Below are 59,917 nucleotides of genomic sequence, written 5' to 3'. Positions count from 1 at the left end.
AAAGTAAAAAGTAGTCGGATTTTTTTGGGATTTTACAAAAAATGCAACGATGGTCTAAGCGAATTACCGAGATAGACCTGAAATGCGAGGACAAACAGACATGGCTATGATTGAACCAAAGATGTATTTCGTCATCTCAAGTTGCAGGAAAAGAGAGAACTTGAGGAACTAAAAAGGAGGTGAAGAAGAAACAAGACTAGCAGATGAGACTGCATGTTATAGTAATAAAAGACCCCCTGAGATCCTTACAAGACCCTATAAAACCAATTGAACATTCGAGGATGAATGTTCTAAAGGGGGGAAGGATGTTATATCCCGTATTTTGTACGTCGGGATATTCCGAGTAAATTGTGGAAAGTTAAGGACAAGGTTATTTTTTCGCTTGCTAAGAATGCATAAGTTGCATATTCATCTTTTATTGGTATGGAGCATTAAGGGTAAATTTGGAATAAGGAAAACTATGGCTAAGAGTTGGGAAAATAATTTCATGAAGTGGCCAAAGGGCCACGTGGCCACCGTGGGGCATGTGGTGGACCCCACCCATGGTTGGCCAATATTCTCAAGCCATGAAACGGGCACATGTGTTCATTTTATATTTGTAGGAGCTATGTATGTATACATGCATAAGTCATGAAAAGCAAGACATATTTTTTTCATTCATCATCCAAGAAAATTCTAGAAAATTGGAAAAAAAAAAAGAAGAAGATTGCACATGACCGTCCATGTGCTATACATACATACATACATATATATATATATATATATATATATGTATGTATAATTCATAACCAAGCAAGACCAAATTCATCTTTTCCACACTTTAGAAATTTCAAGAAACTTGAAGAAAAAGGAAGAAGAAGAAAACGGCCATGGGGGCCTCGAATTGGTCCTTGAGGATTGATCAAGAATTTTTTTTCTCCTTGTCTCTCTACTAATTGGAAGGCCCTCGTTAACGTGGAGTAGTTGTTGGAACAAGAAACCGCTCGTTGTTGCCATGTAGAAGCCTAGCTCGAGTGAAGAAGAATTAAGGTGAAGAAGGTAAGGTTGATCTTTTATTTTCATATGTTATGCATGGTTTGTGGATGTTGTGGAGCATAGAAATGAATGGAATTCATGAAAATATGGTGTTGTGTGTGTGGCCGGGTATGTATGGTTAGTGTAGAAGTGAAGAACTAATTTTATTTAGCATGTTTAGATTGTTGTTGTTGTTGTGGATTTATGATGAGCAAAATGAAGAATTAATGCGTTTAAGTTGAAGTTGAAGTCGTGTGTGGGCTGATTTTGGAAGCCAATGTAAATCAAATATAGTTTCTTGAAATTAAGTGAAGGATGTTATTAACATGTGGATTGTTGGTGTAGTTTATGAATTTGGAAGAAAAGAAATGTGTTGTTGATGTTTTCTTGAACTTGGGAGGTTTCGGGTATTATGGTGTATTGGACGGGCTGTTTTGAATAATGCGTGGATCGTTTTGAAGCATTCTCTTGAATTTTTGTTTGAATGGTTTCGGATTAGTACTTGAACATGTGATCGTCGATGTTGGTTTGAATAGATGTAGTTGAATTGAATATAATTGAATGTCGTCGAATTATGTAGAAAGGAGCTATTAATGTTAGAATGCGTTTGGAATTGCTTGTTGATATGATTGTTGGTATTGTTGTTGAATATTTGGCCGAGTTGAATTCTCGGGGATGTTGGATTTATAGGGGAGATGCTGCCCAAATTTCTGTAAATAAGTGATGGCTTGGAATTGAGTTCTTCGGTATTTATGACTAATGGTTGATGTCTAATGACGTTATTGTAGATCGTGAGAAGCCGAGACGTAAGTCTGGATTAGCTTAGGGAGCGGCCAAGGTATGTAAAGCTCAACCTTTCTTTCTTTGGCATGTCTTAGTTAAAAGTAAGTTATGACACGAGCCTCGAGGTAACTCTATTCTTGCGATCGAGCACAATCATGATTCTTATTGGTTCCTTGATATTCGTATTCTTAATGTAGTCGAATTATGGTTCTTATGTTTTTGAATGACTAAGTTTCAAAAGTTGCACAAAAGTTTTGTTTTCAAAAGAGTTTTGTTCTTAAATGATTCTGTAACTACGAACGACCGTAACTCTTATTGAGAAGGCTCGGATTGCTTCGATATGTTCGTAGAAAGTCCTAACGTGAATAAGGTCCGTAACTTTCCGAGGCGGACTCTTGATTGGTTTGACGTATGACTATGATCCCTATGGTTCTTCTATATGTTTATGATGTTTGATATGTTTCTGAGTGGCATCCGAAAGGTATTTGATAAGATAATTGATATAACTATTGTTCCGATTTTCAAATGACGATCCGTTTAGATTACTTCATTGAGTCTCTCGAAATGATTTATGTGCATATGGTTTCTCACTACTCTGCTCGTGCACCTCAATATGTCTTTCGCGTCCGGGCGGGCATGTATTCGTGCAATTCCATTGCATTATTCACCGCGTCCCTCACTAGAGGGGCGGGCACGTTATATTTACGCGTCCCTCACTAGGGGCCGGGCATGTTATATGATATGATGATATGGGGGAGGCGGCAGAGATGGCATATGTGACTTCATTCACCGAGTCCCCGACGAGAGGGGCGGTGTACGTATATATATATATATATGTATATATGCATGCATACATGATGATGATATGATTTTATTTACCGCGTCCCCTCGTTGAGGGGCGGGGCACGTTATATGTACACTTTATATATATACTATGATTTTACTCACCGAGTCCCTCGTTAGAGGGCCGGGACACGCTATACGTTTTTACGATGACTTTATGACATTGACATACATGATATATGTTTTCAAAGGCAAGTCTTATGATTTTCTATACTCTTTACTTCAGTATGATCCCGCTTATTGTATTTCATGCTTTACATGCTCAGTACATATTCCGTACTGACCCCCTTTCTTCGGGGGCTGCGTTTCATGCCACGCAGGTACACCCAGACGAGCTGAAGATATTAGTAGAAGATGTTCCAAAATGATTGGCGAGCTCCATTTTCTCCGGTACCGAGGAGTCGGTATTATGTTATGGTATCATGTTCCATGTTAGAGACTTTGCAGACAGTGTCATGTATATAGTGTGTCAGTGACGTAAGCGGCTCTGTAAGCCGATGTGTTATTATGTGTTGTGTTACAAGTTTCATATGTATACAGATTTTCCTTGATTTGAGAAGAACGAAAAGCATGTTTTTTCTGAAAAGTTTACATTATGTTTTCATTTCACGACTTAAGGGCCCAGTATGATTATGAGTGTCGCGAGAGTCAGCGGGTTCGCTCGGCCCTAGGTAAGGGTCGAGTGCCCATCACACCCTATCGGATTAAGGGTGTGACACTTACCTAGAATCTCAAGTTTCGCAGATTTTTAAAATTAACTTTAGAATAACTTTAATTAACTTTAGGTGTCCTAATTCACCATAATAATTAGGTGGCGACTCTTAACTTTAAATAACCCCGGAATTACCGGGATGTTGTAAACTATTTTGACTTAGGTTAAAATAGGGTATAACACTTAGTACTTTTAGAATATGATCATTTTATTTATGCAATTTCATTAATTTTTTTCGTTGAATATTTTAGTACAATGTCATCTTTCATCACGTTTTGTGTTATTTTCTTAATAAATATCTTAATTAAATAGTCGTATCTTAGTAGGACTAAAGAAATATTTGAAGTACAAGTTATATGTTTTGTATGAAGACTTTACCGGAAAAAACCCGAAAAAACCGAGAAAATCGAGAAAACCCGAGGTTGAAAAACCCAACTTTTGTTGGTTTGGTTTGGTTTATAGATTTAAAAACCCGATGCAATTGGTTTGGTTTGGTCTTTAAAAAATCCGAACCAACCCGGTCCATGTACACCCCTAGCGTTAACGTCTTAAACCTCAGTTATCATAATCTTCTAGAATGAAATTCATTTTCTGTGCAAAACAAAGAAAACATGTTTTTCAGGCTTTTTACAACAAAAACAGAACTTCCGCAACCAAAAATCAAAGTTTCCCAAAAAAACAAAGATAAAAGAAAAGAACCCGAGGACGTTTCTTCTGCCACCAAATAAAAACATTCGAAACATTAAACTACAACAAAAACATTCAAAACAACATTAAACTGCAATAAAATCAGTCAAAACATTATACTACAATAAAAACACTCAAAACATTAAACTACCATAAAATAAAAATGAGATAATTGTTCTACTAACAATTATAATTTCGGATAGCAAAAGGGAACAACGGATAGTTGTGGTGTGAAACTCGCGAAAAAGTGATAGTTCAAGTGTATTTTTTATCATTAACCCAATAAAAATACGTTGAAATCAAATCGTTTTCCAATCCAAACACCTCTTGGAACTTCTTTTAAACAGTGCACTATCAAGGAAAACGTTTTCTAAACTATTTGAATGTTTGTTGCCGTGTCTGCACTAAAAGATTGAAAATCATAATTATCTAGGGTTCTAGAAGTCTCATTTGGTGGAAAAGAGAACCATACATTTTTCATTGTCTTAGCGACTTGTTGGTGTGCACTTGTCAAAAATAATGGAGTATTAGAATATAGTCAAATTTACATTTGTACTATTCAAAAAGTTTCAACTTTGTGCTTCCTTAGAATTTTGATCGAACATTACCTGCCGCTAGGGAAAAAAAGTCTTATTTTTGCCCTTAAGGGGTAAATTTGAACCCTTATTTTTATTTATTTTTTTGAAAATTTCGAACACATGAAATTCATCCATTTTAGCGTCGAGGCTTTGTACATGCAGTAATGTTGAAGACAAAATATGAGACGATTTGCTGAGAATAAAGATATAAATGTACCAAAAATTAAACATGTATAGCAAAAATTAAATAATTTTGAACAGTATCGAGACAAATAAGAAATATGGACCTTTTCCTAAATACTATACTTGTCTATACATCTTTGAGCTGTTTCGAGAAAGAGTAGGAAAATTCCATTAACAAAGTCTTCAGCGTACAGCTTCAAGAAAATATTTGTGCATCCATAATGGGTCAATCTTGACTATTCTAGTGAATTCGTGATTAAGTCATAACTCTTATGTTAAAGAAACAAACGTCACGGAATTTTATTTTACCATATGTTTTCTGACCAAGACATCATAACAGTTGTATCAATTATATCATCTGATTTGTCAATTTGTTGTTGATATCATCTGATCATTTTCAATTTGTTCTGGTCAATAATATAGTTTATTGTTAATTAAATGACCATTTCCTCGTTAGAATGTTTTTCAACAATCACCGTTCAAACAAAAATTAATACTTTACATGAAATGCTTGCTAAAATTTGGAGATGAAATTACTAAATCATGTCGCAATAGTACTGTAGAATGAAGATATTACAAAATTTTACCATCCGATAAATTCGTGAATAATTGAATAACACATACGAAATTCACCATCCAGAAAACTTATGATTAATTCAATAATACCAAATTTTAACCGTACAACAAAACTTGTGAACAAATTAAATAAAGGCATAATGGTTTAAGTATATTTTTATAAATAGTTTTAACATAAAAGGTACTCCATTTATGAATATTTTTACCGGACAAATATTATTAATCTGTTTGAGGCACATCCATCCAAATAAGCATTTGCATATTACATTTAACGCTAGTATTTTTTTTTTTTTTTAAACGATTGATGTTGATCAACTATTTCTAATCAGTTAAGTCACACGCAGGGCAGATCTAAATATTGAATGCGGGTTCTCGGGAATCCAATAACTTTTACGCAATCATGTGTTTTTATTGAGAAATCTATTAAACATATAATCAATTCCTCTTGTGCACATCTAATGAAGTTTTGTTTTGTTTTGTTTTGTTTTTTTTTTTTTTTTTAAATTGAGATTGTTGGAAACCCATAAACTTTAAGTTCTTAAAAAAGATAACGTGTAATCTATAATTTGGAACCAATAAATCACACTAATTGAGTACGAATATTTTTACTCGGTTACCATTTTTTTTTTTTTTTTGGTTACCAAATAAAACTTCAAATAAAAAAATAAAAAAAATAAAAATAAAAAGAGAATAGAAAAATTGAAGAGGGAAAAACTCCAAAACTTGAGGGTAGAACCACCATACACGTTTAGTGGGTATAAATATGAAACACGGTTTTTACTTTGAAGTAAAAGTTTGGAATCCTTTAAATACCAACCACAAACAACTCTCTTTGTCCCAACTCCTAACACACACGTATATCCATTTCATAAAAAGTAATACTATCAGGTGACCTTGTTATCTCCAAAAGAACAAAAAAAAAAACAAAACAAAACAAAACAAAACAAAAAAAAAAAATGGCTCTCAAGGCAGTTCCTGTTTCTCAAGTTCCACATATTGATCAAATCCATGAAAATGTCACATTTCCACTCTACAATAATAATTCTACTCTTCTTTCCAATGGTAAGTAATTATCCATCTCTTCTTTTCTTTCACCTTTTTTGGGTTTCCATTTGATTTTCGGTACTTGTATTGGGGTCTAATTAAATTCGAATTCGCGCTGAAAAGTTTCACGTGGGATTAAAAATGCTTGAAAAGTCCTTCGTGGGGGTAAAACGTTCCCTATCAAAAGTGACTCTATAGCCAAAAGATTCGAATTTGAGACCTCTCCGATTAATAATGAAGAACAGTATCCACGTTAGTGCCCGACTAATTCAAATCCAACTTCGCGCTTGAAAGTCTTACTCCTTGCTGAAGGAGTATTTACCACTTCATCGCAATTCCTCGCAATTCCTGTTGATTATTTTCTTTCAACCTTATTTTTCTTTTTCTTTGTTTCTTTTATATGCAAATATATAGGGGATGATGATATTGAAGACAGGAGTACTAAGTTTGTGGTAATGGGACATAGAGGAAGTGGGACAAACATGTTGCAATTATCTGGTGATAAGAGATCAAAAACAATCAAAGAGAATACTTTGCGTTCTTTCAATGAAGCTGTTAAATTCAACGTCGACTTCATCGAATTTGATGTTCAGGTGAGACTTAATTTATTAATAAGTTCTGCGTTTTCAGACCAATTTCATCACTCTTCTGTTAAAAAATTTATTTTCTATCTTATTATTGCTGTCGGTGGTTGAATATTGAGATAGGAAAAAGTTAAGCAAGAAAAGTTTTTCGTGACACAAGTCACAACACAACTCCAGTAATTTAATTTATTATTCCTCGTACAGGCGTGTGAGAAATACTTTTATCCCATTTGAAAGAACGGTTAATATTTACTCGAATGGTTGTTTATTCTCAACCAATGAACATAAAATATGTGTATACACAAATCTATCACTTAATCATAATTAAGTGATTATACATCTAACTTAAATTTAATTAATAAGATTACCATAATTAACTAGGTATTATTCCCTCCGGATCAAAAAGAGTGTTCACTTAACTTTTTTTTCCTTAAGTCAAAAAGAGTGCACAAATCAAGAAAGAATTAATTTTATTTTTTTAAATTTGCCCCTGTTAAGTGTTATGTGATTAAATCCCAATACCTTTTTAATTAAGGGCAGTTTAGTTAAATTATTTATTTTTATTTAGAAATTAATATTTTTTTTAAAGAGTATGTAAATAGCTAAGTGAACACTATTTTTAATCCGAATGGAGTAATATTAGATGCTGGAAAGTTTTTATGAACGGTTGGGAAGAGTATAAAAAAACAATAGCCTTGTTTACTGTCAACCTCTAGAAACGACACGAGGCACCGCGTATACGTGGCAGGTGGTGTCCTATTTTGAAAGATCTATTGTCATCACATCATTTTACTTGGTCAAATAAATTCTTTTTTATATTTACCAACAGTTATAATTTTTTAAATTATTTAATCATTAAATAATTTAAAAAATTATAACACAGCTTTATGCTTTGAGCCCTGGACACTTGTACTCAGCATTCATATTTGACCGAGTAAATATTTAGCTATTTATTTATTTGAATAGAGAGGAAGGAGCTTTCATAAAACATCGATCAACATTTGTGGATTATACCTGCAGTTTGGCCAAATTTTTTAAAATTTATTTATTTTGATAAGTGCATTTTTGTAAGAAGTGCTTTTAGAAAAGGGAAAAGGGTCAAAAATATCCCTTTGCTTTGGGAAAAGGATTAAAAATATTCCTATTACAAATTTGGATAAAAAATATCCCTCCCGTCATTAAAATTTTCAAATATACCCTTGTCTTAATGTAAATTCCAAAATAATCCGATTTTATTTTTAAATCTGCTCTATTTAAATCGGATCCAACTAAATAAAAATCATATGGGTTACCCGCTCCTGTGCCTAGTGGCTCCAAATGTAGGACTCGGAAATAAGTTGGTCGCATATGAGTTTTTTATGTAGTTGGGTCGGGTTTAAATAGAGTGGGTTTAAAAATGGGGATTTCCGTTAAGACAGAGATATATTTGAAAATTTTAATAACGGGAGGGATATTTTAGACCCAAATTTGTAACGGAGTATATTTTTAGCCATTTTCCAGGGTCATTTTGACCCTTTTCCCTTTAGAAAAATACTTTTGGATATTAATAATTTGTGTTTAGTTAATCAATTTAAACACACTTTTAACTACGTTAAAGCAATACCGTGTGCTTGATTAATATTCCAAAAGTGCTTATGTGAAAAAACTATTTTTTCTAGCTTTTGAAACTACTACTCAAAAACACTTATTTTTTACCGAATAACTTGGGGCAAACACTCAACTTATAAGCACTTTTTATCTTTCTAGAAATGCTTATTAAGTGGTCTTTAATCTGAAAGGAATAAAGTTACACAAAACAGGGACATTGCATTCATTAATAGAAGTAACATGGATGTTTATCACCACCGGGTTTGTGGCGAGCATTGCATTCCTTCACCCTTATTAAGGTCTCAGGTTCAAGCCTTCAAAATTTAAAAACCACAGTACGCTCTCCCCTTTAATGAGCCTTACACCCAAGAATTCGCATTAGCCAGTATCGAACTACAGAGAGGAAACATAAATGCTTATCACTTAAGTAAAAGAACATTCAACAATCACACTATGGGAACATCTTGCATTAGATGCAGAGGCGTATGAAGAATGTTAGTTATGCGTTCAATTTGAAGCCTGAACTTTTCACGCGAAGCATAAATTTATGTGTAAAAATCTACTAAAATTACAATGAATAGTAGATATGAACCCAAACTTTTAAAATATAACGGGTTCAATACTAATAATCTTAAAATTGAACTCATGAAGTTTAAATTTTGGATTCGTCTCTGACTAGACGTCAGAACTTTAGCAGTCCAGCCTTAACTTCTTTTGCACCGTCATATTATATGTGTCAGTTCATATGTTTGTTGTGTGATCATGACCAATAACTTCATTTTATCACCATGAAGACTTAGCAAATTGTAGCAAGGATATAAACACAGGAATCAATGGAAACCTTCTACATTGGTGCATTACAACAAATTTGTCATATTAAATTTAGTTTTGCAAGAATATCAATAAATATTGCTTCAATTTTTGCTAGCCTATCGATTCTATTATTAGTTATGTATTCGTTTTGGGGGAATTGGAGATAACTTGCTTGGTTCTGGATTCTCTGAGCTAAAAACTTTCTTTTCATATCGTGTCTGATTGGGTATCTATCTCTATGGATATTTGAGTTCAATTAAGACACTGATTATTTGTTTGTCTTTTCAAATTTTTTCCTCCTTTCGAAACACCGGCCCTGCTTCTTGGTAGGTTTGCTTGCAAATATAACGGGCAAGCAAAGAATACCATAGATGAAACTGTGTATCAAAATCATTTTGCAGGTAACAAGTGATGGCCATCCAGTTATTTTCCACGATATCTTCATTTTTACACAGGAAGAGGTTAGTTACGAAAAAATCCATTATAGCCATGCTCGAATATGATAATTTAAGGATGTCCTGACTCTTGATATCAACGTTGCAATCACTTTTCAGGGCACATTGATCGAAAAAAGAGTTACAGACCTCACTTTGGAGGAGTTCCTTTCATATGGACCTCAGAATGCCTCAACAAACGTAATGGATTATTCGCCCTTTGCGTTTCAGATGGTTTTAAATTTGCGAAACTGTACTGATATTTTTTTTTGTGAATAGGTGGACAAACCTTTATTCAGAAAAACGAAAGATGGGAGAATCTTTGAATGGAAGGTTGAAGAGGACGATCGATTCTGTACGCTGCAAGATGTGTTCGAGAATGTCACTCAGTCCGTAGGATTTAACATTGAGTTTAAGTTTGATGACAAGAGAAATTATAGAGAAGACGAACTTGTTCGTGTTATTCAAGCAGCTTTGCAGGTAGTTCTGTACTACTAGGCATCTATATTCAATTAGTAGTTTCCCTTCTTTTTCCTATGACACCAAAAATTGTTAGTACTAACATTTTATGATGACATACTATGAGCCAGGTAGTGTTCAAGCACGCTAAAGGTCGGTGCATCACATTCTCGAGCTTTCAACCAGATGCAGCTCAATTGATCAGGAAGCAGCAGACCACCTATCCGGTGAGTAAATGGATTTATGACTAAAGACGGATCCAAAATTTAAACTCTATCGGTTCAATCTTTAAGGTTCCTAGTGTTAAACGTATTATATTTTGCGTTCAAAGTTCAGACCTACTAATTGTTGCAATCTTAATGAAGTTTTACGCATAAATTTATGCTTTGCGTCGGAAGTACTGGATTCATATGAACAAGGTACTATAAGGCGGCATCAGCCTCTATTTATGACCGTTTAGGTTCATGAAATTATTGAATGTTTAACTGCAGTTCCATAACTAGGAATGAACAATCTTCTAGAGGATAGCCTAATTGCACGAGTTCGCTTCTGTGACTTTACGAGTGGACACGGTTTTCCCTTTCTTTTGTTAAATTATAGAATGTACACATCGTTTGATCATTTCTTGAAATGTGTCGTGTATATGATGATCCAGGTTTTCTTCCTAACGAATGGAGGATCTGAAATTTATTCCGACATCAGAAGGAATTCATTGGACGAGGCAATTAAGTTGTGCTTAGAAGGCGGCCTGCAAGGCATTGTCTCAGAGGTCAAAGCAATTTTAATAAATCCAAGAATGATAGCAAAAATTAAAGAGTCCAATCTTTCCCTTTTGACATATGGCCAGCTAAAGTAAGTTTCACATCTTGTTGCATTTAATCCAAAGAGTTATTACACTCCGTACTGTATGTATATTAGTTTAATTTTTGGCAGAATACATCGATAACCCCTTAAACTTGTCAATAAATTTCATTTAGATACTCAAACTACGGTCTGTGCCGATTGAGGCACACACAGAACCTTTTTCGAAATATGAGTCGAAAGTGTTTAATATGAACATTTTATCATGTGTGCAGGTGTACAATTTAACGTGTCATAGTATATAAAAGAAATTCTTGGCAAATTTAAGAGATTGTCGTTGTATGTTAGTCTAATTTTCCTTGAACGGGCATAGTGTACTAAACAAATACATTTTATACCCTTGCAGCAATGAGCAGGAAGTGGTTTACTTGCAATACATGATGGGTGTTGAGGGAGTGATTGTAGATTTTGTTGAAGAGATTACTTCAGCTGTTTCTCAGTTTTCGAAAATAGTTCATGCAGGAAAAGAACATTTGTTATTGTTGGAAAAGAGGCTACTAGCGGAGGAACGAACTTCCTGCTCGGAGGATGATCTCTCATATTTCCGCAGGCTTGTGCCAGAGCTAATACATTCTTGAGCTGAGCCAGGATTTCCACTTTACGGGTTCTGGATTTTAGAAAGACAACTTCAAGTGATAATAATTGGGTTCTAAATTTAATGTGGACACATTTAATGAATTTCTTAACATAAATACATTGTTTGAGCAAAAGCTACTAGGTTCAGTTGAACTTGTGGCTGGGCTTCTACCTTAGTTGCGATTGTATGCGTTTTCAGCTCTTATTTAGGTTTGTATATCGGTTGTATATTTTCATGTGTTAGGTTGTATAATCAAGTTTTGAAGATGAAGGACAATGTATTATGAGAAGGATATTTAACAATGAAATGTAAATAGGGGAATATTGAGGTCTGTATGAGTTTTGTATCCAAGGAATCTACATAAATATATATATATATATATATATATATATATATATATTTATATTTAAAGAGTGCAAAATAGATGGATTTTCCATAAACATTAAACAACATCCTAAGAAAGGTGTTGGTATAAAGGCCGCCCTCTTTAATGAATGCCCTCTTTTTGAGTCAAATCTTTGTATTTTGTACATTATTTACGAACCTTTGCATCTGAATGTTAGTCCAAGCTTATGGAATTGTTGATCTTGTGGCGGTTGAATGAAATAAAATGGACAATGTTTTTTGTCATTTGATCCGATAGCATTCCATTAGATAGGAAAAAATTTGAGAAATACTGATAACTTTCGGATAGAGTATTAGAAATACAACTATTGGATTGAGAAATACAACTATTGGATTGAACTTCAGGCCAATTGACTGAAGTTCAATGGCATCATTGTTCTGAAATTTAGGTGAAGTAATTTGAACTTCAGACCAATTAAGTATTTCCATATAAAAATTGTTGCAACTGATGGCCTGAAGTTCAAACTACTACACGTAAAATTCAAATCAATGTTGTACTTGACTAATGATCTAAAATTGTAGAAGAAACTGAACTACTAATAGATAATATTACACGAAACTGGCCACTAGTGTTGTCCGGTAGGGTTCAAAGGTTCACTGGATACTTCAAACCATTGTAGAAGAAATTGAAAGATTTATTAAAAAAAAAAAAAAAAATTTATGATTAAACTTTGTCTGGAACTGGTAGCACTAATTCTTTTCATTCTTCCAATTGTAAGTCATAGACATTTTAAAAACTTTTCAAAAGACAAAATATACTAGTAAACAGCAGCCTCAAAAAGGGGAAAGGACGTAATTGGCCGGTCGGGTGAAACTAATGCCACCTGCTGGCCACAATTCTTCTAAACTCAAATTATACCCACTACACTAATCCCATCCATTACAAAACTTAAATAAGATAATTTTCAAATAAAAACTCAAACACAAAAATGTTTGAGGCGATTTTTATATATAATATGTGTCATTTGTGTATAAAATATGTATCAGTACCTATACGTAATGTATAAAGCGTATAAAATATGAATCACTAAGGTATGTATCATTTTTGTATATAATATGTATCATTTGTGTATCAGCACAGTGCAACTGCCCTGTATAGAATAAAAAATAGTATCATTTTTGTATATAATATGTATCATTTTTTGTATAGAAAGTGTATATATAATTGCAGCATGTGTATATAAACTGTATCAGTCTGGTATAGAAAGTGTACCATACGTATAAAAAATGTATTATAGAAACCATATCATTGTGGTATATAATATGTATCACTATTGTATATGTTAAAAAATAAATATCATATCATTATTGTATAATAAATGTATAATTAACGTATAATTTATGTATAATAAATGTATGGTTAATTCCAGTATATGTATATAAACTGTATAATTCTTGTATATAAAGTGTATATATAATTCCAACATATGTATATATGCTGTAGCAGCCATTTAGTGGCGACGTTTTTGTGGCGACTAAAAAGTCTTTTTTTTTTTTTTAAGCGCCTGGGTTGTTGGGCCGGCCGGCCAGCCTTGACATTATTTTGGGCCGACCGGCCATTTTTTAGCATTAATTTGAGCAGACTGGACACCTAGTGGGATTAACCCCAAACAGTGGTCAAATGTGGGATTAGTTTGGTTAAGTGGACACACAGTGTCATTTTCCCCCTCGAAAAAGGGCTATTTGATGAGAAAATCAGTAATGACACTTCGCTAGGGGCTAAAGCCCATTGGTTGTACATCATCCATTAGGCCTATAGAAAAGAACTGGTTGGACTTGATAACAAAGGCCCACATGTTACCTTCAGTAGTATAATTAGGGGCAATTTGCACGACTGTCCTTACTCGGGGTGTCTTTAATTTTTATCCCTCAAACTGGTGGTCTTTAATTTTTGTCCTTCGCTAAAACCCCTTGATTTCGGGTTCGAACCCCCGCCCAATCAAAAATTAAAAAAAAAAAAAATTACAAGGTAGAATTTGGATTCGCAAGGCAGAGTTTTGCAACCTTCAGGCAGAGTTCAAACTCTGTCTTAACTAGAGTTTGACTGCAAACTTTACTTAAGACAGAGTTTGAACTTCAGCCATAACACAAACTCTACCTTAAGGCATAGTTTTACCTTCAGGCAGAAAGCAGAACTATGCCTTAAGGTAGAGGTTTGCATTAAGGCAAAAAAAGAAAGAAAAAAAATTTACTCAGTTGAAATTTGCATAACTGCCTTAAGGCCTAACTTTTCCCCGAGTAGGCCTAATTTTGCTACAAAACTCTATCTTTCGATTTTTCTTTTAATCAAGCCAGGGTTCGAACCCCAAACCTCATGATATTAGGCGAAGAGCAAAAATTAAAGACCAACAATTTGAGGGGCAAAAATTAAAGACCAGTGCCTTTGAAGGGCAATCCATACAAAAAAATGTTTTCCATCAAAGCGGTATCGCATATGTGCCTCCGCCTTACAAGCAAAAATGCATTTTAGATTTTAAGGTAGTGAAGTCAAATTAGTTATGGTCGATTATATATATGCTATTTTAATATTTATTTGCATAATATACATACATATATAGATATATTTAAAAAATTTTAAGACTATATATAAGTGTACGTCCATGGGTACGACGAAGGGTAGTATGGTAAATTACTCCTTTTATAGCTTTCCACATGTTAATTTTATGAAGATCTAGGTGAAATTTTCCTTCCTTCTTTGAAGTTCTTCTGTACACAAATTTCCTTTTTGTCTCTTCATTTTCCAGCCTTCCTAACTTCGATGGTGGTGGCTGGAATTTTTGTATTGTTCCAACTATGTGCCTCCGCCTTACAAGCAAAAATGCATTTTAGATTTTAAGGTAGTGAAGTCAAATTAGTTATGGTCGATTATATATACTACTTTAATAATTATTTGCATAATATATATATATATATATATATATATATATATATATATATATATATATATATATATTGTTTTTTTAAGTATATATAAGTGTAAGTCCATGGGTACGACGAAGGGTAGTATGATAAACTACTCCTCCTTTTGTAGTTTTCCACGTGTTAATTTTATGAAGATCCAGGTGAAATTTTCCTTCCTTCTTTGAAGTTCTTCTGTACACAAATTTCTTTTTTGTCTCTTCATTCTTCAGCCTTCCTAACTTTGATGGTGGTGGCTGGAATTTTTGTATTGTTCCAAATATATGCTTGAAATTGGTCTGGTTTGCTGCGATAACTAAATGCATCACCATTTTCTCCATGATAAGTTATTGTGCTTCTGTCACTAGAGTGTTCTCTTCTCTAAATCTCTCTCTATAATAATATACTTTATACTTCAACACTCACTTACAGTTTTTGTTGTTAATTAATTAATTACTGTTCTATTCAAATAAGAAGAAAATCCAATTTCTGATTTGGATTTTTAATTTACGATAATTAATTTCTTGTGTAACTTTTCAGTTTCCTCACTTCTAAGAATTAGGGACATGGACAGCTTCTATGCTTTTGCATTTTTCTCTGTTTTTCAATCATGCACGTGTATAAAAATACAATTTAGGGGTTTTATCTTCTCTGATTATAATCAAATTTTTTTACACTGCATGTGTTAGTTATGGTGAGATAAAGAGTATACGTTAAGATGTTTGCTCTAATTTTGTGATGTATTTCGTACTATTGCTTTGTCTTGGAATGAACTTCCTGGTGAGCAGTTCTTTTTTCTTTTTTCGGAGTTTCATTTTCAAATCCCTCATGTTAATCTTTTTACATTATCTAATTACGCAGAGAAAATGTTGTTGGATGGTAGCAGAATTGATGCAAACTATTAACTGATTAAGCTCCCACATGTAACCTTTTATTTCATGGACGTAGTTGTTGTTACTTACTGAATTCTGCCTATCAGCACGGATTTTTGCCTGAAGAGATTGAAAATTTAAAGAAACTTTTACAGGATTATTCATTTATCAAAAGTTTATGGTGAACTTAGCCCTCTGTTCATCTGATGTTCTAAGAAAATGAGAAGAGGATGACTGCTGAACAAGTGTGACTATCTATTGAAAGCAACTGAACAACCGTTTTGGTAAGTTAATTTTCAGCTGTCCTTCATGTGAATTGGAAATTATAGCAGCTAGAATAAAATAGATATACAGTAGATAACCTTCAAGATGAATTTCTTTTTGTACATAAAATTCATCTCTACCAATTATTACCTTATCCATCATACTATTATAACTACCATTACAAAAGAGATCATATCCAGTGTTTCGATTACAAAATTATTGTATTTTACTTGGTAAAACAAAATCAATCAGTCATTGTTAAAGTATTGTCCTTTATAACAAATTCGTACTTTTTTTCGTGGTTCTCCCATTTGCGGGCGACAGTTAAAGCAACCTTGGTATTTAGCTTGAAGTTGGGCAGTGAAGAAAAGTTATTTCGCCCTTTGATTGACAATCATGATGGAAAAACTAGCAGATTTTCCACCAACAACTACTGTTGCGATGGTTGATGTAACGACCCGTTTGGTCGTTATAGTCCTTCCGGCATTTTTGCCCTTTCCCGAGCATTGATTAGCTCACTTTTGACCCGAGGGGACCGTTGATACGCTTCCCGAGGTGTCTAGATCGGATTCGGGCAACTTTTTGTGAAATATGGGCTTAAAGTAAAAAATAGTTGACCCAAAGTTGACTTTTGGGTAAACGGACCTTTTTCGGAAATCCGTCGATTTCGAGAGGTCCGGATGGTCGTTTAGAACTTGTGTGTGTATTTAGTTCGGCTCCCAATGCACTCGTATGCATTTTTGCGACTTGGGTTGGGAAAATGGAAATGAGGTATCGGGGGTTGACTTGGTCAACGAGACCTCCATTGGCAATTTCGACGCCACGAGCATGTTTGTAGCGTATTTTTGTGTGGATCTGTGTATGTAGTTCGTGAGCAGATAACCTCAGGAATGGTTTGAGATTTCGTTTGGGACTTAGAAAAATCTGGTGGATTCTGGTACCTGGTGCCCTCATTGGCGGCACCGGTGCGGTCACGACGGCTGCCGTATAGCGGCATGTTGACCGTGGGGCGCCGTGTGTCTTGGCCGGACCAGGGGCGGCTTTGGGGCATTTGTTAATGTGCTACGCCTTTCTTTTTTTCTTTTTGATTTTTCTCTTTTCTTTTCGTGGCGGTAACGGGCGTTATTTCATTAAGTGTGTTTTAAATGATCCTTAGTCTGTCATTTATTGCCATTTCGAAATTAGAGCTTTCTGGGGCTATATAAGTTCTTGGAGATATTTGGAGAAAACTCTTAGAGGTAAATCTTGCTAATCCGTTTACTATTCCATTAATCGTAATCATCATAGATTCCTCCTACCCTTTAATGATCCCTTAGTAATGGAAGATGGAAGTGGGTTTTGATGAACATTTTCTCTAGCCTTATTAATGATGAAATTGATGGGGTGTATGCTAAATTTTGATGAATCTAAGTTTATTAATCATAAATCTTCCATTATTAGAGTTGAATTCTTGAATCAAAGAGTTAGAGTTTATACCCAATTTGAGGGGTTTTGCTTGAAATCAGAAATTAGACCTATCCTTGAGTTATTTCAGCAATTAGTGGTTGGGTTATGATCACCTAGTACTTAATTTGATATTTTGCTTCTGAATTTCCCGTTTTGCCCTTGTGGGCCCCATTTTCCCAATTTCTAGGGTTAGAATTGACCTAAATTGAATGATAGCGATATTAATATCATTCTTCATGATTTCTAATCTAGATTTCGAATATTCTTAGACTACTTTGGTTTTGAGGCTCAGCGGAAAGGCAAGGCAAAGGAGTGAGTTGTTGGTGTTTGCGGTTCGGCCATCCAGGTAGGTTATGGCTTACCCTTGGTGAGACTTCGCATAGCAAAGCATATATTTAGATTATATCGTCGGAGAAAGCGTGTGAACCTTCGGGTATGAAGTTGGGATGGATATTTATAACATCTTGGATCTTCGGGCTAAAGTTTAATGCGTAAGATGGGAGGTATAATGGAATCAATATGGTAGATATAGGAAGTGTTTTGAAAACTAATCAAGTCATAAGAAGAGTCTTTGGGCAAAAGAAAGTCGGAAGCTACCCTACGGAGCGTGTTTTCAAGTGAGTTTGCACCATGTCTCACTTAAAATGAGTATACGAAAAAATCTGTAAGGAATTTGGGACATTTCCATCTTTAAAGTTGTAGATCTTTGAAATACCTTTCCAACGGTATATTATGGAGGTTAAACAGACATCTGTACAAAAAGTTATGCCCGTTTTACTAAAACAGTGTTCTGCCAATTTACGGTGGAATCTACGGGCCGTAAAATTTATACGGGCCGTAGATTTGGGGCGTAAAACTGGTCCAGAAAGCCCAAATCACTGTAATTGATTTGCGGTGGGATCTAAGGACCGTAAATCTTTTACAGTCCGTAAAATAGGGCGTAAAACAGGCCCGACAGCAATTTTAAAACTTCGTTTTAAGGCTTTTTCACTTCATTCTTCACACCCACAAGCCCTAGAACGACCTCCTATCCTCTCCCATCATCAAGAACACCAAGGTAAGCCTATTCTAATCATTCCAAGTCAATTCTAATATATATCCTTGTAATCTAAACAAGAAATCATCATTCCTAATCTAGGGTTTTCAAGAAAACCCGTCTCTTTAAGGTTCAAGATTCAAGATTTTGGAAATCTTCTTCAAAGTTCAAGTCTTTAATTCAAGTTTTGGAGCATTACCGTATTGTTTGGTGCATATGTAGGTTTCTATCCACGTGTGGGAACATCTTTGTTTTCCCACGCCACGTTCTTCCATGATCATACAAGTTACACCAAAACTAGGGTTTTAGCCATGTTCATGATAACCCTAAGTACATGTACCATGATATACTATAATGGTGTGATTACTTCATTATTGTATTCTTAATAGTCCACTTTTGATTATTGAGAATACGTACGTAATCCATGAAAACCCATACTTTGCATTCCATGGGTTCTACATTCAAGTTATTAAATGTAATCTTTGATTTTCTTGAATATCCTACATGTCTACAAGTTTTCAGGCAATTATATTATATTATTATATCCATGCTATGATACAAGATACTCATGGTTAATACAAGTCATGTTTTATGAAATTCATGGACTTCTTAGCCAACTATATCATGTTCATGTTTTTGGGAGTTACAGTTACGAAAGGTTTCATACACGAAACTACGTATGCCAACGTAGGATAAGGATCACTCACTTGATGGACGATTCCTTCATATTTTCCTTATTGAGGGATTTGGATCCATTCATGTCATGTTCATGTCTTGTACCCCGGCAAGGTACAAGATGGCTTAGCTGATCGGGTAGAGATCAGACGCCACGTGTTAACGTGGTGGTTGCATGTCGGTTATATTAATGCTCTCCCAACTTGATGTTACATCCCGTATTCTCGTGCGTTAAGTTGCATCATAGGTTAGTCACATAAGCTCAAAGGACGGGATTATGTTTGAAGTTATAAGTGTTTATGTTATGATCAACAAGTGATAAGTAAGTGCCGCGAAGGTTGGAGGTTAAACGAATCGGAACAAAAAAATAAAATAAGTTTCGCTGAGTTTGGGATGTTGAATAACTTATACAGACTGTATGGAGTTTTGGACATATCCAAGTATGCAAATAAAGAGATCGGTGTATAAAAGTTTTAGGTCTCGAAATAATTTCGGATGAACGATGGCTACGGTAAGTCGGTGAACGATCTTGCTACGGTGACTTCGGAGCAACTATATAAAGGGTTTAACCCCTCATTTTCAAGAATCAGCCCAAAAATATTTCCCAAAAATTTTAGAGAATTCTCCAACCTTCCCTCCATTAAATTTCAACGCGAGTTAAGTAAAAATCTCCGGATTCGGGTTCCGCCGGCGTATAGTTACGATTATAATATTGTGTTTTTTGGTGAATTTGTGGCTTGAGAGTAAGGCAAGTATTGGAGATATCGCGGTATTAGCGGAAGTAAGGTATGAATCTTTCTCTTTTAGTATCATTTAAGGCTTATTTACGAGAGATAAATTTATGGAATAATTATGTAGCGAATTCGTTTGTGGAGGAGTTGGAGAAAATATCATATGGTGTATTTGATGGAATATTTTGGTAGTAATGAGGTTGTTGTTGTTTGTTGTTGTTATTGGTTGTTGATTGTTGGTATTGAGAATTTGGGCTAGACATATAAATAGGGGAGATCTTTGTAAATTTTGAGACCTTAAAAGGAATTTATTTGTGAGACTTAAGATAAGAGTGTGACAATGAGCCTAATGATAATACGAATGGTTGCCTATGTAGATTATGAGATGACGAACGATCCTAAATAAATCGTGCGACAGGAAGCAAGCGGAGAGTAAGCTCCAAAGGTATGTTAAGGCTAGTCCCCTTTTTCTAAAGGCATGATTCCTTTCTTATGAATCCAATAGGTGTTTTTCAAATGTCTCATGATCCCTTTATGTGAATCCATAAATGTTTTCCAAGAATATTTTTATTCTCAAAAGCTAGAAATTCATGATTCATAGAGTTCATGATTCAAAGGCATGACTTCCTTCTTGATAATCCATAAATATTTTTCAAAATTTCTGAGTCAAAGATTTATGATTCTATGACAACAACAACGGACATGTTTTTACAATATGAATGAGAATGTTTCTATGATGATTATGATGATGATGATTTTAATTCTAGAAATTCAAAAGCTTATGATTTTAATGCTATTATGAGATTATTGAGCTTATTTCATAATTGTCTCGATTTTATTCATTGTTGTTGGTCTCACCTTATAATAATAGTTCCTTCAAGGTGAGATATAGCGATGATGATTGCTCCATAACATAAATCGGAGGTTACCGACCTTACGTCACTCCGATATAATTGTGGCTTTTATTTGGCTCTCATGCATGCTTTATATATATATATATATGTATGTATTTTCTCACACCGTGCCGCGCTATAGTCGGCCGGGCATGGCACGTAGATGTGCACACCAATGCAGTGGGCATGTTATGATATTGCCCCGGACGCGGGCTAATGATAATAACACCGAGCCTTAATGGCCGGGCATGATACTATATATATGACACCGAGCCTTAATGGCCGGGCATGGTACTATGTATATGTATAAAATGTTTTTTTTTTCAAAAGCTGAGCATGCATGACATCCGCCTTACGAGGCATCCAGATGTACAGGTTATCTCTCATATTCCATGTTACCTTTCATATCTATATTATGTTGTTATTCATGTCTTACATACTCGGTACATTATTCGTACCGACGTCCTTCTTACGGACGCGTTTCATGCCACGCAGGTCATACGGATGAGTAGAGGATATTAGTAGAAGATGTTCCGGTACGGATTGGCGAGCTCCATTTCCTTCCGAAGTGTTGCCAAGTCAGAGTATCATGTTATGGTATCTTGATTTGTGTTAGAGACTTTGCGAACTGTAGTCACGTATATGACACGTCGGTCTTGTGGCTACGTAAGCCGATGTATCATTATGCATTATGTTACAAATTTCATATGTTTACAGATTTTACTTGATTTGAGAAAGACGAAAAGCATGTTTTTTTTAAAAGCTTTCATTATGCACTCATTTCATTATTTAAGAGTCCAGTAAGATTGTGAGTATAATGAGAACCAGCGGGTTCGCTCGGCCCCAAGGAAGGGTCGGGTGCCCATCATGCCCTATCAAAAGTTGGGGTGTGACACTTAAAATGCTTTACTCATGATATATATGCATTCATGTTCATGTCAGATACTCATGTTCATTACCAGGTTTCAGTTTCAGTTTCAGCTCTTATCATGTCACTTTCATGTGCCACGTTTATTTCATTCAGTTGCTTTGCATACCAGTACATTCAATGTGCTGACGTCCCCTTTCTATTTCCCGGGGGCCTGCATTTCACGATGCAGGTACAGATACACAAGACGATGGATCTACTCCATAGGACCACCCACGTATCAGCTTTTGGTGAGCCCCATCTTCTTCAGGGTTTAGTCATTATTTACTTTATGTTAGTTATGCATTTAAGGTATCTTTGGGCCTTGTCCCGACGAAATACGTTGCAGTTCAGACTCATGTTAGAGGTTTCATAGACTAGACAGTTATGCTATGTCAAATGTTTAGAGTCGTATAGCCATCTTTGGCTCATTATTTATGACAATCCATATTCATGTTTTCTTAAAACAAGTATTTTATTTGATATTTATGATATCCCATGTTTAGGCTCATCATGTTTATGTCATATTCCGCTCATGTATGCCTCATGATGATTCAGCAAGCCATGTGGTTCGCTCGGTCACATACAGTAAGGCATACATGAGCGGAATATGACATAAACATGATGAGCCTAAATATGGGATGATTCAGCAAGCCATGTGGTTCGCTCGGTCACATGCAGTAAGGCACGGAGTGCCGTGTTACGTCCAGGCCATGGTTTGGGGCATGACAATATTACCTTAGGTTAGGTCCTGTTGTGTGTTTGGGACTAGCCATCCCGTTGTGTTGTGATTGATTGTTTTATTGTATTGGCTTGATGCCGCGTGGTGTTAGTAGTTATTGGCATCTGTTGTTCTAGTTTGATCATGATATTGTTAGCGTATGTTGGTACTTGTGATTCGGATATATTGTTGGTGTACCCACTGTTGGTACTTGTGATATTGAGCATGACTATTGATGATGATACATGCATTGCATGCACTCTCATTCCTCATTATATACTGTTGAGATACTGATGATACTTGATGAAACACTTTGATGAGCTGGGCTCGATTTTACTTAAGTGACGTGAGAATTCGATATCCGATGTTCGTCCCGAAATTGTGGATTGAGTGAGTGCATGGACTCCGCGGGTCCCCTAGGGTGGTGCCGGTGAGAACCCCCCATGGTCAAAGATCCGGGGTCTCGTCTATCTGTTGGGCAAAGATCCGGGATGGGTGGCACTTAGACTTAGCGAGTCACCTTGGGATGTGCTACCGAGATGTTGATATTTCCGTCCGGAGTACATGTGCACACAGCATTTGCATGGCATTGCATTGCACCCATGCATTATTGCATCGATTGCATCACAATTGTTTTGGAGATGATTGATGTTGTACTTGTGATGTTGGATTCGGACTTGATATCTTGAGATTTGGCACACTTGGGATTAGATGCTCTACTAAGGCATTGACGCATACTTGGCTTCTACTGTGTTTGATTTATACTTGTTGGTTTAATTGCCTATTTTCTTTATTATCGAATAGTGTTAGCCATCTTTAGTCGGCCGATGATGCTACCGATCACCGTGTTTTTTGTCTCCGCACTATTGTGCGTTTCTTTATGAATACGAGTATCGGGTTGGGGTACTATTATTGTTCTTACTATCTTTACTCTCTCTCTCTCTCTCTCTCTCTCTCTCTCTCTCTCTCTCTCTATATATATATATATATATATATATATATATATATATATATATATATATATATATATATATATATTGTGAGACTTACCTATTTATTCTTTTCTGCTTGATTGATTATGTGATTGTGACTTTATTTATTGTTGGGTTGAGGGTTCGCTTACAGAGATGGAAAGGTAAGTACCCGCACGGCTTAGGCAAAATAGGTTATGACAGTTCATCACTATAAAATATGACAATATGTTCTATTGCAACTTGCAGTTCTTCCAACTATTTTACCTAAGGCTATTGATTGCTCCCCCAAGAGAAGACATCAGAGATAGACCCACTTCAGTTTCTTCTTGCATATTATCAGGTATGAAAGCAAATGTAAGCATTTACAGCAAATGTTGTACTTTCTCATTAGAGGATAATGGTGATAAGTACGACATTAATTATATCAAAAACTGTCACCTGGTTTGTTGACAATTATTAACATCTAGCGATGTAAGATTGAGAAGATTTCGCAACTTTACAATAGGTTGCGGATGCATATCCCCTTCTTAAAATGTTCTCTATCAATATGTTGTGAGAATGTTAAGCCCCTTTTTAGAACCAATAGATTTTCTTATTCTTCAATTAAATTAGTTAGAAAAAATTTCTCATGCCCTTTCTCATAATGTCTGCCCCTTATGTTGATGCAGTGTCACGACCTAAATCGGAGGGCTATGACAGCACCCGAGCCCTACCTACCGAGCACCACTAACCATGCTTTCATTCCATAATTATAAACAAGAGTGCACCTCGAGGGTCATCAGATGGAAATCTGCTAAATCATGAGGGGAAACTGCTGAAAAAGGGATGAGCCCGAAAAGACATCCTAAATGACTATCTTTGGACAAAAATTGTGCAAGCTGACTAGGCCACCATGAAATACATTACAACAAAAATATAGGCTGAGGGGGCCATACATCATCTAACTATACCATGACTGTCTACAAGTCTCTACTGGAGTATATGACATAATAAGGTCGGGATAGGACCCCGCCATACCTGTATGTACATAAAGGTATAACGAACCAAAACACAACAGCAACTCCGGAACAAGAGGAGTGCTCCAATATCAGCTAAACATCAGCTTGCAGGGGCGGATCGTCAATCTGTCTACCTGAACCTGCGGGCATGGAACGTAGCGCCCCAGAAAAGGGACGTCAGTAAGGACAAAGCATTGAGTATGTAAGGCATGAAAGTAACATAAAGAGACATAAAATTACATAGGATAAAATGAAAACAACCTGTATGTCTGAACTGCCTCTGTGGGCCAATGACATGCATAAATATTGTCTGTGCATGCATGCATAGGGGTCATACATACATATATATAACACCTGTCAAGCCTCTGTGAGCATCCTATCGTATCATATCGGCCTCTGGAATCATTATCATCATCATCATCATCATATGACTAGCTAATCAGGTGGTAGTGCGTATATAACGCCGTCTCCTTCCCCATACCCCATATATATATATATATATAATACATAATATTTGCGTATATAATGCCTGAGGGGTCATAGGTCTGTATATATATATATATATATATATATATACATACAATGCAGTGCATGAATATGATAAGAGTACATCCTGAATCTGTTGGAGGGACATAAGGTCGTTATACCTCCGAACATTGTTATGTGATAGCATCTTCGTTAACAAATGACTCTGTGAATCATTTAGAATCTTAATAAGGACTTACTGGAAACAAAATTCTAGATCATGAATCAACATGGACCTCCTTAGCTGCTAAGAATGGATTCATTATGGAGTAGCGTTACGTTTACGTTCCGTTCATAAGGATCATGCCAAAAGAAAGAAAGTTAACCTTAACATACTTCCAAGTCGTCAACCAAAATCCCACAATGAAACTGTCGGCTAATTTTCCAATCTCCTTAGTCACTACTGCACACATAACAGTCAACAATATAACAACAACCTCATATAAGTCTCTTTAATTCCACATCACTACTCACCTCAAGATTTATATCAAAATAGCCAATATGTTTTGTATACAACACTTATACACCTTCATGTTCCAATTATATCAAGTACAATATCCTCAATACAATCACAACACCAACTACTATCCTCACAACAAGGTTTTAGCTTAAAAACATATTTATAACATGACTCAAGTTAGATTACATGCCAACACAAACTCAAATTCAAGTTTGAACCTTTCTTCCAACTCTTTTCCATCCAAACCTAGCATATCCATTATATAAACTCGTAAACATGAAGTTAAGATAGAATCTTACCTCCTGAACTCAAGGACACATCAATTTCAAGAGTTCTTCCCCTTGAAGTATCCTTCAAAACCCTTATCAAAAGGAGAAACAAGCTTCCATGATCACTTTAGACCCTTTAAACACTTAATCTTCTCTTTGATCCTTGATTTTTCTTAGGAGATGATAAGATATGATAGAGAGGATTTTCTAGAATGCTGGAGGTCAGGGAAGTGGAGAAAATGATATAAAATGAAGGGTATACGAATTATATAAAAAAAAGGACTACAACCGACATAAAAATATGGCCAAAAAGTTCGGACTGTATTTTTAAATATGGTCCGTATTTCTTGGCCGAAATTCTCAACCTGAAAATTTCACTTTCTGCCCAAGGAAACACGGTCCGTACTTGAAATCGTTTTTTTTGTACGGGCCGTATTTTGCTCCATACTTCTCGGATTTGTAATCTGTCAATTGCATTGGAAAGAAAACTCTCTGGACTTGAGTTTACATAGGTTATTCATTCCATAAATCCTCATATGCTAGAAGTTATACCTCCCCAAAGTTGGACAAAAAAAATCATGTCCAAAATTCGGCCAAATTTTCCCAAAGTTTCGTCAAATTTAATTTCTTCGATTCTCTTGATCCCGGAACCTTCCAATACATAAACATGGTATTAAACTCTTATATACCCAAAATAGACATGTCTAATCTCATATGACCTCGAAGGTCACTCCGCTCTCTGAATCTATAGTAACCAACTCATGAAGAAACTTAACGCATAAAAATACTGGGTGTAACATGCATGCTTTGTTTTTATGCGACTCATTTCTTTTTGGGGGGTTGTGAATTTCCGTTTTGCGTTGAACTTGAATATTTAATCAAGTAGAGGTATGAAATGTACTACTGAATCTCAAGTAATGACTCCACATTAAGAAAAAATGATGCTAACGTAATTTTTCTGAACTAGATGGTTAACCCCCTCTTAATCTTACCGATGGCTAACTAGATGCTCAAATATGTTTTAGTAACTGAAGCAAATGTAATGAGATTATGACCTAAACAATTCTTTTCCTTTCTACTTAATGACCTCTTGGGAAAGTTAAAGAGTGATTGTGTCCTAAACTCAGTGGTTTATGCAAAGAATCTAAAAAGGGATACTTTAAAAATTGGTTGAGCTTGATTAATCGAAGTAAAGGATATTTACTGCTCCACTTTGAATCCAAGCTCAACATGCATCATAATGCTTCTGCAATAAAAAGAAATAGCTATCTAAGTTATCATGTAGATCAGTACTTTTACATTCATCAAGTTATCTAGGTGTTTCATGAGTTATCTAATGAGTAATGACATGATTTACTCTATTTAATGAGTGAAAGTCTCTTAATTCAAGTAAAATAAACCATTAGATATAATGATATTTAAATTCTCAATGTATGTGAATTTCATAGCATAACGTGCAATTAATGTAACATTTTGTGAGTTGCTCAACGTTTGTGCTGTTTTCTTCTCAGATAATTGTTGTAATTGTGTCTCATGGAATGTATGTTGCCATGTTTTGCACTTTTTTGGGTTATAGCATTAGGAATCCAATCATAATCCACATAACTGGTTGTGCTTGTAAGTCACATCTTTCTTTGATCAAATATGATTTGCACTTTCCGAATTTACTCAATTTACTATCATTGTTACAACTACTTAAGAGGCTTTGACAGGATATTAGACTTCCTATTTAGGATTTTGACTGCATAGTTATGAAATTAATCTTTATTTCATATTATTTGTTGGAGAAGAGGCAAATATCATTCAAAACTAAATTTTCATAGTGGAAGGAAAATGAAGACTTTGTACTACTGTTGCTGCCACAGTTCTCGCTGCTCTAGATTATAATTAATTTGTTTTTGTATAAGTGATGGCCTAACAACACTGTTATATTTTTTGCTTCACGCTTAGGCTACAAAATTTCTATGTCACTTAGAATTTAGCTGTACCTTTTTGCGTTGAATGTTGCTATGTTGACTTGGAAAGAAGCAGGTGGGTACGTACTGGTATCATAGGCACAAGAGGAAACTACTGCAAGAAACCAGCGTCATAGCTTGAGGAGAGAAATTTATCAGCCAAATGAATTTAGTTGATGTTCAGGTATTAAGCCATCCCATTTTCGAGCTCAAAATTTAGTTATTTCTACTGTTGAAGTAATGTGTTATCTCTGAGGGTGCCATACATTTTATGTCTTGCAATGTAAGAAGGTTAAGTAAATTAAAAAATGACCTAATGTAAGCTTTTAGGATAAGGAGTATAGTTATTTGAATCTATAGATTTGCAAAATTATTAGTAGAAAACATTGTAGTGGCTGGTTTGCTCAAATGACAAAGCGTGAAAACAAACAAGACCCTTCTATTACTTTATAGGAGTGGAAAGTGACCGTGACTCATTTAGTTAACGCTATTAGTAGTTTCGTACTTTCTTTAATTTACACTCTCATTGAACTTTATTTATGATAATTTAAAGATATTGGTTATAAAAAAAATTACAATGAACATTCAATCTTTAATGTTTAAGCATTACATAAAGGGATCAGTTAATAAGGAAAATTATTTGACAATCAAATGGAAAGAGACATGTTTTATAATATCACGACAAGGCGTTAACCTTGATACAATTATCGATATTAAATTCCAGTTGCAATATTAGTCGCAAAGGTATAAAATGATCTAATTAAGGCAATGATTAAAAAAGATACGGAATTATCAATCAACTAGCAACACCGTATCTTTTTCATTTTGAGGAAGCAAATTAAATTTGAGCAATAAAATAGATAGGACTATTTTGAAAGATACTTCGAAGCTGATGGTGCCTTTTTGTCTTACGCAGCTAATCAAGCCTTTTTTCAGGTACAATGAGAGGAATTGGAAAAAAAATGCAGCATTTTCTTGTGTAAATTAATTTTGATGAAAATAGATTTTGGCATTCTAATGAAGCACATCTTGAAATTAAACATGTGTGTGCCCTAATCTGGATATAAAAAAAAGGGACATCAGGCACCCATGCATAGCACGAGCACTCCATCTAGTACTACTAGACGGTGTATGCCCGTCTTTGCGCACGGGCCCAACACTTTAAATTATAGTGCATGTAGTTGTGTTTGGATACTGTTTTTATATATATATATATATATATATATATATACAGACTATGTTCAAAACACGATTAATATAACATTGTAGTTTGTGTTCCGTATCTAAAACTTTATTATATTAGTGTTTGCTACGAATACAAAATCGGCAAATTTATTAATATTTTTTAAAAGAGAAGACTTGTTTAAAAGGAAACTATTTTCCTCTCTTTGAGATAAAATAATAGCAATATTTAAGCATCAGTTGATACTTTCAATTTTAATTCGATTAATTTAAAGGTGTAAAATACTTATTATTTTTTATCAAATTTTGATTTGGATAATTCTAATTCAAATTATTAAATTAATTTAACATGTTTAAAATGAAACAAAATAGAAATTGATTTTCTATTTAAATGAAGAAATACTATTTTTTAATTTTTGGTAAATATTCTCCGTTTAGCTCATTTTACTTGTCATGTTGTCTTTTGTATGGTTTTTTAAGTAAATGTCGATTAGAATTAGAATTTGACTAATTTACCTTATTCATTATTTGATCTCCATTTGGTATATTTTTTTTACGACATTAATCTCTTTTCACATTTATTAGAGTAAGCATAAAAATAAAAAAGTAATTAAATTCTATCTTATTTTAAAATATAAATATTTTAAGTATATTTATTTTAGTAAACATAACAAATAAATGACATGGCGGAATAGTAAATACGACGATTTAATATCTAGATTAGATCTCAAGCTAATATAAAAAAAAAAAAAATTGTATGGTTTGACTACATAACCTTTTGAAGAAAAGCAATTTCATTTCTTTCTTACTAATGGATTGATACGCATGTGGCAATGAATCCATCATTATTGACTTAATGAGATACTTTGAAAATTACATGAATATTGTTTGATTTTTTAATTTGGGATGCACTTTTTTTGGGACATTATTAATTTGCACTATTTTTATGCACATATATATATATATATATATATATATATATATATATATATATATATATATATATATATATATATATATATAGACTATGTTCAAAACACGATTAATATAACATTGTAGTTTGTGCTCCGTATCTAAAACTTTATTATATTAGTATTTGCTACGAATATAAAATCTGCACTTTTTTTTTTTGACATTATTTATTTTTTTAATATGGGGTTCACTTTTTTTTTTTTTTTTTTATATTGCTTGATTTTGTTAATATGGGGTCCACTTTTTTTCCGTGAGTTTAGAGATGGTGGGTTCCACTTTTTTTTCTCTTTTTATTTTTTTATTTTTTATATTGCTTGGTGTTGTTTAGTATGGGGCCCACCCTTTATAGTGTGCACTTTTTTTTATTTTTTTGGACATTATTAGTTTGCACTATTTTTATGCATATAATATATACATATATATATATATATATATATATATATATATATATATATATATATATATATATATATATATATATACACTATGCTCAAAACACGATTAATATAACATTATAGTTTGCGCTTCGTATCTAAAACTTTATTATATTAGTGTTTGCTACGAATACAAAGTCTGCACTTTTTCTTTTTTGACATTATTTGTTTTTTTAATATGGATTCACTTTTTTTATATTGCTTGGTGGTGTTTAGTATGGGGCCCACCCCCTTTTTTTTAAGGGGCTACGGACGACGAATGGGGTCCACTTTTTTTTTCCATGAGTTTAGAGATGGTGGGTTCCACTTTTTTTTCTTTTTTTTTATTTTTTTATTTTTTATATTGCTTGGTGTTGTTTAGTATGGGGCCCACCCTTTATAGGGTGCACCTTTTTTTTTTTGGATATTATTAGTTTGCACTATTTTTATACATAAAATATATATATACTATCCTCAAAACACGATTAATATAATATTGTAGTTTGCGCTTCGTATCTAAAATTTTTATTATATTAGTATTTTCTACGAATACAAAGTCTGCACTTTTTCTTTTTTGACATTATTTATTTTTTTAATATAGGGTTAAATTTTTTTTTTTTTATATTGCTTGATTTTGTTAATATGGGGTTCACTTTTTTTTTTTAATAATGCTTGATTTTGTTAATATGGGGTCCACTTTTTTTTTAATATATATATATACTATCCTCAAAACACGATTAATATAATATTGTAGTTTGCGCTTCGTATCTAAAACTTTATTATATTAGTGTTTGCTATGAATACAAAGTCTGCACTTTTTCTTTTTTGACATTATTTGTTTTTTTAATATAGGGTTAAATTTTTTTTTATTTTTTTATATTGCTTGATTTTGTTAATATAGGGTTCACTTTTTTTTTTTTTAATTGCTTGGTGGTGTTTAGTATGGGGCCCACCCTTTTTTTTATATTCTTTAATTTTGTTAATATGAGGTCCACTTTTATGGGCCCACCCCCCTTTTTTTTATTCTTCGATTTTGTTAATATGGTGGTCCACACTTTTTTCTTTTTATTGCTTGGTGGTGTTTAGTATGGGGCCCACCCCTTTTTTTTTTATATTGCTTGATTTTGTTAATATGAGGTTCACTTTTTTTTTTTTTAATATTGCTTGATTTTGTTAATATGGGGTCCACTTTTTTTTCCCCGTGAGTTTGGAGGTGGTGGGTTCCACTTTTTTTAATATATATATACTATCCTCAAAACACGATTAATATAATATTGTAGTTTGCGCTTCGTATTTAAAACTTTATTATATTAGTGTTTGTTACGAATACAAAGTCTGCATTTTTTCTTTTTTGACATTATTTGTTTTTTAATATAGGGTTATTTTTTATTTTTTTTATATTACTTGATTTTGTTAATATAGGGTTCACTTTTTTTTTTAATTTTTTTTATTGCTTGGTGGTGTTTAGTATGGGGCCCACTCTTTTTTTTTATATTGCTTGATTTTATTAATATGAGGTCCACTTTTTATGGGGCTCATCCGCTTTTTTTTTATATTGCTTGATTTTGTTAATATGAGGTTTACTTTGTTCACTTTTTTTTTTAATATTACTTGATTTTGTTAATATGGGGTCCACTTTTTTTTCCCTGTGAGTTTGGAGGTGGTAGGTTTGACTTTTTTTTCTTCTTTTTTTTTTTTTCAATCTTTGGTTGGTATTTAATATGGAGTCCATATTTTTTTTAATATTAGTTGTTGTTTAATATATATGGGGCTCACAAATTTTTTTTTAATATTAATTGTTGTTTTGTATATGGGGCCCACAATTTTTTTTTTTTAATTGAAACGGACGACGATAAAGGAGCCCAACTGGCTCTTCGAGTACAAATATAGAAGAGTGGTAAATGGGATGACCAAGAGCAAAAGAGTCATTTAACTCAAATAGCAAAATGGATTTTCTCATACGTATTTTCTCCATATGATTCTAGAAGAATCGGCTCTTTCAATAGCTGTTCTTCCACGGTCTTCAAAATACTCTATTCTTCAAACACTCAAGGACTGTGATTTCAACTTCTCATGAGTGGCGGACCTAGTAAGAGCCCAGGGGTTCACCCCTTCGATAAAAAATTACACTGTATATATAAGGTGAAAATTATTTTTTTATGTATATATAGTAGACGTTGAATCCCCTTCACTTCTTCATTTATGGCTTCTTTATATTTTTGAACCCCTTTCAGTATATAGCAGCGCCGGTTGCTGGGACACAATAATTTGGACATAAATCCTGGCTCCGCCAATCTCATCTGGTGTTGTAATCTCAGTTCAACTTTTATTTCGATGTTTTCCCTAATCTTCTTCTCATTCTTTTCCTATTTCATTCTGCCTAACTTTCCTTTTAATGTTCTTCAGCATTCATTTCCTTCCTTTCTTTCTCTTTTTCATCTTTAATTTGTTCCTTTTGCATGAAATTCATTTTCCTCAAGCTTTCAAAGACTACCCATTCAGTTTGAACTTCATCTTCTCCATTGGGTGTTTCAATTTCATGTCCCGTTTTCTTTCATTGTTTGCTCAAATTTCTTCCATTTCTATTTCACGGATAAAATTCATGGTTGATGTCATTATTGTTTTGTCTAATATCTCTCCAATTTTATGGCTGAAGTGAAGACTTTTGTACGTAACTGCGATCTTTTTTATAGTTGCAGATTTTTCCTTCTGGATTCCTTTGGGTTTTGGGGATACATAATAATAAGGACTTGAGGTACCTTAATTACCAATATCTAAACTGGACTAAGTTGACTGTCCCCTAAAATAATGTTGATGATCCAAGAAGCAGCACTAACTGGTTAGTAGTAAGTGGACATTCTGGAAACAATGGGATGCTTAAGTCTAGTAGAGCGAGTTAATTATTTTGGTGCGCCAAGAGTTTGAAGTGTAAGAATTGAGGGATGGTCAATGTGGAGTTTACTTCTTTTGAGTTCAGTTGACAGGTTTTACTAAATGAATTTGAGAAACCAATACCCTTCTTATGAATAAGTGTAACTAATCAAAGACAAAAAAGAGTGATTAGCCTGTAGATAAGATCTTATTGGCATTGACATTTTGCTTCCATAATTTAATTTGAACATGTTTGAGACTTTGCTGATATGTTGAGGTTCCGTAGGTGCATGCTATCTTGGTTAGATGAGATCATTTGGGGGGTCTAGTTCCTTAGAAGTGGTGAAGGAAATTGATTAAATCTACAAGTACTTCTCAAGCTCACTATGTTTCTTTTCTCTTTTGCTTATTACTCACCAGACATAGGTCAAAATGCTATTTCTCATTCAAGATGGAATAAGCTGCAAATTCAGTCGTGGCACTTCCATCAATAACTAGCTGGAAAGGTCAATAGCAAATGTTGACTTATGGTAAGTTCTGGAGGCCAGTTCAGATAATCTATCAGCCGGCAACGATTGAACGGTGCTATCCAAGAATTTATATCTTAAGTCTCAGTTGAAGACGACATGAAATGTTTTTTTAATTGATAGATAGGACATGACTTATTCTACTAAAGGGCCTGTATTTCTTCCAAAGTTTTTAAGGTTTTGCTAATTCCTTTTATTATGACTTAGCCTCAATTGAAGAGAACCTAATTATTGGAAGAAATGCTACATTCCTGATGCTACTTGGATACATCTAGTGCTAGGCCTCATTGTGGTACTTTATTTCAGGTGTTACTGCAGCTTTGTTAGAAGCAGTATTAGGGATTCCATTAATCATCACGTTTTGCAATCTGTGTTAGCTTTCTCATAAGCCACTCAAAATAATGAAAAACTAAAGGGGAAAAAACTTCACCATAATTTTGTGGTTTGTGTGATTATGTAGCCAATAAAAGGTGGCTCACCTTCTACTTTAAATAATGTGTCTCTCATATCTCAACTATATTATAAATTTTCTTAGAATTGTGAGTTAAAATGAATTAGGTGACAAACAAATTAACCATATAATTGGCTGTTGGGAAAACAGGCTGGAAAAAAAAAAATTCATGGAAAATGAAATATTAAGTGTTTTGGAAGTGCAAGACGTGCATTGGGCATTGTTATTTCTATGGGCTTTCCAAATGGCTCTACCTGCTCTTACCAGACAAGTGATAGATGATAAGAATCTATGTTGTGATTAGGATATTCAAAATATACCTCCATTTTTCGAAGAGAACTCTAACAAAAAAGAACGAAAGAAGAAAAAAGAAAATATGCAGAACTTGCTAAGTCATATATAAGTTCTCATTGTGAGCTTTTGTTGTGGTTCCTTCTAAGTATCTATTTAACCTTTGATGACATTTAGAGGAAACAGGATTGTTACAAGAGCACAAACTAACTCTTCAGTTATTGATTAGTCTTATTGGGCAAATTTTTTTTGTTGCCTTTGAAGCTGAATTTGCTTTGAATGATCTCATCTTGAGACATCGGTCTTAACTAGGAAATAGTAAAGCGACATTGTTTGGAAATAGCATTTGTGATCCCAAATCCATTTTATAAGGACAGTTTTATGTAATGTGTCAGTTTTCTGTAATGTGTTGTGTATACTTCCCAAAACTAAAAATAATTTGATGTGATCTATATATTTTAGGGTTTTCAGCAATAATCATAATGTCTTCTTGGCTTTCCAGGGTCCGTTAGTGATCGAGAGCATTGAGCTTCTTCATATAGCTTCTATGGTTAAATTGCCATAAAAACGTCATAAGTGAAGGCCGTGGATCAGAATTAATGCCCAAAGATGGCGCATCCAAATGCTGCAATCGCTCTGCCTTTATGTAAGGGTGATAAAGCTACTACAGTTTCTTTCACATATCTTGCATTTCTACTACTCTATGATTGTGGTTTCTACTGGATCTTGAATCCACGGAGGTGAACTATATACACTAAAATCGTGCTCCAAATTAGTTTGTTAGAATTACTTAATTATTCTATGTAATTTTGTTGATTTCTTGTTCAGCAAATAAACAAGGACATTCACTTCTTTTACTACTGTCGAAATTCATCAGAAAGTCAAAAAATGTGTACCAATTGTTTTTCTTAATCTGCATTTTACTGATATTGTACTAACCTTTTATTCTAAAGGAATTAGAAAATAGTAGCTTTAAAAATAGACACTTCCATATTGCATGATTCGGAGTGTCAATAGCACAATTTTGTATGTATTTTCTGGTGACATTGAAATGCTTATGTAGTGTCTTTGTCCAATGCTTTCTACTATGAAACCTACACTCTTTTCCCTTCTCTATCTTCCTGTGAAATGGTTTTACAATATGAAGTCAGGTCATAAATGCTGCCAAAAGGAGATCTGATATGCTGGTACAAGTTGGGCTAGAGTACAGATAAATGCCACTAGTTGCAAAACTGATAGACAGTTAAAGGAGGATCTATAGGAAAAGTGAAGATGGGGGGCACTTCGAAAACATCGATTTCCATTCCTTATCAAGGTAAAATTGAGTCAACAATTTGTGCTTCCATTGTAGTCACAAATGCTAATGACTTGATGCTGCTCCTAGGTCAATAATGCTGCTCCTTACCGTCAAGTGCTGAAAGCCCCTCGAATCTTCCTTGAGTTGACGTCATTGGGACATCTACCGCTTGGATCCTGCCTTGTTAGTCATCCGTAGAGCTAAAGGGAATTTCAGAAGCCATTCCTATTCCCACACACTGTCATTTCATTGATCTTATGAGGCTTTCCATTGGAGCAAATCCTTTTTGAGTTATGGCTTCTAGAACAATGGATTTGAATCACAAGTAGGAAGTATATGATGGACGAGTAATTTACTTACATGGAAATAATGTTTCGAGGATTACTAAATCAACCTTACTTGAATTTGAGGTCTGAGTTGAAGCCATCTATTTGAAACATAGAAAGGATCTAACTTGAGTAATATTCATAATTGTAAAACTTCCTTTTTATCAATTTCACTTCATCTCTAAATGCTTGATCTGTTGAGCTAGCTAAACCGGAGAAAAATCAGAACAAATTCATATAACACCAGAAGTATTGATTGAACAACTCTGTAGTATATTAATGCATGGACAGAGGTTCAACTTAAGGAGAAACACGAGACTAATCTTCCCGACTTATTGACGGCACCTGCTTATATCTCCTTTGCCATAGTAACTAAATTAGTTTTGGAACATGTCAGACATAATAGATCATTATACTCAAATATGAGGAAAAATAACAAGCATGATCACTATTAAGTAGTTTAGTGTTGATGACTGGCTAATCGATAAGTTTTTGAGGGATATAAAGCAGAATAAACACGTGAAATTAAACATGGTTTTGTTAGAATAGGTTTGTGTAGCATGGTTTTAACTACTTCTCTTTTCGATATTCAGGTGCCTGACAATGCTTATGTAATTGTGGAATTCGACAATTGTTGTTGTGGCATGCTTGATCTCTGTATGTTTGCTGAGCGAAGTAAAATGAGCATGCAAGATAATAATTTATCACAATAAAGAGGAACTAAGATTTTTTACGTGATCCAAGATATATGATGTATATGTCATTCTGAAGGTCCTTCAGAAATGATTAGCCGAGTTCTTGGATAAGGCATAAATATTTGGGATCGAGGCATAGATGAGTGATTGATATTCATTTGCTATTTTGATGTTGGATTATACTGCAGATGATTGATTGGTGTTCATTGAATATCTTGATGCTGGATCTTACTGCATTTTTAGTTGTGTTTTGAGCATCAAGAATGGTACAATCTCAACCATTTAGGAAATCTGCCACAGTTATGAATAGGTCCAGTATGACGAGATTATGGTGTTCTGATTTATACAAACTAACATATATGTGATTGTTTCTTAAATGTGCAATTACTCCTCTGTGGAAGGTATTTTGTATTGCAAGCCCCATTCTGAATAGCTGTTCAAGGAGTCTTGCAATGCTAACAAGAACATTCAATCACACATGTCTTATTTGTTTCTTGCTTCATCATTCTTCAAATTTATCTCATACAGGTTGCATATTAAGCTTGACAGTTGAGTTAGCTGAGAAGTTAACTCCATCCAAAACCGATCAACTCAAAAAAATAAGAAAAATGATTTGAATTTTTAACCGGGTACAAATGGCTAGACATGTCAATATAATTGGGTGTTTATGGAATTAGGGATGCCAATTTTTAGGGAAAATAACATAATGTGTCTGCTATAGATTTTACAGGCGAAACTTTGTAACATTTGACCCCAAATACACTTAACCCCAATTTATTTAACAAGTTATAACCAAATTTTAAAATCTCATCCACCAGCGATCACCACTGCACACTCCCTACATTTTCTCTTCTCTTCCATTGTAGCAAACGTCAACACGCCACCTTCTTTCTCCTAGCATTTTTTTCACGATCTCTTCCCTTTCACTTATATGCAAAAATCCCTACCTTTTTCTAGATAATTTCCGCCAAAGTATGATGGTGGTTGATGCCTGCTTCGCTTGTTGTTCATTTTCAAATTTGGTATTACATAATACTTTTTCTAGAAGAATTTTAAGAGAAGATGAGAGATAGAGGAAAACACGGTCATTGTCGGAGAAAATATTTTTCCAGGCCAAGTTTGTCGGTTCTTCGGTGCTCCATCATTTATACATTGTGTAATTAGTGTACAATAACTGTATTATGTGTATAATTAGTTGTGTATATATTATACACTGAATATACGTTGTTTATACATTTATTTTACACAAATTATACAGAAATATGGGCGTGAAGGATTACAACGGCCACGGTGTGTACTGACAAAAATGTATTCCATTTGTATATATATAAATATATATATATTCTATGAAAAGTGTATGTACATTGTATATAACACATATGCATTATTTACAAACATTCGATATTTGTACAATTTGTATATATCGGATATAATGCAAACATGCAATGCATATACCACTTATAATATAAAGTGAATAATTAATATATCTTTTAGATATAAATTGTATAATCTTTCTCTCACTGACATTGTCACTCTTGCTTTCTTTTTTTCTTTTAGATCTTTAACCTTTTAGGGTTAGTGGGTAGAGTTTGGGGGTGGATGATGCTGATTTATGGGTTGGTGAGTCTAATTTTTGATAATATATTTTTGTCTGGCATAAATGGAAGACAGATGGTGAAAGAGGAATTTTGTGGGCGAGATAGAGTACTGATACCGTATGTTTGGGTTTCATTAGATAATGTTTCTAATATCTTTTTGGCTACCAAATGAAAATTGAAATAGTTGGACCAACCAGCTGTTAAATATTTTGGCCGAGTGGCTAATTTTGTCAAAAAAAAAAAAAAAAAAAAAAAAAAAAACCATTTAATTTATAACGGATTCAGGCTTAATTATTAAGGTATTATCCGATTTGATCCGATCCTTTTGGATCACGTTATTGTCCCGTCGGGCCTCAACTTAGAAGGCATATTAATAGTTGAATCATCATAAACTCTCACTATATGGCTCCTAACTTTTTCCTCTTATTTTTATGTGGAATTTGCCTTATGTGAGTTTCACGGGAAAATAACTCTCTATGACTATTTAGAAAAAATAATTACCCGAAATAGTTTATGTTTGTAAAATTATCCGTAATGGCCCAATTTGTACCCTCGCTTCAAAAGTCTGTTGTATATTTGTACCCTCACTACAATTGAAAAAATATTGTATATTGTTGTATATAATTGAATTTTCTTCGATATAAACACCTTTTATACATTATTATACACTCTATACATTATTATACACTTTTATACAAGGTTGATACATTATTTACTCTAGATGTATAAAGTTGTATATAGTTGTATAATGTTATATATTGTGAAAAAATGGCTATGCAGGGTGTAATTTAAAATATGACTACGCAAATGTAATTTTGTATCTTTAGATCCCCAAATTTCACAGCAAATCCCCTTTTGTGACGCGTGGTTCGTAGACTTTTACACTCGCTTATAACGGCTTAGGCCCAACTCCCAATCGTCAAGCTATTGGCTGCTTACACTCCTCAATTTTGAACTGTGTATAAACCATTTGATTCCCAAAGCCAGACTAAGAGTTCCCATTTTCTTCTTCCATGTGAACGTAACCGTTGATACATAATAAATAATTTTTATATTCCTAATCTAGCTCTTAAAAAAAAAAAAACTTGCGAAAGTGTGACGTCAAACATATATGACATTATGGTTCGCATGTACGAACAAATATTCTTGTAAGAAATCTGTTCTCCGTTTTGATACTCAAATCACCTAAGCCTGTATATAGTCTTCATAGCAGCTTTCTTACGTCTTGCTCTCAAATTTTTGGTACGTTACCTATAAATGAAGAAAGGTCCCAGTCACCTTATTCTTTATTTATTAAATCATTTTATTTGTCAAAGGCAGAAGATATTTATCTCTGACTCTTGAAAAGAAGAGAAGTAGCTTCTAATGTTCCATGAATCGAGATATAATCTCAAAAGGCAGAGTATCTATCCAAAATAATAATGAATTAAGAAATACGTGGTCAACTTTTAGTTTCATTACCATTTTTGAATTTCTATATCTTCTAGAAAACTCTCCTAAAATATTAGTTTACTTAAGCATATAAACGTGTATGTATATATATATATATATATATATATATATATATATATATATATATATATATATATATGGTTACATAAATCTAGTTTAAGTAACTACTTGCTAACTTCTATACGCAAATGTACAAAGAATGTATATTTTACTTTATTGCTATATGTAATTTTGAGTAAGGCACGAGATAGGGATAATTTGAGAGGCCAAACTAATAGTAAATGCTTTGAAATGCTGGATACTCAGTTATGGTATGGAACAGCCTACTTGGCCAGACTTTTGAGAAGCACCCGTACTTATTTTCTTCAAAAAATGTGAGAGTTGAGGTGTTTGAACAAGCTTTTAGAAAAAAGAAGTATTGTTTTTAGTAGTAGCAGATGTTAAAAAAATAGCTTTTCCCGATAAACACTTTTGAAACTAAACTCTGGCCAAGCACAAATTTGATTAGTCAAACATAAACTACTATTGTCCAAAAAATCTTTTTTAAATTTTGACCAAAAAAATATTCTTCAAATAAGTAAATCTTAAAAACTTGGCCAAAACAATAGAAGATAGCTTTTAAGAAAGTCAAATATTAGCTTATGAGTAAATAATTTAACATAGAAATGATAGTCATGAATCATCATGTTAATGTAGTTTGCATTGGAAAGTTGGAATCTAACTATTAGAGTAATGATGGAATGAAGAGAACTGCAGAAATAATTAAGTGCAAATATAAACCTTATTTCTTGTTCAACATCATTATGCTTTGTACTCTGTGTAGTTTTTTTTGCTTAAATTATTGCCACAAGGTAGCTTCCAAAATGAGTGCAAATATAAACCTTATTGACATTTTGCTTTTGCCACAAGGTAGCTTCCAAAATATATCTATATGTTTGGTTTAGGAAAAAAGAACTTAACCCACACATGAAAAGGCACGTTAAACCATAATCAAGTAAATAAAATATGCACATCATCAGATAATTTAATAGATAAACAATATTCAGTACTCTTTCTAATAAACCAATAGCGCTACGAGCGGAAATTGGATATCAAGGAGGATGGAGGCGGAGGTAGAGTATATATTCTTTCCGAGTTCATCTTATTTCAATACTTTTATGCGTAAAATATATGTATAAAAAATTATTAAAATTATGATAAATAATATATATAAATTTATAACTTTAAAAATATAATGATTTTAATATTAAAACTCATAAAAGTTAAATCTATAAAACATAAATTCTGAATTCACACCGGGAATGGATGTGTTTTTAGGGAGAAGTATGTTAGTGTCTACAAGTGCTTGGAGACACGTTTAAGTGGACAACATATATATTCCAAAAAAGAGATAATAATTGCAACTCAAAAGATCACGTTTCTTGATTTCTTTCTCCTTGAAACCCTCTTCAACACCTACACGCAAACTCCTACTTTGACTCTCAACCACAACACTAAAGATAATAAAAAATATATAAAGAATCAAAAGTGACAGCAAAAGAGAAAAGAAAAACATAGCCGCAATTCAGCTTACGAAATTATTTGCCATTTCCTTTCCACATGCTCTTGCACAAGTGAGCTGAATTGTGTAGCACCGAGATTATGATGAGTGATAAGTATTTTTTCATCTGTAATGAGAAGTTCTGAGTTTAAATTCTAAAATTAGAGTCATCTTGTTTGGGAGTATTTTATCTTCAAAATGAGATTTTTCAGTATGAATTTAAATTAGTCAAGCCTCAAAACAGATACCGAAGATTTAGTAGAAGAAAGGAAAAAGAGCTGAGGTCATTTGCTTGTGGGGTTATGATCTTCTCGTTTGTATATCCTTTTTCTTCTTGCTTTTTACTTGTTGATATGTCTTTATTCTTTTGAAAATATTTGAGGAGTGGACAATCTAATATATAAAGAAAAGAAAAAGAAAAAAAAGTAATGACCTTTGGTGGGATCAGAATCCCATATTTTGCAACTACTATACTGTAAAAACAATGACAGATTTATTTTGCTCTTCTTTGTTCTTCTTCTAATTTTCTTCAATTTTTTCTCCTTGTAAAATTTGATTTGAATACATTCAGTTTAATTTTATGAGACGTAAATTAGTCTAAGTTACCTTCTCCCTACGCAATATAATCGAGCTTCTTCAATTGTCAATATATGAGACTTAAGTCCCTGTCTAATTAAAATATCAACTGGTCCCTAGTATATTTTTGGTAATTCACTATAGCGCATGCAACGTAACTGACAAACTTCAACATGTTTTTCATCAATTAGAAATAAACTTGTCACTTTTATTTGAAATGGGAGATGTAAGGAAATTGATGATCTTGATCGTATAATGAGTGAGTGGGACATGTCAAACTAAATAACAAAATTTATTGTATAGAGATTGAGCAACTTGTAACAGAAGGACTTCATGTAATTTTTGCTATTTTTTGTTAACTTTTTTGACAAGAAAAGAAAATGGTGTTCAAGTTCAATTTATCCTATTAGTGGACCAACATATTTATTTGTATGAAAAATAATTGTAGTACGGCAGGAGAAGATTCATTTTAAGTGAGACGAAGCTTGACGATATCTCCTAAACTTGGCATTGTGATCAATAATAGTGAGACAAACGAAGATTTGAGGAAATCTCTCAAGGGGACATCACTTGAAGTGGGTCTTTTCGTAAGCTATCATCCTTATTCAAATGTGGACAATGGGTACCCCATCAGTTTTAAGGCATCTAGGACCCTCCCCCCACCCCACCTTCCCCACACTTCTTTCCTCTTCCCCTACTCAATCCTTAGTAATCTTGATAAGTATTCCCATTCTATACGAGAAGTTTCGTTTTCAAATTCTGAAAATGAATCAAAGTCGTTTTTGGTAGAAGTTATTTTATCTTAGACACAAATCTGAATTATAGCTTGTTTGGTCAAGTGTGTGCGCACGCGCGTGTCTATATATGTATATATAGAGAGAGAGAGAAGTGTGTGCTTATTATAGAAAATTGAGATGTTTGGCCAGTTTTTAGAAAGGAAAAAATAAGTATTTTTGAATGGTAACAGAAGATATTTTCCACAAGCTAAAAAAATGATTTTCTTTCAGAAGCACTTCTGGAACCTTGTTCATTCACAAATTATTTCTCTAATATTGACAAAGTGTTTTTTAAAATTGATTAGTCAAACACTAACTACTGCTCTCCAGAAATGCTCTTACGAAAAACAATTTCCAAGATAAATAGATTCTGACAACTTGACCAAAGTTGTTATTCGAGCCCCAAAATAAATATCAATCACTAAATGGTAACAAAAATGCTTAGTGAACCCCCTATTACGAAATGGCGAATTTATCACACCCCGACCCTCTTTTCCACCCTCAACGGAGTGATGAATGATCCTGATCTTTATTTGGAAAGAATATGGAATACCATTGTCAGATCATTTAATTTTTTGGTTTCAACTCTACATATCTAAAAGCTTTAGATATCGGTGCTTATTTTTAATAAAAGAACAAATCATGGTTTTCTATAGATAAAAATATTTAAAAGCGTACAAAAAATTGTATTTAAAGAAAAAAAATGTTTCTGTGAGATAGTATACAACGGATATACTCTTATATAAAAGGTTTCATTTGACATTGCTTCGTGGAAAAATCAATTGTTTTAAATTCAAAACCATTTATATGTTGAATTGGAATGATACGCATACATCGCTTACACAAATTATTGCGTACATATTACGTATGATCTGATAACTTTTAAACATGGTAAGTAATCAGTTATAATAGGTTGATTTACACTAATATCTCAATAAAAAAAAATACCTATCATTAAATCATTTTGAAAACGCAATATCTAATGCCAATCCGTGAGCAACAAATGGCTAGTAAGTCAATTAAAGGATGTAAATATGGTCATTTTTTTTTTTTTTTTTTTTTTTTTTTTTTTGTATCCATTCCTTGACGAAGACGTCTTAATCGAATCGTCAATTCAATTTTGTTGGATTGACTGAAGTTATTAGTAGATATTTAGCTCCCACCTTTTTCAGTTAAGTTCATTGTCTCCAGCAATTTTGGTACGTCTCATAAAAACAACTATTACCATACTTCACACTACTTGAAATTAAAGTGGCTAGGGCATAGTATCTTCTATATTATTTAATGGTGGAATACATAAGAAAAATCTTAAAATTGGATAATTTCATTTAGATGGTTGAACTACGGTTTGTTTCAATTGAACACCTGAATATATTATAAAGTGTTTCTATTAGACACTTTCCAACTCCTTAGAAAAACTCTTGCGCGTGTTCTCAAACGTGTATTGCGTAGATAATTTAACCGTATAAAATATGTCACCTCTTTTATTATATACATCAACTTCAATTCGAACAAGTAGTTGTTACAGCTTATTGAGACTAATACGTATAATTAATGAGAGGTGAAAGGGTGTGGTGAAGGAGCTTGGTGGGGATAGGAGAGACGGGCCAAACTTTATTTCCCTATTTATAGTAGTTGGTTTTAGTGTTTGCTTTCTTTTATTTTGCCTCTGTTTGCATCCCAATTCAATTTAATTAAGTTGCCTAATGATCATTTCTGCAATAATGAATGAATGACTGAGAAAGGCAAAGTGAAGAGCACTAAGAAATAATGGAAGTTGATAGGTACTTGGATGCAATAAATTAAAAGTATTCATTATATCCAAATGAGATTAGAATGGTTGATTTGATGATATATTGAAATTTTTGGTATTTCCAACTCTTGACAACTCAAAAGGGTCAGTATGAAGAAAAGATTAATGAGGTGCACATCCCCACCCCTTATCAACTGTACCTGCAATGTTTTTAAGACACAGCCATTGATTTTTTATTTTAAGTGAATGGGTGCAGAATTTATTTCTTCCACAATATATTTGTTTGTAATACTTCCTCACCCTTTTAGTTTATTTCATAAAGAGTATCCTATTTAAATTTAAAATAGTTTAATTTAAACTTCTCATTTATTCTTAATGAAATTTTTTTATAGCGGAACAAATGTTATGACATATTTAAAATTATAAACCTCAAAAATACTATAGCCACACATAATTTTACATGTTTAAGACCATAAGGGATTAAGGGCTCGTTTGGTTGCTGGTTAGGAGACTTATTCGTGTAATTAAACTAGCATAACTAATATACAACGTTTGGTAGCTTTTTAGTTGCTTTGTATAAGATTAGCACATCAAGTACGGTGTTCGGCTACATTGACATAATTAAACAAGGTAGCAGTTACGAGTCAATTTATGTATTTATTTTATGCAAGGTTGGAGATGGAATAATTAATACATGGATAACTAAACCCTACATAACTATAAATCATGCATTACTAATATCTGCATAACTCTAATCAGCAACCAAATAACCCCTAAGTGTCAAAACTTCTTATTTCTTTCTTAAACTTTAAGCTCAGTCAAATAGAATCACGGAAAATTAAACTAAGAAAGTAATACATTTGAACTAAACATGCGTGTATATATGGATGTGTGTGTGTATATAGTTAGAATTAAAAACCGACACGTCACATGTTGCCTTCAATCTATTTTTGTCAATGGTCCCTATACATACATAGATAATAAAGATGGAGATGATAGAGAAAGACGGATAAATACAATTCAATCCCAAAAATCACAAGAATCTTTTGGCACAATTAATGAATTGAATGAGCAAGTTGTTTGTTGTTGTTGCTGGCTGCTACAACTCTCCCACTTTTTGTTTCTCTGCGACTGGACACGATTTTGCTACCTCTAGTAAATACATGTTTCGTAAACGTCTTGTCTTTTTTCCCTTTTTTCTACTTTCGTTTTTCGACATGCCAAGTGCTTCTTTTATAGAAATTTATTATTAATCTAATAAATAATATTCAGCCCAACTTGTCTCATTCACATTCTACGCTCTTTATTTTTGGGAAAAGAAACAAATTTGGCTTTTAATTATGTGAATTAATTTTACCATCCGTTATATTTTCTGCATAAAAATATTCCGCCGTTACTCAAAAGCTCAAATATACCCCTCTCCTCCGTTAGGGATGTCTAAGGTGAACATCCAATCTCAGTGATATTGACATTATGGTGAGTTGGACACCACAAGCATGCTGCATCACCGCTCCCAACCCATTTTATACCTTCCTCGTCCCATTTTTTTGTCGGTACCTACTTTGAAGCTTGATTAATCCGAATTTGTACCGGAAATCTTACTATGGATTTAAAGCGCTCTTTGTCAAAGACAATTCATTCTTAGGGTTTAAATATAAGACCTCTACTTAAGGATAAAAGAGTATTTACTGCTCTACCGCAAAGTTGTTTAGGCATCCCTTAGATGCCAACCATTTCACCTCTTCTTTCTATCAACAAAATTTGGCTTTTATTAAACTATCATTTCCGGCCATTCTCATAGGCAATTCTTTGTTGTAGATATATTATTATTCCTTAGTTGAATGACCCGGGTTCGGAGTTACATAGTTAAAAAGGGTTCAAATGAATATACTACATAAGTTGATAAAAAAATTCACATAAGAGAAGCTTATAATCTAATGACAAATGTAGTTCAAATGTGACTTAAGTTATAGGTTCGAATTTGCAGTGTAATATTTTAAGTACTACTTTTTAATTACATGTTAGAATTTTTAAGTCGGCCTATGCTTGAATCCCGCAACTTCTTCAATGTCAAAGGATGTTCTTTCCTTTTGTTTGTTTACCATGATTGCAGGAGTAGAAAACAAAAATAAAACTAATTCTTAAATTATAGACAAATCACAGCAACACCTCAAACAAAGTTACTTGAAGATCGAAATTAATATAATCAAGTGGGTGTAAAAATAGTTGAACATCTCTAATTTAAGTAAATTAAATTTTTCTTGTCCAATTGAATTGCAATTCCTTTTCTTTTACTAGTGTGCAAAGGCTAATTAATTCATTGGCCAACCTAATTAGTGTACGAGAACAAGTACCAAGTAATCCTACTTACAAATTGAAGCAGATGTACTCACCCCCAGTATTATAATTAGGATTCGAACCTACTATCTCCTAGTACTTCATTCTGGAATTTACATTTAAAAAAAAATAAAAATTCCAACAAAATGATGTTGAAACAAAAACTTATACCACGGAATATGGTGAAAACCATTCATCTTTAATCAATGGTATCTGGTGTTAATAAAAATTATTTCGGTGAGAAACAATTTTCCTTAATGGATCATACGTGACCAAAATCTAAATTAATCGAGTTAGTAAATCTATACTTTTCAAAAAGTTAGACGTATATGAATGCACCTTAGTTTGAAGTACAAGTAATTAAGGGCAAGGTACATGGTGAGACCCAGCCGTTACGTGTGACATAAGGTGACTTCACCGTTACGTTCAGCCTAATTTTTAATTTCATTCACATTAACCAAACTTCCTTACCTTTTTGGTCCACAAGTTACCCAATTTAAAGCTTTTTAAGTCCTCCCACCGTCCAGTAATTTCAGCCTGCAATTTCTTACTCTCAATTTCTGTAATAATATCTGAGTAGGTATGGAGTTAGTAATTAAAAAAAAAAAACTAAAATTAGTGATTTAAAATAGCTATTAATATTTATGTAATTATAAATTATCTCATCAAGAATAAAATAGGAAGTTTAAAGCGAAGAGAGTACTATTCTGGGATTGACTAAAAAAGATTGTCACATAAATTGAAACGAAGAGAGTACTATTTATTTATTTATCTGTTTTGAAAAAGACATTTTATATAATTAGAAATAATTTAATTTTTGAACTTTTTATTTTAATTTTTATGGCATGTCTTTATAGGAAAAAAGAAAATCAAATGGTAGGTTTAAAATCATAAATTCAAAAATCTTTCATTATTTCTTTAATGTTGTATTCAATCAAACTATACCACATTAATTGAACAAGACAATATCTACTTTCACCAAAATAATGGGAAAATGACAACATTGTTATACAATTTGAAGAAAACTAGAAACGAAAAAGAAAAAATTAAAGGAAAAGATAAGAAAACAATTACACATTACTCCTTTTCCCCCCGAAAGAATTTCAAAATAAGAACATAAATATACAAACTTTAGTCTGAATTTCGATATCAGTTCTTTCATTTTTCAAATAAAAATTACATGCGCGAAAAACATATAAACTATTGCTTTATACTTCCTCTGTTTATTTTTACCTGTCACGTTTTGCTTCTCGAGAAGCAAAATGTGACAAGGAAAAGTGAATATATGGAGTAATTAACACTAGACATTTAATAAATGCCTAGAAGACAACACTTGAAGAAAATTTGTTTTAGTTTAAGGACGAAGAGGTTCAGTTGTGGTTTTGACAGCTAAGATTAGCACCAAAACAAATGTCACAAACAACTAATCTCAATTTAAATGTGAATTCCTTATTGTATATACGTAACTCAAATCTTTTCACGGGGAAACAAAGACATTCTCTTAGTGGTCATATCAAATTCATAAATAATTTTTATTCTCCATTTAATTTGTAAAAGTTCAATTAAATTATTGCAAATAAGACTAAATTCGGTCTCACACTATTCCAAATCGAGCAACTTTCCCTTTTGTTAAATTTTCGGTCTACTATTACCCTCGTTGTTAGAAAAAAAATGTTTTATATTTTTTCCTCATAAATATTAACACTACTTGAAGATAATTTTACAACATAGTAAAAAATTGAGGGATAACTCCGAGCTTTTATTTTCGAAGAATCTATAGTCGTGAGTCCACAATTTGCTAACGTCAAGAGTAAGTGTGTATGGACCAAAATTGTAACAAAGATAAAATTAAGTAATTTTGAACAGTACGAGCAAATATGACTATTTTCCTCAGTTTATTTAATTTCTAACAAACACCAAGTATAGATAAATTCCGTACCTAAACAACACCCCCTTCTTAGCCGCGGAGTTAACAAGTCCATCTACGGGTTCGGCAAAACGCATTATCTTTGATTCAGACCTTTTATCTGTGTCTTAAAATTTACTTAATATGTATGTATAATTTATTCAAATCCAATAAGCTCAGGAGTCCTTTAAAAGGCCAATCATTGATCCAATATGAGGATTATCGACTTGCTTAAAGGGAAGTATAGCGGTATCTTAGAATACCGCTATTTCAAGTCAGGATATTTCCTTAATCTGTATGGAAAGACAGAAGTGTCGATAACTTGTAAAGTCAAGATCAACGGAAACATCCGACTGAGCGAGCTATTCTAAAATCCAGGACTCATAGACTCATATCCTCCGCCTTCTCCAAACAGACTTTTTGTTTTTACCTTTTTTTATTCTTTTGATTTTATGTTTTATTAAAAACAAAACAAGAGGGGTCAAAGCAAATGAGATTGAGTCTATTTTACGCAAAATAGCTCGTCCGTATTCTACTCCCTTATCTTTCTAAATTCTAAGATTCTAAAATCTTCAACATCCCTGTGACTATAAAAGAATCCACACTTTCCCTTAAACGTACCACACTTTTCCTCTTCTTTCTGTCTATCATATTCTTCTTGTTCTTGTCTTTCTTCTTCTCTTCCTTCCCTTTTGTCTATTTAACAACTTATATTCTACAAGTTACAAATGACACAATATTAAGTACATAAATATTGTTTTTTCCTTAAATTTTGTATTATGGAGAAGAATAATTTTGTGAAGAATGGTGTACTGAGATTGCCACCAGGATTTAGGTTTCGTCCAACTGATGAAGAGCTTGTGGTACAATATTTGAAGCGTAAGGTCTTTTCTTTCCCCTTGCCAGCATCAATCATCCCTGAGGTGGAAGTTCACAAGTATGATCCTTGGGATTTGCCAGGTAGGCTCAAAGTACTTTGGCTATATGCCAAAATATTAATTATCTCAAAGACCAAATAAATGTGTTCATTTCACAAAAACGTTACAATTACTTGCTGAGTGAAGTGAAACTATTTTTTTAAGCTCGATTCCATATGGAAGGGAAGCTAATTTGAAGTAACAATAAAGTTGTTTCTGACAACCTATATCATATCGCTTGGGATATGGCCCTTCCTAGGATCTTGAAGTGCACCGGACTGTCTTTTTTTATTATTATTGGTAATTTAAATTTGTGTCCGGTAATTCACTAGGGATAAAAATGTTCCCTACCGCTGGACCGAAACCTCTTTTTTTTTTTTTGTAATTATTGAATTAATGATTTTGAGCAGAGTTTGTAAATTAGCATGTCATGTCAAACTTGGACAGGTAAATATAGATAGTTTGGATATATACTGAGTGCTCAACACCCTTGGCAAAGAAGAGGAAGATAGCTTAGCGGCCAAGGGTGTGCAAACTGTCCTTAAAGGCGCGAGTTCTAACCGAGCTCGCCTAAAAGTATGAACATCCTTGATGGAAATTCTGGCTCCGCCACTGGCCGGCGGAGCTAGATTATAAGAAGCGGATTAAGCAGAAATCAATAATTTTGGTTCAAACCTTATATTTATCTTTAGAAATTCATATAATAAGCAAGTTAGTAATTTTTAACAAATGAATTTCCATATACAGATACAGGGTAGACACAGAGGAGCTTTATGTGCTGTTTCCATATATAGATGATAAGGGTGACTAAAGTTGTATTTTTGAATTTGAGTTCAGGTGATTTAGAGCAAGAAAAATACTTCTTTAGCACTAGAGAGGTGAAATATCCAAATGGGAAGAGGTCCAATAGAGCAACAAACTCAGGATATTGGAAGGCAACTGGAATTGACAAGCAAATAGTGAGTTGTAGGGGTCAACAACAGCAACAATTGGTAGGATTGAAGAAAACTCTAGTCTTCTATAAAGGGAAATCTCCAAATGGTTGCAGGACAAATTGGATTATGCATGAGTATCGTCTTGCTAATAATCTTGAATCTAGTACCCTTCAAACCAACAACTACCCAATCCAGGTAAACTTCATTTCAAATTTTGGTTATTGTAAGTAGGCTCACATAGTTTTTCCCTTCAAATCCTGAAAATGGAAAATGGTTCCTTTTTTTTTTTTTTTGCCCACGAGGCCTAGTCAAAATTTTCATGAACGAAAATCAAAATATAATTTATACCATCTTTTAAGAGGATTTAACATATACTAGTACATATACCTATAAAAAAATTAAAAAAAAAAGTTGACCTATTTATAAACTGTATATTTTTGACGAAGAGGTTTTCCTTTTGGACAAGAGTAGGTTCACCACTAGTTACTTCTTTTCTTTTTGATCTCTAAAATTATTGATATATATAGAACTTTCTTTATTTACTTTTTGTATATATTCAAACAAATTTTTTTTTTTTTTTTTTTGAAATGAAATTTATATATTTTAAACTATAAAAAATGCATTAGAAGTCGCAATAATTAATCACATAAAGTGTAACTATTATGAGAGCGTATTCTTTCGCTCCTTAGCTTGTTTATCAGAAATCTCTCTTCTTCTTTTTTCTTTTTTTCTTTTTTTTTTTATTTTTTTATTCTTTAACTGTTTATTCGGTCAAACACGAGCACATAAAATTATGCTCGACAATAAAGTTGTAAATCTGCTGCTGCAGGGAAACTGGGTTATCTGTCGCATATTCTTGAAGAGAAGAGGCAATAAAAATGATCAGGACGAGAATATGACAACACATAATGAGGTCTTCAATAGCAGAAACAGAGGAGCTATTACAACAATAACCACTTCAGAAAAGAAGAAGCCAGTACTCTTTTACGATTTTATGGCCAGGGAACATTTGAATGGAGTTGCAGCAGTTTCATCATCAAATAGTGGGATCACTGAGTTGTCTACTACTAATGAATCTGATGATCATGAAGAAAGTAGCACCTTTAATAGTTTAACTACTTTTAGAAGGAAACATTAATTTATGGCCTCTCTTTTTTTTCTTTTTTTTTTTCTTTCTAATTTTGTTCTTATTTTACCTTTCAAGTGCTAATTCTATTTTCCCAAGGCGCAGCTAAATTTCGACATTTTTTCATCTCATCACGGCAAGAGACCCACAAAAATATAAATAAATAAAAACGGAATACAAAGTATACAAACACACTTGCGGATTCAATAAAAGCTACACAAAAATGGGCACTTTGAACTTAGAACCGATTTATCGACACGTGGTAGTTCGACCAAACTATGTTAGTACTACTTAGTACTTTATTACTCCATTTATTTAGTGTAAATATAATTGAGTGTATCTAATTTCTTTTCCAATTTGAAGTGCCAATAACAATTTGGAGTGCAAAAAGGTCTACTTAATTCCAAAATTCCCAGAACAGTGAACAACTAAGATTTTCGTTAAACGATTTTTTTTTTTTCACGAAGTATGGGAGAGGAAGAAGAGAGAGAAAAAAACTAGGCCATTGATTGCTAAAGGGGGAACTTAGAAAATGTTTGCCTCCGTACCGAACACACCTTAAAGGATGACAAAGTGGGAAAAGAGCACATTCACACACACATACACGCTTGAAAAGGATTTATTTGAAGTACAACTATGAATTAAGGATATAATCTTTGTAAGATCACCTATCCTTCTTTAGAACCTAGAAAAGGCTTCTTTTTACATCAATCATTGAAGTACAATGTTTCTTAAGAATTAAAGTTAAAAGAATCCACTACTGTATATCGTCGATGCTGATTCCTGCACATAATTAAGAAAAATTCTCTCTTTCTTACAAATTCGTTGAATTGATGTTAAATCAAAGTGTTATGGAGCTTAGTTACCGATACAGCAACGTGAATGAAAGCAAATTAACAAATCCAAAACTTCTATTTATGTGTTTATACGGCCCTTTGACACGTCAAAAATTGGTCAGAATTTCTTTTTCCTAAGATCACCTATTGATACTCCCTATTGATTAGGGATAATTTCATGGTCGATCAAGTTTTTTTTTTTTTTTTTTTTTTTTGGGTAATAAAATATGAAATATTACCATAGACAAACAAAAATAATACACCTAAAGAGCACCTAGGACCATAACCCCCTTCCAGCAAGGTTGCTATGGATGGCTAGGCCTCAGAATGGAAAAAAGCATCATTACACAATCTTTGAAGTAAACTAGTGCACCTACAAGCTCTTTTTGTACCTAATATCCCTTCTATCCTGTATTTTATATCCTTTTGTATCAATCCACTATAAAACTTGTATTCACAGATTCATTTCTAAATTGTTTCCTGTTTCTAGCTAGCCATATGTGATATACCATGGCACCCCATATTGCAGCAATCACCTCCTTTTGTAATTGTCTCCATGGCCTTCTCTTAATCCACTTGATTATCTGCCTTACTCCATTCTGCTGCACTAGTACTCCTGTCCAAGCTGTCAATTTTCTCCTAATCTCCACTGCTTAAGAGCACTCAAAAAACAGGTGTTGTTGGGTTTCCAGAATTCCACTATCACATAAATCACACGTTTCATCATCCACTGGCACATGTAAACTGTTGAGTCTGTCCTTTGTCAACAACCTCTCCTGGTTTGCAAGCCATACAACGAATATCTGCTTTGGTAGCATTATCTTGGTCCAGATCATATCATTATAGATTAGTGTAACAGAATAAGAACCCTTTGGAGTAAGCATATACCTCCTATTTTGCATATACCGCCTATTTTGGTACCATGGTTGCATCAAAATCTTCAGACAATCAAGTTTTATTTTATTGTACCAAATTTAGTAAATAAAATGTTTGAACGGAAAAATCACTTAATTTTACTTTATAGCCTGTTTGGCCAAATTTGTAAAATCAGTTTATCTTGAAAAGTGCTTTACAAAAAAAATATTTTTGACGAAAATCAGTTTGTGTTTAGCCAATTAATTTAATTTGAGCCGCAATTAGTGTTTGGCCAAGCTTTTAAAAGGTGCTTCTAAGTGTAATTTTCTTAAAAGTGTTTTTCAAAAAATTGTTTTTGAGCAGAAGTAATTTTTTTAGCTTCTACTACTCCCACAATGTAGAGAAATATAGCAGAAGAAAAGTAAATCGGGGAGACCTTCTGCTAGCCCAAGATCGTTAACAAAGATCGGAAGATTCAAATAAAGAAGAGGAAGCTTTGGAAAGGAGAACTTTGTAATGGAAGAAGACTCTCTTGAATTGGCTTGAATGACTTACAATTGTGTTTTTATGGGTTAACTTGGGTTGATTACAAATGTTCAAGGCCACCCCTATTTATACTTGTCTAGGGATGGTTCTAGATAGAATTATCTAGATATATCTACAAAATATCTAGTTAGCCTTATCTTCTAACACTACTCTAGAATATATAGATTTTTCTTTAAGATAATTATCCAAGATCCTAGACTAGACTATTCTAGATCCCTTACTAAATATCTAGGATTTTGTGTACCTCCAAAAAATCAACTTTACTTCTTCACACTCCCCCTTAAAGTGATTTTTTGGAAACTACCCCGAGTTTGTTGTAGAAGAACTCAAATGAAGCTTTTGGGAGTGCCTTAGTGAAGATCTCAACAGTATTTTCTTGACTCGTTTTGCTTCTTCAAATGATGAAGATTTTTCATCCTTAATTTGTCCACATGAATCATCTCCATGCTGAATTTTACGTTCTAGAGTTTCCAGACTCCCCCTTGCTCTTAGCTCCTTGCTAATTGTGTTATCTGGACAAGCACCTAAGTCAGTGACGATCTGACCATTAATTTCTTCAACCTCAACACCAAAGATAGATCCACCACTAGATTCCCTTTCCAACTCCTCGATAAACTGTTTGCAGCTTCAGGGCTTCCAAAATTCATACTGCTTGTGTCTCCATATGAAATTGAGCCTTCAAGGTCAACCTCTTCATTTATTTGACTGTCAGCTTCTCCATCTGCTTCCAGTGTTTGATCTGAGCTAGTGATTGACTCTGATAGGGCAGATGATTGACCAAAGACTTCAACTTTCACTACAACTCCCTCAATGCTCTGTCTAGAATGGTCACCATTGTCATATATAGTTTCAGAAACTTCATGCTCAAGATCTACTTCAACATCCTCCACGTCCAGACCTTTATTACCAATTTTAGGATTTGCTTCATTGATTTCCTCGATGGCAACTGCCAGGTCACCAGTCTGAACGTCTTCAGAATCTTCTTGCTTTTTGTTGATGATACCAATGCGTTCTTTCTCCACTTGATGGACTGTATTATCTCCTGAATCCACGATCCGGCCTTTTTCGAAATTGAGGGAGGCTAAGGCATCTACTACTCGAGTCTCAGCTACGAAGCACCTTCCCCAGTCTTATCCTTCTTCTTCTTCTTCAGCAACTTTCTCAGTTTGAGCCATATTGCTTTCTTTGGCTGGACAAAATCTTTTTATGTGTCCTACTTTACCACATCGGTAACATTTAATAGACTTCTTACCATAATGATTAGAATAATCCTCCTTCTGTCTTGACGAGCTTGAACCCTTATGGAATTGAGAATGTGTCATATCTCTTAAGCCACTTCGCTCTTGTATTTTAAAATTCCTCTTGTTAGCAACAAGAGCAATTCCTTCCCCTTCTTTGATAGACACACTAGCCATCTGTTTGGCTAGTAGCTCCTGTGATGACAACAAATTCTCAAACTCCTCCAAGGATGGTTGTTGAGCCCATCCTTGAATTGATGTGACAAAAGGAATATATTCTGACTTCAAACCACGAATGATAGTTCTTCTCATTCGTGCTTCAGAGATAGCCTCGTTCGGATATAATAAAGAGATCTCTAAACATAAGTTCTTAATCCTCAAAAAGTACTCCGGAAGAGAAAGATTACCTTGAGTGGTGTTCGCCAATTCATTCTCCAATATTTGAAGCCGGGCTTCATCTTTCTTATTGAACAAACGATCAAGGGTCCTCCAAATTTCATGAGTTGATTTGCACCTTATAATATGATCAAACAAGTTGTGTGAGATGGACCTCTTTAGGATGAACTCCGCCTTCGCATTAATCTGCTTCCACTTGCTTGTATGTGCCGGCCATTTTCCTATTCGTCAAGGGAGGACTTGTGTAACTACCATTAACAACATCCCACAAATCCTCTCCCACAAGGTATGACTCCATACATGTCTTCCATACCTTGTAATTGGACTGATTCAACAACTCCATCCCTAGTCCATTAACACGGCCGCTCAAATCCATTTAGAGAAACCAGTTGAATCTATCACTAACCCGATCTTGAAATAAAATATAGAAGCCAACGTATGGCTATGGCTCCGATACCATGTAGAGAAATATAGCAGAAGAAAAGTAAATCGGGGAGACCTTCTGCTAGCCCAAGATCGTTAACTAAGATCGGAAGATTCAACTAAAGAAGAGGAAGCTTTGGAAAGGAGAACTTTGTAATGGAAGAAGCTACTTTAATTGGCTTGAATGACTTACAATTGTGTTTTTATGGGTTAACTTGGGTTGATTACAAATGTTCAAGGCCACCCCTATTTATCTTGTCTAGGGATGGTTTAGATAGAATTATCTAGATATATCTACAAAATATCTAGTTGGCCTTATCTTCTAACACTACTCTAGAATATCTAGATTTTTCTTTAAAATAATTATCCAAGATCCTAGACTAGACTATTCTAGATCCCTTACTAAATATCTAAAATTTTGTGTACCTCCAAAAAATCAACTTTACTTCTTCACACACAACTCCCACAATTATGAGTCCCCCGTATAATTATGAGTCCCCCATATAATTGAGTCCATATATACAATTCATCTCTTTATCAGTTATCCGCAAAGGAGTTGAATAGAGTCAACGAAAGTAATGGCGAGGGTAGAAAAAACACTTAGTACAAAACATTGGAATGGTGACCGAACTTGTCCTTCAACCTCGGATAGTTGGTGAGGAACTTTGAAGAAGAAAATCATTTAGACAGGCAAATTTTAGGTGAAATGACTTTATGTAGACTAATCCAAAAGTACATTCCATGGCACATTTCAAAGAGGTTGGTGACATTGTTGCTACTAATCTAACTAGCCAAGACGCAAACAAAAAGGAAATGAATTAGGTGTATATTTGTGAAGGGACAGAGTTAACAGAAGTATTGAATTTACAAGACAGGTAGGTGAAAGTGTAGAAAATGAAATTTCATACTACAAAAGACAAACATTTGAAAAACAAAAAGAAAGTGGTCCAATAATTCAAAAACAAGTGAAGGAGTATATGTCATTTCACCTAATTGACCAAAGAGAAAGAAGAAAAACTCTGTTCTATGGGGGCACCAGCGGAACTAGATGGAGGGAAGGGGTTTCAACTAAATCGTCCTAATTTTTAGTCAGTCACAAAAAGAATGACACGTTTATATATTTAGTGACTTTAAACTTACCGTAATGAGACAATTTACAGCAATACAAACATCTATGATTTGTTTTAGCTGACAATGTCAAAAATCTTTCTTCCATTCTTAAACTTTGTGTTCCAAATCAAATTGCTTCAAGTTAATTGGAAAGGAGGGAGTAAATTTCTTGCTACGTTATTGTATGGGCCATGCCATTCTGCAAAGTTGGTTCAATATTCTTGGCATTGCCTTGTACAACAAAGAAATCTCTTATCTACTTCTCTCTTAATTGGAAGTGATATTACCTAACACTCTTAGATAAAGAAAAAAAAAATGTACCATCTTGTTAATCATTAACTTAATTATATGGAAAGCCAGAGAGGACTTAGCAAAGAGATTCTCCAACTGTCGTCCAACTACATTGAAAGTTTGAATTAATTAAGCATGAAAATTATACAAAAATGTTTTGGTTAGCCCTAATTTTCATTCCCTCCTCTTTCTTCCTCTTCAAATGGAAGAGACATGCACGCGCAATTCACACACCAAACGGCAACTGATACATCTTTTGAAATTACAAATGTATGTTGGGTGTGCGAATAAAGTTCCACATTCGTAGCTGAAAAGGACAAAAATTACTTATAAGGTGTTGATATTCTTTACGAGAGATCTTTTAGGGAAAAAGTGTGGGCTTGATCCAAAACGGACAATATTACACCATGTTACGAGTATCTTTGAAATGTTTTAGCCCAATGACTAGTATTAGAACTAATGGTTCAGCGACACAAATATGGAGATGGCAGAGTGATGACGTGGGGCCCAACTTAGTGTATTTGCCCATTTACTGGCCAGTTCGCTACATTTACCTGTAGCTTCAAAGACGCATACCCAAAAAAGAAGCCACTAGGCTTTGGTGGCCATAATACTTAGTTGATGCGGGTGACCTCACATTTAATCCCAAAATTAGCACATAAATTGGTGGCCATAAGTACTCGATTAAAGTAGCCCATAATAGTGATGGATCAGGTAGAACTTAGTTCGATATGAAGTTGTTGGAGGTGCGAGCAGAGTCCCACATTGATAGCTGAAAAGGAAAAATAATTGCTTATAAGGTGTTGGATACTTTTAATGGTGTGAGACCATTCTGAAAAATCGTATAAATTTGATCCAAAACGAAATGATATCTCATCATGTTAAGAATACATTTGATCTTTTATAGGCTAACAAACATATGCATGGGTGAATGTAGTATGAGTACAATGAGTGCATGACTGTATTGCATGTAACAATCCAACAGTTATTAGACAATAAACTAAGTTCAAACTCACTGTCACAAAGTAATAGTAGATGCAGGAGTTTTTAAAATTCTGAATTCCTTTATGTTTTGATGATCATCGATCATCCGCACACCTGACTATGTCAACAACAGTAGATAATTAATTGTACCCTGAAGCTAAAAACAAGCAAACTAATAGATAGATACTCACTAACCACTTCTTTTAATCATTTGATTAATGTCTTTATTAGCTAAGTAGTAAGAACTACTGTAGAAGTGATTTATTTAAAGATTGATTTATTTGAATGTGACATGATCTCATATCCCAGACAAAAGATTATAAATAATTGGTCATAAGCCCTTTCAAAAATTGACAAGTGGACGTTAAGAGGCAGAAGGGCGGCTGACAGTGAAAACTTCATGGTAGAAGAAACGTATGCAATTGTCATGAATTATAAAGCTAACTTAACACAAGGGGCGGAGCTAGAATACAGATTAAGGTAAGGACGAACCTAGTAATTTTATTTTTCTATTTTATCTTAAAAAATTCATTGAAGATGTATGAATTATATTTTAAAATCGAATAATTTAAAAAGAATTAAAATTTTAAATTCATAAATTTTAAATTGTGACTATTTCTCTGCTTAACACCAGTAGAGTATAGTCAATTTTCTTTTTTGGAAAAAAAGAGAATAAAACAATGCACTAACTTTTCAGAAGCAAAGTATAGATATAAATAATGCCGACCAGAGTTCCTTGTGACAGTGGTTCAGAATCAGCTAGAAGGCTGTTGAAGTCCTTCACGTCACCTTATATGTATAATTGATATTTCACTATCATGGCTTTAAGCCCTTCATGAAGGGTGGGAGTATGGAAGGGAAGGAAATAAGACTGTATACGGGTAAAACCGAGAACACGAGTACGCTGGGTTTTCCGTTGTTATGATTATGCTCGGGTGAAGCTCGAGCACCTCACCGGGATCAAGAAGCTCGAGGTCGGGCCAGTACGGGGCAATAACGGAAGGATGCATGATGACGCCATTTGAGAAGATCGAAATATCCGCCCTCCTGGCTGATATTCGGCGTCAATCCCGCGACGCGGTGTCACCGCATTTACTTGCTATATTTAGAGTTGTACTAGGTTTGAAATTCCTCTACTATATAAAGGGGAGGCCTCCATTCATGAAAGGGGGTTGGCAATACAAAAGAAAGAAAGAATTCATATCAATAATCATAAGAGAATATAGCATTTTTTTCCATCTGTTCTTGAGCTTTACTTCATTCGCGTTTCTTGATAGCTCGTAACAAAAGAATACCGACCTCGGTTTCCTAGCCCGAGGTCACGCGAATCCAACACTTGGTTAGATTTGACTCTTTGTCCATTCCATCGTATATCACATTGTTCAAATCTTTAATTGAATTTAGTGCGTATATCTTTGGCACCTCATATAAATTTAATCGTTACTATATTTTTAAGGTTAAACGGTTTGGCGCCCACCGTGGGGCCATAGATATTAGTGGCGTTCAATATAACACCGTGGTCAAACTCGATAT

General features: G+C 33.8%; 2 protein-coding genes and 1 long non-coding RNA gene across 5 annotated transcripts; all 3 read left to right on the top strand.

The window, feature by feature from the left end:
- Window positions 1–6,308: 6,308 nt before the first annotated feature.
- LOC132032612 (glycerophosphodiester phosphodiesterase GDPD3-like) lies at window positions 6,309–12,090 on the top strand. Of its 3 annotated transcripts, XM_059422261.1 has the most exons (8): window positions 6,309–6,438; window positions 6,835–7,013; window positions 9,806–9,865; window positions 9,959–10,039; window positions 10,118–10,318; window positions 10,429–10,524; window positions 10,953–11,149; window positions 11,505–12,090. In XM_059422261.1, exons 1-8 carry the CDS (start codon window positions 6,333–6,335, stop codon window positions 11,734–11,736), a joined length of 1,152 nt encoding a protein of 383 aa, XP_059278244.1. In that variant the 5' UTR covers window positions 6,309–6,332; the 3' UTR covers window positions 11,737–12,090. The 3 variants fall into 3 exon arrangements, with proteins under 3 accessions (XP_059278244.1, XP_059278245.1, XP_059278246.1); XM_059422262.1 differs by lacking the exon at window positions 11,505–12,090 and having other exon boundaries at window positions 10,953–11,153; XM_059422263.1 differs by lacking the exon at window positions 6,309–6,438 and having other exon boundaries at window positions 6,876–7,013; window positions 9,735–9,865.
- A 22,884-nt stretch (window positions 12,091–34,974) lies between these two features.
- Window positions 34,975–37,191, top strand: LOC132035130 (uncharacterized). The gene is made up of 3 exons (XR_009409173.1): window positions 34,975–35,117; window positions 35,619–35,786; window positions 35,856–37,191. It is a non-coding gene; the product is annotated as an uncharacterized LOC132035130 (long non-coding RNA).
- A 12,134-nt stretch (window positions 37,192–49,325) lies between these two features.
- On the top strand, window positions 49,326–51,803 carry LOC132032611 (NAC domain-containing protein 83-like). Its single transcript, XM_059422260.1, has 3 exons — window positions 49,326–49,687; window positions 50,482–50,774; window positions 51,409–51,803. The coding sequence occupies exons 1-3, from the start codon at window positions 49,507–49,509 to the stop codon at window positions 51,715–51,717; spliced, it is 783 nt and encodes a 260-aa protein (XP_059278243.1). The 5' UTR covers window positions 49,326–49,506; the 3' UTR covers window positions 51,718–51,803.
- The last annotated feature ends 8,114 nt before the right edge of the window (window positions 51,804–59,917 follow it).

Source organism: Lycium ferocissimum, chromosome 10 (assembly GCF_029784015.1).
Source record: "Lycium ferocissimum isolate CSIRO_LF1 chromosome 10, AGI_CSIRO_Lferr_CH_V1, whole genome shotgun sequence".
In the NCBI taxonomy this organism is placed as follows: Eukaryota; Viridiplantae; Streptophyta; class Magnoliopsida; order Solanales; family Solanaceae; genus Lycium; species Lycium ferocissimum.
The sequence above is the reverse complement of the archived record's forward strand: the minus strand, read 5'-3'. Positions and strand labels throughout refer to the sequence as shown.

Coding starts and splice junctions, on each gene's coding strand:
- LOC132032611 (XM_059422260.1), top strand. CDS start 49,507: ATGGAGAAGAATAATTTTGTGAAGAATGGTGTACTGAGATTGCCACCA. Junction 49,688..50,481: donor TGATCCTTGGGATTTGCCAG/GTAGGCTCAAAG, acceptor ATTTGAGTTCAG/GTGATTTAGAGCAAGAAAAA. Junction 50,775..51,408: donor CCAACAACTACCCAATCCAG/GTAAACTTCATT, acceptor CTGCTGCTGCAG/GGAAACTGGGTTATCTGTCG.
- LOC132032612 (XM_059422261.1), top strand. CDS start 6,333: ATGGCTCTCAAGGCAGTTCCTGTTTCTCAAGTTCCACATATTGATCAA. Junction 6,439..6,834: donor TTCTACTCTTCTTTCCAATG/GTAAGTAATTAT, acceptor GCAAATATATAG/GGGATGATGATATTGAAGAC. Junction 11,150..11,504: donor TTGACATATGGCCAGCTAAA/GTAAGTTTCACA, acceptor ATACCCTTGCAG/CAATGAGCAGGAAGTGGTTT.